Consider the following 72,089-nt stretch of genomic DNA (forward strand, 5'->3'; position numbering starts at 1 on the left):
TGTTCAGACTGAGCTCTGCTATTACACAACAGGACAGTAAATTGGCCAGTAGGAGATTCGGGTCTTGTTCAGAGATAATGATGAAGACCTGTCAGTACGGCAGTTGGTCTACTTCCAAACAACCTAAAAATGCATATCCTGCTTATACTGCTCAAATGGAAAAACATGTCAGGTCTTCAGTGTATCTAAAGGCCAACCAGACAATCAGTGGTTTAGTCTAACCCTGCTAAAATACCCTTTGAATACTTCTGCTTGATGCACAGTAAACCAAATCAGCTAAAAGGATGCCAGATCTATAACCTTACTTGTGAGAGTATGCATCCACATCTGCCTATTTTTCAATAAAACTAAGTAGGCAGTCATTCACACCCCAAATATATACAAATAAACCTTACTAGTCAGTATTTGTAACCTATTTTCTGTTGCATAACTTTTAACTAAAGTGGTACTGCAGTTCTTGTAAAGCCCCTCTGCAGAACAGACTGCAATTATTAAAACTCAGACCTTATTATTTATGTGACTTTTTTCCTTTATTTCACTGTTGTCTGAATTATTTTTATTTTCATTCCTTATGGGGTTTTGTTCCTTCCATCCCTATTGAGTCACTGCAAGGCAAGAAGGGAATCTCAGGGGTAGGTATGCTGCTCAAAACCACTCAAGGTTCAGCAGGACGGGCTATATATCCATTCCATTTAGTTCAAACACAACACAAAACTTCAGAAGTCTGTTCCAGTTGTCAATTTTATTCAAAAAGTGTCTTCTATATATTTTTAATATATAGAAATAAATATGAAAGGCCTATACAAATATGAACACTTATAGAGTACCAATACTGCCCTTCATTTTTTATACTGATCTTTCAATACATAAGGGGACAAAACTGCAGCAAATAGCCCACATACTTAATAAAATAAATTTTACAAAATCTCTGATAACAACGTCTGTCCATGTCTAACAGAACCTTTTAGATCGAGTTCTCTTTTACCTACATGCAACCTCAACAAAATATGTTCAGCTTTGAGATGTTCACAACACAGACTGATGTACATTTTCCTCAAGATGGACAGTAAACAAAAGATCATACTTAAGTTATACTTCAATGCAGGAATTTAGCATTATCCTTTTTCATGACATGCTGTCTTAACAGTATTTTTGAAACACAGTCCAATAAATTAAAAGGAATGCAATCTTGCCTTCAAGTAAAACCCAAGTCACTTAAACTTCAGAATGGGCATTTGCTTTTACATAACATGATTCTTCCCAAAGCTTTAAAAATTTTAACACCACGTAAAACATTTTTGGTATAAAATAATATCATAAAGTAAGCCTTTTGCTTCCTGTGAACCACATTTGATAGACAATTCCCCATTAAGTGATATTTTTCTAACACAGGGCATCACCCACATGCAGTTATGCAATGTCACTAACTTACACATTTAAAAGAGCATAAAGCAAAGTACGTGCTTAAATGGTGAGAGGAATGACTACTACATCAAATACAACTGCTCCTTCAAATGTTGGTTATTTGTTGGGTATTTTCTGGGGGGTGGGTATATTTTGCTTTAAGAAAAGGTCACACCTTAACAATATTGAAAGGCAACCACATCATATAGCAAAAACCTCTTTTTTTCTGAAGGAATCTGTCCTCATCCCAGAACTAAAAATTCCCAGATGTTAATTTAAGAACTGTAGATCAAAATTCCTGGAAACTAGAAGAAATATTTCAGTATTTCCTATATGGACAATAAAACCATAGGCTTTAGCTAAGAAAAAAATATAATTTGCTGTAAGTGCACAAAAGCGCAATCTTGCATCTCTCACCTGTTGATTCAATTGTTTTCACTTAAGGAAAATATACAGAACGTCCCTCTCATTCATTATTTAACTTACATAAATAACTGTTTGAAGAATATATTTAATAGTTTATTCACATACTAAAGGGTATTTGGGAATGTCAATTCTGTTTTTCAAAAAACTACTGCTTTTACAGTGTTGTAACAATTTTCTCTTTCCATCAAAATAAAGATTTTTGAGCTCATATTACTAAACACTATTCTCATTTCTACTTCTTGATGTTTGAATGCTTGGCTCATTGTTTCAACAGAGAATTTGTAGATTCACTGAGAAATAAATGGGACAAGTCTCTTCTCAAGAGCAGATATCCAACATGCCTTGGCTTGGAATTGCAGTCATGTTGTAGGGTTCTCATTCACATCATCAATGTGGTTTCTGGCTTCCATAACAAACCTCGATCACTGTAGTTCTCTAATCAATTTTCACTCCTCTGAACCCTTTCTGAGCTCACCCAGCAAAATGAAACATTTTGCAACACAGGTTTTGCAGGCATTGCTAGAGGTTCTGCAGGCCAAAAGTGGTGGACTGTTTCCCAGCAGTGTGAGAGTAACAACCTCAGGACAGTTTTCATATGTGTTGTATGGCATTAATCTGGCCCACAAAACCTCCTTACATTGATGACAGTCAAGACAGTAAGACTCCAGCTCTGCAGAGGGTTTGACATTCAGGTTAGAGATCCATCATGGTGGGGATGGGAGACAATGACAGACCAAAAGGATGACAGACCATATACATAAAGGCTTGCAGTACTATTTGAAAAAAAACCCCAAAACAAACCCAGATCAACAACCCAGACACTTCCAAGGTAGGAATGCATTTATCAAAAATTAAACTTTGCCCCATTATGAATGATTTGAAGTTTGGGTTCCTGAGCTTGATACTGGACAGGGGAAAGGGCAAGGCCAAGGGACTTCTATCTTGAATTATACAGCAGTATCATTAGGACAGTATTTAAAACCTATTATTAGAAGAATGAATAATTTACAAATGTGACTTTAAGAATATTTTAACTAAATAGCAGTTATAGAAGTTTAAGCTCAGAAGACCTTAATCTTCTTTCTTTTGTGTTTGAAATCGTTCCATTAATGCCCTAAATATATTTCCTGGTATTTTCTGGTGTTTGTCTATGAGAGCTTGGACCGCTGCTTTTGTCTGTAGGGAAAGAAAAAAGATTTTGGTCAGAAAACCTCATTTTCATACTGCTCATATAATAACACAGTTTCTAGGCTCTTTTTAATCCTTTCAAATATGACAGATATATTGCAAATTCAAAATATTGTTCTTCCATATTTAAGCCCAGAGGATATGATTGTGACAACACTGTCAAGAAACAGACCAACAAACTAGTATCTCTTACATGTGATAGCTATGTTCACAAGCTGTATTAGTGATACGCAAAAGTCAAATGACAACAGAGTAAATTCATGAAAAGACTTAGGTCTATAAAGCATGTTAAACACCTGCATGATGTACTGCAACTCAAACTTCTGCCTATGCCCAGGTTTGCATCAATAACACTCTTCCAGTGGGCACCACCTTTGATTCTACACCTGCTCAGAAGCAGCACTGGAAACACCATTGTGTCTCAGCACATTTGACTTGTACAAAGTAATGCCCTCTGGCCCCAAGGCCCCTGAAGGGTCTGGTCCTGTGACACATGCTCAGGCCCCTTAGCTGCATGTGACAGCAGCCTTCACTTTCACTCAAAAAACAAACAGGCCAAGGAGTCACAGCAGTTACTCTTATTATATAAAAGCTATATAGGGAACACGCAAAAGCAGGGCAACATGCAAAAGCTGGGTGAGAACACACTTCCTATTCTGCCCAGACAAGCACAGGCTAGGGAATTCTGCCCAAAACAGAAGAACAGAGATTTGCCTCTGTAAACCAGTGGTCAGCAAGGACAGGTATTAGTAGAATGTTGTTTGTTGGTACAAGCTCCCACTGTTCATATGAAGTAAGTGATCAACTGATATGTCCTGGGACAAGGACTTCATACATCTGGTCCTAAGTGATTGTACAGATCTAAAATTTGTATTAGGTAAAAAATTTGAACTTTATTTTTTGCTCTATATAATGGGAAAATGCATACTGTGCCATAGCCTGAAACATGAGATACAACTTCAAAATCACTCTAAGTAGGATTCTAGGGAATTCACATTCTTGGGGTTTTATCTAGCAGAATCTGAACTTAAGTCAGAAAATAGTGAGGGTTGGCATAAGTGTAAGATGTCAACGCATGTCTGAAAGTAACTGAAACGCATTCTCTGCTGAAAGCTAGTTCTGAAGTCCTGTCAGAGTGACCCCACAAAAGAAACAAGCAGTGTTCCATAAGCAGGGCCTAACATACTGCAGACAAATATTTTAAGAGTATTTTTGCAGAGATCTAATCATAGGATAAACAGACAAAGAGACAACTGAACTGACACCTGCATGGTCAAGAAAAGTCTCTCTCTCAAGTGAAATTTTTAGAATATTTTAAGTGACCATCTGTGGAGTTTTTAAAAATACCTGTTTCAGCCCACTCCATCTCACTGCTCCAGCACTTAACTGGTTTATGTCTTTGCACTGTGAAATCTATTAATAAACTGAATAAACATGAGGACCTGAAGATCCTGTCTCTAAGGCATGCAAATCTGAATTAAGAGGAACATTTATAAGTTAAATTGCTGGGCTTGACGCTGTACAAAACAGAAACACACTAGGCAAAGCAGTGAAATTATATATTTTTTTCTTTTATTGTATGCAATTCCAACAGTTTGTGAACATAGATTTGCTGTTTGAAAGGCTTCCTTAGTATCTTTATGAAAACACCAGGAAGCAGAATGCTTCCTCTTGGGTGAAGTGCTTCTCTCTATCAACTGAGAACTGTCTTGTCTGACCAAACTTCTTCAGTCTTTAAAGCAAGCTGTTTCTCAAAGCAAATATAGGGTGAAATTAACTTTATAAGACCTAGAACATCTGCAAGTTGCAGTAATAAAAAATACAGTATTTAAGAACAACATTCAGAGTTAGGCAAGTACAAAACTTACCATGATTCCACCAATTTCTATAACTGGCTTCTAGACAGAAATCTCTTGACAAGACTATTGCAGTGGTTTTTATCAATATTTTAAATTTTCATATATAGATATCTCTCTTACCTTTGTAGCTAGCTCCTCAGCAGTCATATTTGGTTCATATGGAATGGGTTCTCCAATAAATGTACGAAGCTTGACAGGAAAGCCCCCGTACAGAGGAACTACTGGCAATCTAATACGCTCATATAGCGACCTAAGTATTTCTAATGTGAAAAAATGTGGTTGAAAATGGGAGAAAGAAAGGTGGGGAAGGGAGAAGGGGAGTGGGGAAGGGTGAAGGAAGGAAGAGAGAAAGAGAAAGAGACACTGGGATTATTCTGTAAAGTTTTTTGTCCCCACTATGTCTTAACATTGAAACTGGCTTGCAAAGTAATCTAGCTCCCAACCAAACTCTCAAATAATGTGGCATCTCAAGTGCTATCCTACCTTGACTTTCATTTCCTAAAAGCTGCATTAATGCTTATATCAGACTTATTTCTACTCTAACTTGGTGTGAAATCTTTCCTCCAAAGAGTAGCTGAAACGAGAAGAAAGAAGAGGAGAGAAATTCAATAGCTGCCTCTCTGGAGAGGAAGAGAATCTTACACAATACAGGTTACAGGTTCAGCTCATTTGACAGGTTAGAATTAGAAACTAGTATTGGAAAACTGCATGTTCAGTCCCATTGAGTACAGGATCAGAAATAGCCTTATCTGCCTAAAAGTCAGTCATGCTAACATACTGAATTGCTCTTTCAGATCACACACTGGTGGCAGTTAAACAACAAAAAGAGAGAAAAAACAGGTATTTCAAACAGCTCTAAGAGGACACATTCTTCTCCACATGTCACCTTCTAAGTGTTTATCCCAAATGTACCCAGAAGAGATTCTTTGAAAAATAAGCACTAATATTATAGTTCTCAATTTCAGACAAGAAACTCCATTAAATGGCATGCTGGCATAAGAAACTCCTTACTGATCAAGATGTGGAATTTTCTGTACATAACCTATAAAAACAAAGACAAAACCACTGAAACTGGAGTAACACCTCCAGTGACCAAGAAATTACACTCCTCTAACAACTCTGTTGTAGAATGCAAGGAGCACAAATGATTTTGGCTTCAATTTCCTCTGTTTGGGATTCTCCTAAACACAGCAACAATTAATTGCTGTTGATTTTTGTACAACATGACAAATGTGTGAATTATTCCAGCTTCTGCAACTGATGCCTTGGCTTTCTCCATGCAATATATTTCTCCTCTGAAACGAAGGGGGAGAGAAACAGAACTGTGCTGCCCTGCAGCCTTCTGATGAAGGTGATGATGCCATACTTGAAACAGAACACTCCAGTGGTATGGAGATTTGTTCAGGCCCCTAGATAGATAGTAACTAAGAGATATAAAAAAGAGGGAGTTTAACACTAGCAAATGAGCAGAGATGTGGGCATCTAATCATCCCAGAGATGGACCCCTCAGACAAAAGACCCATCTATTCATTTTCTGGCTATAGAGATAAGGAAGGAGAGGTGCCAAATGCAAGGTTTTGTGAGGAACCACAGGTCTAGTGCAGAACAGAAAAGCAACTACAGATTAAATGTAGTTCAAACCATTCAAGCTTTAAGTACAGGTAGAGGTGTAAGCACAGAGCTTTAGGAAAACAGGAATATTGTGTCAGTTGCCAACCTGCTTGCTTTGCTTCTTAACAGACAGCAGGAAACCTAGGGTTGGCCTAGCAGATATAAGCAGAGAAAAAAGTGCCTTACATCTTCCTGCGTTTTTCTGGCTCCTTTTTTCTTTCTTCTACTGCTTGTGCAAAAGAACACTGTTATGTGGAAAGTAACCTAGATGAGCCAATATCACATCTAATGCAGATATTAAATCCTAATAACATCTCTGAACTCTACCAGAGAGCAAACATCAAGAAACAAGGCTGTGTTAAATCTCAAACTTATGAGGATTATTTCTACAGAGATAGGCTAAACACACATGGAAAAATAAACTACAGAAAAATAGAAAATATCTTACTTATTCCTCCTAATGTCCTAAAGCCTTCTCGAACATTTTGTGTAAACATAGGAATGATGGGCTAGGAGGGAAAAAAAATAATTAAGAATTTAAGATAGCACTATCTAAAAAACTTCTACCTCACTTAATTAAAAGGCAAATTAATTTCAGAAGTGTTTCTCAGACAAGGATATATAGAGGGCAAAACACGTATTCTGAAGTTCTTCTGTGACCTTCTGCCATGAGTATTCAAACTGAAGAATACCACAAGATTTCAGGGAGTCACTATTTCAGCAAGTCTATTAGAGCAGTCCAGAATTCCAGAACCTATGGAGCTTTCAGGTGTTCCTCCCCACAACGAGCAATGTTTGCACAGTTGTGACTTAAGTGCTTAAACCTCTTACCTAATTTGTAGTTATGCTCAAAGGGAAGGATTCACAGGATTGGGACACTAAACTTGTCTGATTCCTCTCTGCTATGATGAAGGTATTGCTTCACACTTCATGTGTCATATTCAATACAAGTCCATGACTTATTTCTGCTGATGAGTACTTGGAATGGTGTTGAATATTTCAAGTTTTTATTGCTGTTTTTAAAATTGCAAACAGCTGTCAAGATTTACAAGAACTGTGGGGGGGTTAGCTACTATATAAAGTTTTTCAATAGCATTTTATAGTATGTCCCCACTATACACTGCATCATCAGAAATACAGAACTGTTTATGGGATTTTCATGAACTCAAATTCTTTTTAAAATGTTTAAAGACAAGCATGGGGATAAGCTATACATCTAACTTTCCAGACATGCATCAAGTTTGGGGTTTTTTGAGAGGAAAAAAAGGTCTGTAAATAATTACAGAGAATAAAAGGAAGTGCAGTTGCCTAAACTGAATGCATACAAATGTCTTTATTCTTGAACAATCTTATTTGGAACATCTTACTTTTGACATAGAGGTAGAAATTTTTGTTCATATGACAGAAATTCTGGCAAAAATCTGCTGAAATAAGACAACTTCAACACGTTGAAGGTCCTAGTTTTAGACAAATTTTTCTGATATTTTAGACAAATTATTCTTTCCATGAGGAGTTCTGCTTATTATTCAAGGTGACTTAAAAGTTCATCTTTAATCTAAATAAAGATGCTTTTCCCACTTTCAGCCTGTCTGACACTCCTTCTATTTTACTGCATCTCTCAGGGTTTTTTTTTTTTTAGGGGGGATGAAGCTACACACCTTGTGAGTGCATAATGGGAACCAACACACATCCAATTAAATAAATGCAACTAGCTCAATCACAACTGAATCTCAAGTATAGCCTTTCACATGCTATTGTAATACATTAGTAAAATTTAAACCTGTTGAAAATACCTGCTTAAACAGTGTTATTTTCACTGTGAGAAAAGTGATGCACACTTGGGTCTTAAAAGTATTCTATTTCTGTGTAAAATCCAGAGATTGAACTAGTCTGTCTTTGACAGTAACTAAATATAAAACTCCTGGTGCGAGACTTGCTTTTAAATTAGGTATATGCAGACCTATGGACATATGCACACATCTTCCAAGTACAAATCTAGAACAGGAGGGATTCTGAAATGATTACTAAAATAGTTACAATTCAAATATATCTCACACACTGTCGTGCCTCAGCATTTGGTCCCCTATAAATAACGACCTGCCTGCTGACCAAGCCCAATGCTGTACATTAGAACTGAAGAGTTCACGCCAGTGACCAGCCCTGGACATTCCTCCCTACCATAAAATGCCAATACAGTACAAAGTGTCAGTGAATCTGTACCCTGCTGGGTCACACCACACTTCAGTGACAGAACAAACAGAAACATGGAGTTGGACTCTATGATCCTGATGGTCCCTCCCAACTCAGCACATTCTGTGACTCTTGATATAGAGGGCTGTTTCCCAACCATGCTGGTCAGGGAGGGCTAGGCCATCACAATACTAACCAGCTATGTATAAAACAGCACATGCTTATAAGGAGAAACCATCTTGTATTTCATCTCTTGTTCTTTTGAACTCTGGATTTCCTAACCACAGTATTCTTAGCTGACTCGTAAGCCTTCTTATCTATCAAAAGCAACAAAAAGTCAGGAAATCTAGTTGTGAGAGCAAGTAGACCATACTCATGACAGTCAGAAATCTAACATCAAATACATGATAATCAAAATAGCTTTCTCTGGAAGAAAGTACTAATAACTTAGCTTTCTTTGCTTCTCTTCCATTATGTGTCATTCTTACCACTTTTGCATCAATGGCCACCTGAGCAAAGCCCTTCCGATCGCTCCACAAAATATTGTACGTTTCATCACTGAAGAGAGCTTCCCGAAGTCCTCCTGGGGCAATGGCTAACAGATGACCCTCCTCCAGAGTCCTGACACAAGCTTCTTTTGGTCCATGTATAACTCCAAATACATCAAGTAGTATTCTGAAACCTGCAGGGTTAAGATAACATTAATTCCAAAAGTCTTAATTCATACTACCAGGGAGTACAGATTCCCAGCACAGAACACTATGGCACTATGGCTAAAATTTAATTGTCTAATAAGCTGTGGCCCACAGTCCCCAAGAGGGACTGAAGCATTAAGTCTAACTTACAGATTTTGGTCTGCAAAGTTGAAGATTTAGGGGTTTCAGTGGCTTTTTGCCATAGTAAAGTCAGGTGCTATCCCACAGTCAGGACTAAACTGAAAAAGAACTGTCAAGCACTCTGAGATGTCTTTCACATGTCCCTTCGAAGGAGTTGGTTGACTCAAGGGCACTGGCTCCTTGCCCAAGCTCCACTGTTCAAACACAGCACAGTCCAAATAGAGAGCAACAAGAAGCAAACTAGGAAAGTTGTGGTTCTGTTTTGTGAACTTCAGCAAAGAACAGTAGAGCATAAGGTGGAGAATGACAAAGAAAATGCATCATTCTCTGCATTATGGATCACTGCAGCAATTGACTGGTTCAGTCTGTGAGTACCTGGATGGCATTTCATACAGAGAAGCATCTGGTAAGCCTCAATTGGGTACACTCACCTTCTCTTAATATTGTAACTGAAGTCTTTTACCTAATGTTACATAAACTCTTCATATCACCTTAAATTTGACATGTCATTTGGACTGTACCCTTCAAGAAACAGTAGAACATCAAAACTTTGCTACAATCAATCATCAAAAGAAACACATCTGATCAATTTAGACAACTAGCCTATTGTTAAAGGACATAACTACCACAGACCTCTGTTTGCAGGAAGGAAGTCCTGTTTGGTTGGTTCAATAGATTTTAAACTTATTCAGTATTTATGAGTAGTGCATACCAAAATAGTAACTTTGGATGACTGGGCAGTAAGGGAAACATTATTTCTCTTCCTTGAAATTTCCCACTGAAGCAAACAACCTTATCAGCCATAGAAAAGGATGAAGAACTGATCTAGTCAAGTTTGCCTCTTAATAACAAATGAATAGCTGTGACTATAAACACACATTTGCTATATACGCACACGTGCTAAAGGAGAGCCCAAAGAAAGTTAAGAAGACAGAGGTCTATCTTCTCTTACAGCCTGCATAAACTAAGGGCTTGGGAAGAAAAGCATGAAGCAACACATTATTAGTTTATTCTTAACTAAACTCTGATCTCTAACTAGTCTTTTTAACTGGTGTGAGTATAATTACTCCCAACTCATCTCCATACCCAATCAGGCTCTGTCCATACACATGGCCACAGAACACAAGCTGCATTACACCTGTCTCATATTTTTCTGTGCCTGCCTCACACACTGCTGATGACACTCAGTCTTCATCCAAAAGCATTTGCATGGAAGATGGAATTGAAAGTCATTTCTTTCAGGTGCTTTTTTTTGGGGGGATTTTTAATAGCTGATTTTTACAATGCTTGACATTCCCAAACTAATTAAAGCTCTCTGGAATGTACCTGGTGGTAAAAAGCTGCCTGTCTCCAAGTCCTTTCTGTCAGTGAGCTCAGAGACAGACAAAACAGTAATGAAAATGGTTGAGATAAGCAGGAAAAGAGACTCCAAGGAAGCAAGGACTGTGACAGCACCGTTTCTGCATTGGATACACTGAGGAAGGGGTGAGGGGGAGAGTGTGTATGACAAAGCAAAAACCATGATTTTTTCCAGTTCATTTATCAGTAAAAAAAAAGAACAGAATATTGTCAGAATACAGACAAAAAAATGTACTAAAGAATAGTTGTCCAGGGAGGTTTTAAGTGCTCACAAAATTTCTCAGCTGTATATCCCCCTTTGATTAGTATCAACTTTATATTCTGAGCAGTGCTTCACAGCCTTGCCAGCAGATCAGACATTACTATTGATATCTCTGCTTCAGTACCAAAGAAGAACTTGGCTCCCTTAAATGAGCTGAGAGATGCAATCTGACACAATGGCCCAGAAAGGACAGCCAGGGTACCTGTGTCAAAGGCAAAGGTCACCACAAAGTTAGAAGAAACACTGGGGTAGTACCAGGTAGCACTGCATGAAAGGAACCAAGAATCTGTTTTTCCATTTTAAATAACAGAACAACTCTCTAAATTATCTAAACACAATTTTTCAGCCATGCAAAACATTTTCTTCCAGACACCAAGAAGTTCAAACTTAATTTTATTCCACAGTTCAACCCAAACTCTGCCCTTTGCCTCAACATACTCTTCACCTATTTTCCACAAGACTGTATTGGCAGAAATGTTTGAAAACCCTTTGAAGAGCACCCAGTAAGGCATGTAATACTGCTCTCAACTTGTGCACTATGTACATTTTTCTATCTTAGCCCCAGTGACTGTAATATCAGGGCTGTCAGCTACCAGATAGCAAGGATGTCATCGTTTTCCCATTTTCCTTTAGGATCCCAACAGTGAGGAACCATTTAGACCACTGAATCCAACCTTCCATAGTTGTAGATAATTCACACATATATATCTGCAGAGCACCTAGTCCACAAGATACTTTGCGACACCTTCTGCATGTAACAGACAAGAAGCCAAAGCTCCTTTCCTCTGCAACATTACAGGAAAGGGACTGTCTTAGTTACATAAACTAGCAGGCATCCTTTTAAAGAGGGCTCCTAGATGACTTCAGGAAGCAAAAATGGCCCATACTATAGCAGAGGATGATGGAGAAGAACACAAGTGAAATCTTAGTCCTCTCTGAATACATTGGGAAAAGGCTTTCTCCTAAACTTAGAGAAATCAATGGTTTTCCAAGCACTACACAGCTAAGAGTCTAAAGGAAACAGAAAGCGGGAATATTTGGTCTGTTTTTCCCTGTGGGAAACCTCTAGTTATAAAAGAAGTAAAAAAAAATTTACATGACCACATTTTATATCCTTCTCCTCCAAAATGTAAGAAAAGCATACTTAATACCAACACAATTTTGACACATCCATGTGTGTCTAAACAGACTCCCCAAATGCACCGCCACCCTGTCCCATTTCCCCTGCACTGAGCATAATAGCTTTTGGTTAAAACATCTTCTGAAAAGGCATCCAATTTAACCTGAACACTTAATCAAGATCAGACAGCCTTAGTATTAGGATAAAATTATGCAGTCTTTCTGGTTTGATTCACAAGGAAAGCAGCATCTACCTGAGCTGTCAGTCAGATTACTGTGCTTATTTTGAAACAATCCACAGCATTTTCTGGGGTCTTTGGACTTGTCTCCCTGAATAGCCTTAATTCCTTCACAGAACCAGAGAATTATGTAGATTAGAAGGAAGCTCTGGAGGTCATCTAGTCCAGCCTCCCACTCAAAGCGGGTTCTACTAGATCAGGCTATTGAGAGCCTCACCCAGCAGAGTTTTGAAAGTCTGCAAGGATGGAGATTCCCCAAGTTGCCTAAGCAATCTCTTCAGGTGTCTGATCACTCTCATGGTAAAATACCTTTCCACACGTCTAATCAAAATGTCTTGTGTTGCAACATGTCTCTGTTACTTCTCAATCTATCGCTGTGCACCTGTGAGAAGAGTCTGACTCCCTCTTCTCCCCACCCTCCCACTAGGTCACTGAAGACAGCAATAGCATCTTTCCACACCCTTATCTGGTAAACACCAAACAGATCCAGTTCTCTCAACCTCTTTTTGTACACTTTGTGTGCTCCAGACCCCCATAATCCACTGAACATGCTCCAGTGTGTCAGTGTGCTCCCTACCAGGGAGTCCAAAACTGGACACCACGTCACGGATGTGCTTGCACAGGTGCCATGCCAAGGGAAAAAAATTTCTTCACCCAAACCAGTGGCTACATTCATGCTACAAAAAGGCTCACCATGCAGTTCATCTTCTTTGCTGTAAGGGCACACTGCCAACTCATATTCAGCTTGTTGTCTACTAGAATCTTAAGTCCTTTCCTGCAAAGCCCCCTTTTATCCAGAGTACTGCTGCACAGAATTGCTCATCCCAGCGGCACAGCTCTACGTTTGCTTTTGCTGAACTTCATAATATTTCTGCCACTTGAATTCTATGAAGTCACTCTGAGAACAAGCTTTAATGCCCAGTATATCAGCAGGTCTCCCAGTTTGGTATCACCAGTGAATTTCCTGTGCGTGAGGTTCCTGTGGAACCTCATCCAGGGGTACTATAAAAACACTATGCAGCAGTGGTCTCAGTATCAATCCCTGAAGAATGCCTGTGGCTGTTGGCTGGATGTTGTACCACTAAAACCAGTTCTTCAAGATCAGCCATTCAGCAAGATGTTTCTGCAATGCTACTGAATGATATTTGGGGGACTCATACATATACTCCCACTTAGCAGAAAAGTAGCAAAATATAACGCCCCATTTGATAAACATCTGTGCCTATAAAGATACAATACAGAGCCAAATCTGCATCATTAAGTAGGTTATATTAATCATCTGTATGCAAAAGATTTGATGGCCACTGATAAATGAATCTGTTGGCAAAAGCAGTTGTAGAGGCAAAGCAATACTGTAATCAGTATGAAAAAGTTCTTTTCAGGAACTAAGGCTGAAGTAAATCTATACCAACAAAAAGACAATTTTCTTATATGAGTTGGTTCTACTAAAAGCACCAGTACACTACAGGATTCTCCTTGTAACATTTGTGAATTGACAGGCCTTTAATCACAAACCAAACTTGGGAAAGAAAGTGGGTACTACTGCATTTCACACAGACAACAAAAAACCCCTCACATAATCAATTTCACCAACTGTCAGTGCATTTCAACAGGCTATCCAGCCAAAATCTTGCCCTAAACATATTTTTCATTTTCTATCTGCTTCTCCTCATGTTTCACACAAACATGTTGAACACCTCTCTAGTTTTCCTCCAAAACAGATTCTACTCAAAACAGTCTTCCTGGGCACAGGTTCCACTGCCTGCCATCCTCAACTGGAAAAGAGTTGGGTAGAATAAGAAAATACACTGTCTCTTCAAACTAGTATTCTTAACTTATAGGGCATTTGTTCCAAAAAGTTTAATTCTTAATCAATTCACACCACTCATTCTGCCTATATTAATGAAAAAGAAACATTTTATTGAAATCTTTGCTAATGATTAATACAGAGAACACTGCTTTTCCTACAATCTCCTTTTCTTTGTTTCTAAACACCCTAGAGTCATTGGAAAGTGTTGCCCAGACAGGACTATGTCCCACCCTTGCATGGGCCAGTCTCGTTGTTCTTTGTAAAGAACATGGTCTGTTCCAAAACTTTCACTGAATTTGTCTGAATGTCTGTTCTGAAAGCTGTGCTCCTGCAACACAATTTTTTATTAATTACACAATTAAAAAATTCAAATAACAATTCCAAAACTGCTTGTTTATAATGAAGTGTGTTACCTGGTACTCTAAAGACAAAATGATCAGCTACTACGCTGCAGCGCCTCTTCTTCATTATATGAAGTCTAGCTGTGAAATAGATATAGTCAACAGGAGTAGCTCCATGATAAAACACAACAAGTCCTGGTCCTTGAGGAATATTTTCGATACCATGAAGCTCATAACCTGTTAGGAGTTAAAAATGTAGCAGGTGTTAAATTTTTATACAATTTTATCCCAAAGAAACTAACTTTGCAGCAAGCTGGCAAACTAAAACGAACATGGATTGAGAAGTGATAAGAACAAAGTGACCGATAATAAGAAATAACTTGCAGTATCTACAGGAAATACAAGTTGCTTCAGAGAAAATACAAGTTTGATTTAAGGCACCGCACTTAGAGAAAGAGAAAAAAACCCAAAAACCCAGCACTAAAACAAAACACCCAGTCATACCATTTCAAACTGTATAATTTATCCTTATTTTTTCTGTTCACTGTTTTCAAGGCTGCAAAATCCTCTGAATCAATAATTCAAAAGAAATCAAAATACAGACTGGAGTGGTGAAACAACTATTTCAAGGTATTATTAACCTTTCAAAGTTTATTGCCATCAGTGACTGTTTTAGAAGATTTGACATGATATCACACATTTTCATGTCTCCTTTTACTCCAGGATATGAAGCTTATCTTTGCTTCTTCTCTCTAAGTTATACCTGTTCCAGCTTTCCATCACTATATACTAAAAGCTATTTGGGACTATATGGGTCTAGCTGAAAAATACGTAAACACACATAAGCTTCTTGCTGACCTCACATTTCTATTCAAGTCACAGGGCAGAATATATTTAACACAAAATGCATCAGTTTAGAACACACTCAGTTAACACCCAGTAGTACAGTTACAGTATCTTTTTTACAATAAAATAAAACAAGCAAAAAGAAAACCCCCCAAAAAGCCACCCCTCAACCAAATTCTGTCACATCTTCCCAAGTTAATCAGGTCTGCAATTCCTATTCCATTAATTTAATTCTGAAGGTACTCTTGGCTCTTCTCTCTCTGTTTTACTGTGGAGCTTCAACATATTGCAAATGTATCAAATGTCACATCCCAAGGGATCATTACTGTGCTCCATGCCAGCCAACTAACACACATGGAATTGGCATAATACATGTAAAATTACAGGTATCAACCAGCATATTTGGGGCTTTTTGGTTGTAGGGTTGTTTTTTCCTCTTCTTTTTTTATTAATGCTGTTAGATTTCAGGATGGAAAGTTCTTCTTATGATATCCTGATGAATCAAGTGGGGAAAAAATAACTGGAAAACATTTAATTCTTTAGCGAGACAAGTGTATAGATAAGAGGGAAGCAGCTGGCAGGGCAGAAAAAAGTCACAGCTCTCAATGAGGGACCGGATAAGAATCTTCTTGCACAAATAAAATGTCAGACCTTATGAAAAGAAAAAGTTACTAAGGATTAAAAGAGCCAAGGTTTTAAAAAATAATTTTCTTGTGAAAAAAAGTAAATAGCTTTTTATTGTGAAGTGAGCATTTTAAGCTCTTTGATGTAGCTGTTGATTTTGATGTAGGGTACTTTCTTAGATTTGAAAGTTACATCTTAGTCTTACAAAGCCTATCTGATACAGCTGCTGCACCATCTGGTTATCAATGCCTTGAAAACCCACTTCTCTTTGACTAGAGAACAAATAGAGATGATTTTCAAGAAGGATTTATTCTTTATGTAAATTGTTCTTAAGTATCTCTTTCTCCTTTAGCTGCATCTAGACTGAATGACTCTGAAAGAGACTTATGATTTCCTTAGAGAGAAAAGCCAAATCATTTATTAAGTCTGTCTTCATAAAGAAATAATAGCAGAAGGACAAAGAACAAGGCCCTTAGTTTTGACATTCTAGTAGAGAAAGCAGTAGTCCAAAATACAAAGATAAAGAAAAAAGTAGGGTTCTGTAACAGTGTCAGGCTCTGAAGCTAATTTCAAGAAGGAACTAAGGGCTCCTTTTAGCCATCATTTGGCATTTCATGTAAGACTGGTTAAGTGCAATTAAACTAAGCTAACATGTGCTGGCTGACACACTAGCTATCAGGGAACTGGCATTAAACTTCCAGTCTTCACATATTAACCCTGAAATGATACAGTTAATTGATCTAGTTTTTAACACAACACACATTTCAGGTCTTCTTCAAATGAGGAAATCCAGGAATTTATAAAAAGCATAAAATGGAAAAAAAAGGCACTTTAAAAAATTGTGCATATATTCAACCAGAACTGAGATGCCACTTTATAGCTGCAAAGGAATAAATGCATAAGACAAAAAACTTACATTCAAAAAAGTCTCAATGTCTTTTTTTTTTTTCTGTCTCAAGCACCACTGACAGTCATTCATAAAACAGAAAAAAAACCCTGGCCTGAATTGGCAAGCACCAGCAGCAACAGTCAAGCATATCTTGATAATCTTGAAAACTAAACAAGGAATAAGAGCTTCAGAAGCTTTAATGAAAGGTCAGATCTCACTTACCATGCCATATTCTTCCATGTCCATCCCATATGGTTGCCAACATTTCTCTTGCAGCTATCCAAACATCATGGGAATAAGCTTCCTTTATTTCATTCTTCCTTTTATAAATATGAAGCCAGAGAATGGAAACATAGAAGAGAATGACAATAACTCCTGGAAGTACAAAGACTACTACAAGTGGAAACAGCACCCATAAAATGTAAAATGCATAACTCAGATAATCTCCAATATCCTCCACACCAGTCCATTCTTCCAGAATGTAAGTCAGGCAAGTTAAGTAGGACATAGATGTCGGTCCTGCAGTACAGGATTCATTTCCACCTGTCATCTCCTGTTTAAAATAAAATTTAAAAAAAATATATGAATAAATCTTTCAAAAAGATAGATCTGTCTGTACTGTTTAATCATATAATAAACCTCTCTCATGCATTTTATTCATATACCATTTACCCCACATCCCAGCAGCACCTATTAGAAACATAAGAGTTCACACAGCAAAACTTTTACTTGATATTTACAGTCCTTTTCTTTTGGGTACTGGAAATGCTGACAATTCTAATGGAGAAAGATGGTGCCACTGCTTAATTTCAGGCTAGGATTTTATCTCACTGAAAACTGTTCAGCTTGCACAGACCCAGAACATTTATACTCTTACCAATACCAATTATTACTGGATTTTTGAATTTCAGAAAGCTGTATTGACTAGTCTAATTTATTGTTACAATAAAATAAAACCTTCTCTCAAGCACTAACTACAACAGGAAACAGCACAATCTCAAATGCAGTGCTTTAAAGAAAACCTACTGAACACTTCCACTCATTATAAGCCTAGGACATCTCTGGAAGAAGACTCTCTCAAATAAGAAAGTCTCAGCCCTGGAGAGACCTTAACTTGTACAAGGAAATTTACTGATAGCGACAGGTCAAGACCCAGAGCACAACACTGAGAGGCAGCAGAAAAGACAAGGGAAAAAAGTTCACAAAAAGTCCTCTTTAGAATTTTAACTGCTCTGGCTTTACTGTGGCTATTCATAAGAATCTCTCCAGTCCAGTACCAGCTCCTAAAAAGTTACCAGCCCACAGAAGTCAAGCCTGCAATTTCAGGTTTACTGTAACTCTGGAGCCACATTTATTTTTCTTAGCTTTGTACAATTTAGGGGACAACTTGCTATTCACTTCACCTTATAAACACAGACAGCCTGAATGCTTGGCTATTTTAACTACAATGCTTGAACAGCAAACCTAATACCTCTGGGTACAAAAATTATTCTAGGCTAGAAAAAACTGGTTGATTAATATTCCAACTTCTGCTAGTCAGGACCAAGAAGAAAAAATTTTGCAACTGCAAAAGAGGCTTGTAGAGAGAAATGGAAGAACAGCATTTCTAAGAATGAAATTAATCTAAGCTTAAAGCTGCTGTGTTTTGTTTATTAGAGTGCGACTTACAGCAGGTATGACTGCAAAGCTCCTATGCCTAGACAGACATGTATGTCTACCATTGTTTTACTCTTGCTCTGGTTTTGCAAGAAACAAGAGACTGAAATACAGAAGATAATATTGCTTTCAGAACACCAGTGACAACAAAAATTACAAAGCAGATCAATTCTACTCCACATTTGCTAAGGAACATTGAAACACATACTAGAGTAGAACTCATTTCACTTATTTTCCTACCTCAATTTTCCCTTGCATTCTGACAGAGCAAGGATGTCCCTTTCCCTTTGGTTTTGGAAATCAGCCTCTACCCACATTACTCAAGGTACCTAGCTCCTATTAATGAGAAGAAAGCTAATCCTTGCTCCCACAATCCACAGCTGTTCCAAACTAATTCAGGCTTACGACATTTTGCTCCTCAGCGTGTTCTTGAGGACAGTGTGATGGGCAGCTGATTTATCTCCAGCCAGTACATGCACACAGCAGTAGTGACATGTCCTTCACTGGATTCATGCACCCCTGTCTTTGGGGTGTGAATTAGGGGGAAAGGATGGGACAGAAAGTGTGTGGGAGAGCAAGAGAAAGCTCTTTTTCATTCCAGTTGCCAGAGCTGAACTACAGAACCTGTCAGGCAGCAAACACCCACAGCAAGTAAAAGAAACACAACTTGTGCGACCAAGCAAGATTTCAGAGTAGTATTCAACACCACAATATTAATCAGATTGTTATGTCTGGACTTCTCCAATGGCTCCACCTACTACCTAGAGAACAATATGGAGTATGGATTATGGCACTGAAGTATTGTTTCAAAACTGAGAAGTGATTATGTAGCTTAAAAACTTATAGCTATACTCTCTCACTTATTATATACTTTTGCTTATGGCTTTACCCAAACCCCAAATCCTCCATCAAGTAAATTTAAAATCCTGTTCACACATGTCAGTCTTGCAAAATATTACATGTCCTTTTGCCTGTAATGTTCAATGCAATACCTCAAACGCAATCACCACAGTTTTTAAAGTTTACTTGCATATCTGTGTGCTAACTTGCAACAGAAAATAAGATCTCACATTTTCTGTGCTACCAGCCACAGAGGTAAGAGCTAAAGCACTGCCTTCCCTCAGGAACAGTCAAACCTACCATGAACAATGCTGCTTCCTCATCTTGAAGAGCATCACAGGATAAGTTATACTGAAATTTATACTGTCCAACCTCTTCCTAACTAGCCAGTTAAGGCTAGTTAAGCCAGATTGCCCAAGGACATATCCAGTCCAGTAGTATTCTGGACTGGATCTCCATGGATGGAGATCCCACAGCTTCTTCAGGCCCCTAATCCAGTGCTTGAATACCTTCATGGTGCAAATGTTTTTCTTTGTTCTAGAGTTCCCCTTACGACACCTTGTATCTGTTGCCTCCTGTCCCTTTGCTGAGAAAATTCTACTTCCCACATCCATTAAGAGCAGCAGTAAGGTCATCACAATGCGGATGCTATGGCAGTGAAGAAGAGAAGGCAGATTATGATCCAAAAAAGCCCAGAAATTCCACATTGAACAGAGGTTCAACATGGTTCTTATGTGCCACTAACAGATAACAACACTGGTCTGTTCCAACTTGCTGTTGAGCAGTTCAAAATGCACATTTTTAAGTTCTAACTTGCTAATGCAGCAGCTTACCTTTTTCACTAGTTCACAAAGACACAACTTCTCGTTTGACTAATTACAGTGCCCACCAACTTATGCCTACACTTCAAGCTTTATGATGTGGAAACAAGGCTAACACACAATTCCCGTCACTGACTTCTGCACATGACCCAGGAAAGTCCTTAACTAAACTACAACGGAGGCCCTCGGCTGCAGTCAGCAGATGCTGGGATAAGTGAGACCCTACTGATCAGGACAGAAGGAGCGATTATGGACAGCATCCCGCTCTGCCGTAAACGACACACGGCACCATTCCTGCATGCATATGCAATGTGCAAGTGAAACCTCTGGAGGACAACCCAGTGTTTCCAAACTAGAAAGGCACTGAGAAGCAGCAGCTACGACACGTCCCTGCCAGCAGAAACACACGGCTACGGAGGGCGTTTCTACCAGAATTAGCACTGCCACCACAAGCACACCAAAAAAACCTCGAAACAAACGAAAAGTACCAGAAAACCCTGATAATCCTGCTAAAGTCACCTGCGACAGGAGAGAGCCCAGAGGAGGGTTTAGCCCTTGTTTTGGCCCAAGAACAGGGCGGGCGCTGGTGCCGGCAGAGCGGTTCCCTCAGCGGGCGGGCGGCCGGGGGAGGTCGGGGCTCGCTTTCCCGACCAGAGGGACTCAGCCCCGGCCCGGCTTTCCCCGCCAAGCGCCCCCGGCTCCCACCGCGCTCCGCCCGCAGCCCTGTGACTAAAGCAAGGCCCCGAGCTCGGCGGTGACAGAGGCCACCACGGCGAGTCACCTCCCGACCGGGCACCCGCGGGCCAGGCCCGGGCCGGGCCCCTCCACCCGCCCGGCAGCGCCCGCTCACCTTGCCCTGGCGGCGGCGGGACCGGCTCCGGCCCCGCGTCCCTGCCGGGGCCCGCTTTTACTCTCCGCCCGCCGCCCCCGCGGAGGCTGGGTGCCCGCGGGGCGGCCGGGCCGGGGCGGCTCCCGGCGGGGGGCGGGGGCGGGCGGGCGCCCCGCGGAGCGGGGGCGGCGGCGGCGGCGGGGGCGCGCAGGGCAGCGGGAACTCGGCGCCGCCGGGGGCGCGGCAGCCGCCCGGACCCGCGTCCGGCACGCACCGCCCGCCGCTTCCGCCGCGGCGGCACGGGGCGGGCGCCGCCAGGGGGCGCGCGGTCCCCGCGAGCGGGAGGGGCGGGGCGGCGGGGGCAGAGGGCGCCGCCTGGCGGCGCGGGCGGGAGCCCGGAACTACGGAGTTCCAGGGGGGATTGGGCTGGGAGACCGCTGAGGTCATCGGGACCAACCCATGACCGAACACCACCTTGACAGCTGGCCCGCAGCACTGAGCGCCACGTCCAGCCTTTCCTTAAACACCGCCAGGGACTCCACCGCCCCCTGGGCAGCCCATTCCAATGTCTCATCTGTGAAGAGCTCCCTCCTCATGTCCCACCTAAACCTCCTCTGGTGCAGCTTGGGACTGTGTCCTCTCATGCTGTCGCTGGGTTGCCTGGGGAAAGAGGCCAAACCCCAACCGGCCGCAACCTCCTTTCAGGGAGTTGTGGAGAGTGATAAGGTCACCCCTGAGTCTCCATTTCTCCAGATTAAACAGCCCCCAGCAGCAGGCACCCACTGCTCACCCTCCTGCCTTGAGCACCGCATGCCTCCCAGCCACCCCTTCCCTGGTACCTGCCAGGTGGGTGCAATCCTCCTCCTCCTCCAACCCCGCTGGTGTTGCCACAGCAGCAGCAGCAGCATCCATGCCTGGCACCCACCGTACCCACTGCAGTACCTCAGCGTTCCAGACACGTTCCGGTTCGGACGCAGCATTCACCGTGCTGTTAAGGCATTCCTGGCTGCCCGACAGCTGTGGGTGTAATCCCTGGATTTAGGTATAAAAATTAAAAAAAATAATGAATTCACAGATAAAAATCAATCCAAGAAGTAAGTAGTGTTCCAGTGACACCAGGTGCACACGCAGGTATTGATGCAGATACCCTACCTGCTAGGATGGCATGGAACACTGCCATGGCTGCACTCTGAGCCTTCAGTGGGATGTACTTGGCCAGCTCTTCCAGATCCCCTCTTGCTGTGCTTTTCTGACCAGCTCTCTTCTACAGGTACATCATCTGCCTGTTGGATGTCTGCAGCTGCTCACTTTAGCAGTTGGACTCAGTTTACCGTGTAACTGCGTGCATTGTCATCCAAGGAATAAACTCTTTACCATGTAACTGCTTCCACTGTCATCCAATTAATGAATCGGTCACAGCCCCAAGCCTGCCAGAGCTCAAGAGGAATTCTGACAGGCACATGGGGTGAGGTGACTCTTGGGGCTGTCCTGTGTAGGGCCAGGAGCTGGAGCTCGAGGCTCCTTCTGGGTCCCTTCCGACTCCAGGTATTCTATGATTCTATGATTTTATTAATTTACTCTGTTATCAATATCATATTCTTCCCCTATGCAAAATCTTATACACAAAAAGTTACCAAACCAGAATTTTCCTGCATTATTTACTGGGCAAACTATACCTAACAAAAGTCATAAATGCTGTTTTCATTTTGAGGCAGGCATGGGTCATTTGCTGGTTTTCATTTCTTTTTTGATTGTATGATGGAGAGGCTAAAAAATAAGCATATCAAGGGAGTGATTTGATCTGCAAGTACATTTCTATTTGTATGACAAGAACTCTAATTTCTATAACACCAGTTCTCAGTTCTAGTTTCTATAATACTGCTCTAAAAAGAGTAAAAATTTAGAGTGAGCCACAAAAATAATATAATAACTGCTTATTATTAGGGCAGTACTATAAGGTTTCTGGAAAAATTGCTTACAATTTTTTATTAGAAAAATAACATATATAATTCAAAATCCCTCCTGTTTCTCAGTAATAATTTTCTCTATCATCATCTTGAGACCCCAGAAAATACTCTTAGACAACTGTGACAGAAGACAAAAAATAGAAATTATTTTTTACTCAGAGAAGCTGCAAATAACACTGTGGTGCTGCTAAAAGATGTAATAGTCTGGGAAGAACTTAAACCTTGTTAGAAGATATTAACAGCTGCTGAAATAGAGGAGATAGAGACAGAAATATCTGCTTTTAAAAATAATCAGCACTCTGATTACATATCTCCTACCCAAGGTTAGTGCTCCATTGTGAGTTGGAGCATGGCTCCTAGTATCATGTATCAGAGAGCATGGCATTTGAAAGGTTGTTCAAATTCTGATTACTGAAGTGGTTAATTGGTCACAGAGTCAGAATTGTTAAGTTGGAAAGGAAGTTTAAGACCATTGAGTCCAATCAATAACCTAACTCTGCCAAGCCCACCATTAAACCATATCTGCAAATGCCACATCTACACATCTTCTAAATACCTCCTGGGATGCTGACTTCACCACCACTGCCCTGGGCAGCCTGTTGCAATGCTTGACAACCCTCTCAGTGAAAAATTTTTACTGATATCCAGTCTAAACCTCTCCCAGCACAACTTTCTTTTCCTCTAGTTCTGTCCCTTATTCCCTGGGATTAGAGACCGACTCCCACCTGGCCACAACCATGCTTTCAGGTAGTTGTAGGTGTTGGTCCCCACACAGGCTCCTTTTCTCCAGGCTAAACAACCCCACCTCCTTCAGATTTTCCTCATAAGATTTGTGCTCCAGAGCCTTCACTAGCTTCATTGCCCTTCTTTGGACACATTCCATGATGGTATTAATGTACTTGAAAAACAGGATAGTCAGACAATGATTCTGTCTGGTCCTTCTACAGTTTCTGCAATACAAAGAAAGCCTTTACATTCTGGTTACTTATAATTCCTCTTGCTTCTTCATCTGTGTCAATTTTAGTATTGTATAACCTTTTCCTTTAGTTCCTTTTCTCCCTTGAAAGCTCAGTCTTTGAATTTTAGCTTGTATTGCTGCAGTGCAGCATGTAAGACTTCATGGTTTGAATTCCTGCTTATGTCCAGGCATATCAGTCTGCATCTTGATCTGCTTTAGTTCATCATCTCCCATGCATGCTGAGTCTCTGCTAAGAGAAAAATCTTTATGCCTGTACACAGCAGTTATAGTTAAGGTGTTCAAGTAAAGACTCCTGTATCTTAAGACAGATTTGAGGGTTGACAGGATCTGACAGGATTCCTGTCTTTTTGGTCCAGGGAAATAACTCACCTGTCCATCCTTCTCCCTTCACCAGATGTGCAAGAAATACTTGTGAAGAGGCAGGGTCAGGGAAGAATTTATTTTAATCCAAAGAGCAGATTTCATTTTCTACTGAAAAATGGGCAAACATTACATATATTTCCTTAGATGCTATGTAACCTTTTAGGATGTTGAGAGGAAAGATTATTTACATATTAAAAGTACATGAAGGAAAATGAGGCACAAAAATTACCTATCTTGGTCTTTGAAGTTAAGAGTTGGTTGCATTTAGTGGCATATTGGATAGATTACACAAAGTTGTCCCACTACCACCAGTAACAACATCCCACAGCCTGTAAAAACACATTCTGCTCTGTGCTAACTCTCAGTTTTCCACAAGTTGCATTAGGAAGACAAGACTGCCTTTCCAAACAGGCATTTTGGTTCAATGTGTGCCAGCAGTGTTGCACTACTGCATTTTTAGGCAAACCACCAGTGATGATAAGCCTCAAAGATGCACTGCCAGAGAAAGCTCCCCCTGAGCCTGGTCACTAGGAGATTTGAGTAAATACAGCACAACCATACTGCACACACCATCCAGGGGTTTTCAGGCTGGGGCAGCCTCATCCACTAGGCAACTATTATGTGGTGCAATAGAGCATGCATGAACCAGCTCAGACTTGAAACTACCTTCTACATGTATTTGCAATATTTGCTATGCTGAACTAAAGCTTTTTTTTCCCCCTCTTTAAAAAACCTTTTTCTGTGGGGAAGAAGTCTTGGATGCACACAGTCCTGCTTTCCAGGGTACACACTACTAGGCTGATGTGTTTGAAGGAGTCTAACATCTGTTTTAATGGGATTGTCTCTTTTTGTAGTCTCTAGGAGGATGGTGTAAGCAGTAGCTGATTATCTAAAGCAAGACAGTTTGTTCTGACATGTCTTGCTTGGAGCCCATCAGGGAAGGTGCTCCCTGTGGGGTGGTCTCTGGTTGGACAACCCCAATCCTGAGGCTCTGCTGTGAAACCAGACTGTGCTCAAAACACAAACACACAGATCTAGACAACACCACTAAAGCCCTCAGATGTAAGTACAAACTTGTTTTAGGAACCAGGAAAATCTTGGCTGCATGATTTCTTTTGGGGGAATTTAGCTGTTGCATTGCTATTATACAGAAGTCATCTTCATCAGTCTTTCTTAGTTCAGGATATTCTCAAAGACATGGGGGAACTTTCTAGAGGTTAATTTTTTACTTCCACCAAATCTGTTGAAATTTGTAATTTAAACTGGTTAACAGCAACTATTAGTTACCAGTGCTGTAGGACATGGTTTTTTACTGTATGCTGCAAAACCAATGCGATTAACATGAGCATTCTAATCACTTTTACGACGTTTATCAAATCTCTCCAGTAAAGCCTTCCATATGCTGCCTGGGATTGTTTGGTGCTTGCTTATGAGAGCCTGGACAGCAGCCTTGGTCTGAAAAGAGAAGAGAAATTTGCCTTTAAAGACCTATTTTATACACAGGAGAAAAGTATAATCACTAAGTTCTCAGAGGTTCAAGAGGCAAAATTCACACATAGCTCTACTGTAAGAAAATAGTGTTTTATATTAACTAGATGTCCTAATGACACATTTCTTGGAAAAGAAAGGAACAAAAACAATGACTGCATTTTGGGTAGGCTGAAATTACTGAGATATATCAAATGTGGTCATTACTTAGTCAAAGTAGCCTTTAACACATTCAAACATTAAGTTTCCGCAATCTCCCATCCCTGAAAATTTTCATCAAAAATGATGGATAAAGCCTGACTCATCTTATATGATCTTATAGCTGACCTATCTTGGACTAGGAATTTGGAGTAGGAACCTCTGTCTGTCCTTCCCAACATGAATTCTCCCATAATTTTATCATCTACAGCATGCACATAATAAGAAAATTCATAATACTCTTTACATGAGAGTCAAATGAAAGTCTAGGAAGAGAATGAATACAATATTCTATATTTCTAAAAGAAATAAGAAATTATCTTTTGTTTTCCCTCATGTGTTTAAACTTCAAATAAGTGTAGCTACATACTCCACTGATCTACCCCAGAGTTATAGGAGAATATCTCTGTAAATATAAAAAAAAGGAGTAGCAAAACCTGACAGATTCATGTCCTAACTCCTTTGCAGGGCAGGATCAGAGAGAGGTCAGCCAGGCCACTGCTCACGTCAAGCCTCATTTAAATTACCTTTTTTTTTAAGTAATATCAGCCACAGAAGACCTAACTGTACTCCCACCAAAGTGGGTAGTGGTCAAAGGGGGCAGCCGAAGGTTTGTCTTAGTAAGGTAAATCAATATCATGGGAAATTTCAATTTCACTTTTGCAGGTACATAAAATACTGTTCCCCTAAAATACAAGAATATGAATAACCATAAGGGTAGTCATATTGCTTCCAACCTCCTAAAGGTGCTAAGAGCAAACTCTACAGCTTGCTGGGCCTGTTCCCTTGTAACAGACCAAACCTGTCTTTCTGGTTTCGCTTTTGTGAAGCTCAGCACAACCTGCAGTAGACCCTTAAAAAAAGAAAAAAGAAAGCAAAAGAAGAAAAACTAGCCTTGTTGCATCTTTTTGGGTGCAGCAAGGTGTTTTATACTGAGTGATTTCTGACAGATGATTTTTTTGTGTATTTCTAGTTGTAGCAGATTATTTTTTTCTCATAAAATCCTCCTCTCATCTTCCATGAAAAAATTTAAAGCTGTATTTTCAGTTTAGCTTTATATTTTGAAAAATGCTTAAACTCTAGATCTATAAACACTTTTATGCTCTTGGGCATCACTAATTTCACCAAACTGTAGGTACTCAAAATATTTTTATATTTTGGATGCAACTTTTTAACATTTTTATTTTGACAATGAGATTGAAGCTCTTGAAGCACTTTGCTTCTAGAGCCCTATGCTATTTGGTGAAGATTCTCAAAGTTATTTGTTATTTATTAAATTTATTTTCACAGTTACTGAAAACTGCACTTAAAACATAATTTACATCATTTCAATTATCATAATTATCAAAGTTATCAAAGGCATGGGAGGAACAAAGTTGAAATAACAAGAAGACAGAGCTCATATATTTGGAAAGGATGAGGGCATCTCAATCAACTGTTACTACGTCAATATTTATTGATAGATATTTGTACATTAAATAATCCCAAACTTCAACTGCACATAGGTGAACAAGCTAGTAAAAGTGTATTTGTCTCTATTCAAGCATGCAAAAAACTGGTTTCAAGTGCACCTATAGTAGAAGGCAAAGTATGTCGTTCAATATTGCAAGGAGAGAGAACTTACCTTTTCAACTAATTCTTCTGCAGTTATATTTGGGTCGTAAGGGATTGGCTTCCCAATGTATGTGCGAAATTTAACTGGAAGTCCTCCGTATGGAGGAGTAAAAGGCAATCGAGTGCTTTCATATAACTGTCTAAAAAATCCTGAAATTGTTTATGGGAGGAAAAAGTGAGATTATAGTCACAGTAAACACAATTCAAACATGAAATCTGATTAATGTAGAATACTTCTTAAAAATCCATGCTTTATTTGATAGTCAGGAAGTTGTTACAGGTTGAAGCAAGTTGAAGCAATTGTCCACCAAAACAAAGCTTCATAGACTTAATAGACCAGAGAAATAAGTCAAATAGACCAGAGAAATAAGACAAATCGCACACACAAACCATTTATGCACAAGCTGTTTCCAAATTTGAGCTCCCTGTGACCCACAGCAAGTGTTAGAGAATCCAAAGTAAGCAAAAGTCTGAAAAGCAAAATCTAAGATAAAAGCAAGAAAAATCTGAGAGAAAAAAGATAAAACATTCAAAATACATAAAATAGATTTTTAAGTTCTTACTTCTTTCTTTAAACATCCTATAGCCTTCACGGACATTTTGAGTATACATTGGAATGATGGGCTAAGGAAGTAGGAAAAAAAATAAAAAGGTGGAAATGTTATACCAGGTTTGAATTTCTGCTTTATTTTGCTAATGCAGCTAAGAAACTCACTCAAATGCAGAGGGAAATTACCAGTTAGTTAAGTAGTAAACAAGGAATCTTGATTTTAAAAACTCCAGAATAGAAATAAAATGCTATTTTTCAGCTGCCATAAACATCTGTTTTAAAGTCACTATCTGTAAATAAAATTACTGACACTGTACTAGGTTTTATATAACTTCTATATTATGTATTTACTGCAATATCACTGACTGGAACATAAAGCAAATTTCCATGGTTTCTTTGTCTAAAGCTTTCATTGTGAGTGGTGAATAGGAAAGTATTCAGTTTGTGAAGTCTTGCAGAAAGCAAGCAGACATTCACGGATGGCTCGTCTCATCTGCTTCTCAAATAGGGTCTAAATGAAGCAGTAATGTTTGGACAAAACTTCAGTGGAAAAGACTTCTGCAGATCCCTGAGACCAAAAAAGGCAATTGTGTGTCCTCATTGACCTGGACTACACACCTTCTGAGGGTTACAGAACAAGGTCACTTCATCTTTGTGACTGAAAAGAGACATGCTTGAGATACCTGCACTTGAAACAGTCATGCTTTACAGCCTGAGGTAAGATTTCGTAGTTTGTAGACAGACTGACAGTAGTTGTATCCATGTATGCAAAGATTTTTTTTCTCCTCTATAGTCCCTTTTCCTTTTCCTGAAACTCTAATTTGAACAGGTTGTAGGATCAACTTGTCCAGAAGACTTTCCTACTGTTAAGAATCACTACTACAGAACAGAAGCTGCAGGATGAGAAAAAAACAAGCAGGAAAAATACCTAACTAGAGCCTACCAAATAACTCATAGTGATATAAAACATTAAAAGGAAAAAGTACCTGAGGGAGAACAAAAGTATTAAACATGCATAAAGCTGTAATAGTAAACCTTTCAGAAGGCAAAATTAAGGGAAACTGTTAGAAATAAACCCTTAAAAAGTAATCAGTAATGCCATTTAAAAATATATAAGTACTGGACTCTAAAAATACTAAACTTTGTTTCAACTATTAATTGAATACTGTACAGCTAAGATGTAAAATGTTTGAAACCTATCTGTCACACAAACAAAGCACTTTAAATTTTAGGAATAGTACAAGAGAAACATATGGTAGGCTATAAAGAAATCTGGTAACTGCAGAAGTTACTCTCATATAATGATCAGCAACTGAGGTGCAGGGTAGGCAGCAACATTCAGTCCCTAATCTGGAAAACACAGGTATGCACATAAAATCTTACATTTCTAAAGCAGCACAACCAGATCTGGAGTAACCAACACATTTATACTTGCTGTGCTGGAACTGAGCCGGGTCACCCCCAGCCAGCTTGAAAATCTTAGAATTACAGGATAGTTGAGGTTGGAAGAGACCTCTGGAGATCAGGTAGTCCAAACCCCTTGCCCATACAAGAGAATTTTAAAAATCATAGCTCCTGTTTATTTTTCACCTAACTCAGTTTGAAGGAATTTTTTGGCACAAGTAAAATTCAGGGATCTTCAGAAATTATGATCCCTCCCCATTAGCCTGCAAAAACCAAGCCATAGACTGAGAGTATTTCTGAAAATCATGGATGAATTTGACTGAAACAAATATAGGTCCTACAGATACACTGAGTCATAACATTAAATAGTAACACTCTGACTCCTGTTAAGCAGAGTAGTTACACAAAATGAAGTGGAAACTTCATGCAGAAATGCAAACTTTACAAGCAGAAATGCAGAAACTTTACAAGTAAGGACTGAGGCTGAAACTACCTTCCTTGTTTGCTTTTCTTCAACTTTTTCAGTGGAAGAACTATTGAACTTCTGTAATATTATATGATGGATGGGAATGTCTATTCATATATAAAGTTGGTTTTGTCTTGAAATCTCCATTCAAGTAATCTGTGACAGGTTATTAACCACAATTTTGATAAAGTGTGTGTAGTTCTTTGGTTGAGGGCTGCACTGTATGTAGAGAAACTTTTAAAATACTCTTATAATTCTATCTTGCTTTTATTCATGATATCTGAGTAACTATTAGCAAACTTATGTTAATTGCTACATAATAGAACAAGCTCTGATATCTGGATTAGTCTATCCCCAGTGTATTTGGTTTTTGTGGCCAGATTTTGGTAGAGGGGGAGCTACAGGGGTGGCTTCTGTGAGAAGCTGCCAGAAGCTTCCCCCATGTCTGGCAGAGCCAGTGCCAGCTGGCTTCAGGATGGATGAGCTGCATGCCAAGGCCAAGCCCATCAGGAATGATCAAAACACCTCTGTCATAACATATTTAAGAAGGAAAAAAATTATTGTGCATATGTAATTGTGGACAGAGAAGAACAAGGTGAGAAAATGTGAGAGAAGTGGCCCTGCAGGCACCAAGGTCAGTGCAGAAGGAGGGAGAGGAGATGCTCCAGAGCAGAGATTCCCCTGCAGCCCAGGGTGAGGCAGCTGTGCCCCTGCAGCCCACAGAAGACCCCAGCAATGCAGAGATCCACCCATGGAGGAGGCCCACACCAGGGCATGGATGCCTCAAAGAGGGTTGTGTAGCTGCAGGAAAGCAGTGCTGGAGCAGGCTCCAGGCAGGTGTCTGCAGACCCATGGAGAGAGAAGCCCATGCTGGAGCAGGAAGGACTTGTGACCCTAAGGGGGACCCTCGCTGGAGCAGGCTGTCCCTGAAGGACTGCACCCTGTGGAAGAGTGACCCACATATTCATAGAGAACCTGTTGCTCAGGGGATGGACTCAATTTGAAGTTTGTCTCCTGTGGTATGGACCCCACGCTAGAACAGGAGAAGGACTCTTCTCTGAGCAGTGCCAGAAACAACAAACTGGCCATGACCCCCATTCCCCATCTGCCTGTGCCTTCTGCAGAGAAGAAGGTAGAGCCAAGGAAGAAGGGAGAGGTGGGGCAAGAGGTGTTTTTAAGACTTTTACTTTACTTCTCATTGTCTTGCTCTGATTTTGTTGCTAATAAATGCAATTAATATCCCTAAGTTGAGTCTGGTTTGCCTGTAATGGTATTCAGTGAGTGATTTCTCCCAGTCTTTATCTCAGCCCTTGAATCTTTTGCTTTATTTTCTCTCTCCTGACCACTTGTGGAGGGCAGTGATAGAGAGGCTTTGATGGATGCCTGGCATCCACTACACCCCAGTCTTTGGTCAGCATGGAAGACTAGTCTGGTCAGTATTGAAAAGGCTACAGCAAGAACAAATAATCAAACTTGAAATGTGTCAAAAGGTAGGATTCAATCACTACAGTGGACCTAACTTTATATAAGAAATTATATATCAGGTTAATATTGCCCCCTCTACTGTTAAATGCACAGCAGTTCCTTTTTTTTTTATTTTAGTGTTCAGTTATCTAGGGTTTGTCTGATTGCAGATTTCCAGATAAATACCAATGATGCCCAAAGTTCAGTGAAGCTTGCAAGCTAATTACAGCAATGTCCACCATGCAGGGATGTAATCAGACTTCCTGATCATAAAAACCCACAAAGCTGAATGAGGGTAATAAAAAGAGATATAAGAACTGCCAGCACTGTAAAGGTAAGTCCAGGCTAGCAGCTGTGAAAGGATAATATACTCTCTCTGCCCTCCTGGTAACAGTCCTACATAGTGCCTCTTTTACCAAACATTATGCAAAGGACCACAAGACTCTTTCACACTGCAAGAATCTTACCCTCAAAGAATACCCAATTCAATATATAAAATTTTTGAAACCCCCATCAAGAACCAAACCCAAAATCTGTCAAGAAAAGGAGGTAAAAATTTTATGTACTACTATTCAGTAATTTCCACGTGCTTCTATATTATGGAAGACTAGTAGAATTAGGAGAATTACTGGCAAGGATTCTTGTGATGTGTTTTGATCGGGGTGGCAATCTATGTAAGGGCACTCAGAGTTTTTAATTCAATTTCTATTTAAAAATCCACAACCTGTAACATTGCCTTACTGTAAGGTTCCATGTGAAAGGAGAACATCTGACAAATTTTTTTCCAGATGTTTGAAGCAGCTTGAAAGACAGAGATGAAAGCAAAATTAATAGAAATCTCTCAAGTTTTGAAAGTGACAACTCTTTCTAACTGTTTCAGCATATTATTAATTTAATACATAAGAAGACTATTAGGGAACTCAAGACGCCCATGTGAAACCCATGACTGAGTTTATCCCATTCACACTCTGATACTTTCCCTGTAGTGGTGGTGTACAGCCCCACACAGCACATGAATTATTATGATTAACATTTACTCTTTCAAGAAAAAGGACAGGAAACAGAACAGAAGCACCTAAAACCTGACTTTTTAAAGGCCACATTAGACAAGATGTGGAAACAGGATTCCAGGCCTAAAATTATTTTATCCATTGGGTAAATGCCCCTAATTTTATTCTAGTGTTTAATTATCTCCCCACAATAATTTAGAGTTATGAAGAAATATTTGCCTGAAGCATGCATTTTGCAACTTCAGAGCCTTTGTACTAGGATCCATAGCACAAGAGACCAAAACAAAGTTTGAGAAGCAGCAAATCAGATGAGGTGCAAAAGTGATATAACTGCATAAAAAGGGATGTTAAGAAATTAAAGTTTCATGGGAAGAACTCAACTCCCTGTACAGCTTCTCCTATATAGACAGAAAACTTTATGTGGAAGATCAAAGAGCACTGCAAGTGATGGGATATTCATAAGAATAAGAGGAAAAAGTGATGATTGTGTGGTTCATGAGAAAGCAGCAGAAAGTGCATGATAGAACAGATAAAGTCTGGATTTGCACCAGTATTGTCAGACACAAAAATCACTAGGTATGCTAAGTCTAAATTAAGGCAGAAAGCTTGTGTGTCGAGGTGGTGATGATGATGAGGAGTGGCAGTTAGGAAAAAGACAGGGTTGCTGCTCTTTCCGCTGCATGTCACCCCAAATAAAATAATTTCCCAGAGACTGTATCAGAAAAACAGTCTGCCACATAGATTTAGATACAAGAAGTCAGAGCTAGTGGTAGAAGGTTGTATTTGTGGATCATCATCCATATGGAAACTAACTGAAACCTTGGCCATGAGTACATTGGTGGAGTGCAAATCAAGAGAAGCACACATCTAGAGGATGCTGAGAATCTGACACCCACACTGAACACATTTCAGTGCTCTGTTTTTATCTAGAACTAGTTCTTGTTTGGCACCATTGACTGAAGACCATTTGACATTGGAGAGAATTAGGTTCCAATTTTGGTTTAGTTTCAGCCAGAAAGCAGTTCCAGTATTCTAACACGTTTTTTGATGTGAATGAAAGCAGGGTGAGGGAAATGCACAAACTGCTTCAAAAGTGCACACGATTCAAACTCAGACACTGATGTAGAGACACCTTGAGTTAGTTGATGCAATCTTTCACAAATATGAAGAAAAGTAAAGGTAAGGACAAAATCCTAGACCCTCACAGAATAAATAAGATAAAATAATACATTAAAGAACCATAAAGAAATGACTGGATATGTTGAAGTAAGATAAAGATGTAATTCTATTAGGATAAGAAAAAAAGAATGAAACCTTAGGGCAGAATGGAGAAGGACCATAGTGAAGATTCTTGAAATACAATCAAGATGAAACACTGGATGCCTGCATGATGGAACTGCAGACATGGAACCACAGATATGGATGCTTTGAAACAGTCAAGGAAAAGTTTGACAGTTCCACAAAACTCTTGATCCTTGTGAATGAATATGCTTGAGGAAAGCAATGGGAAAAGGAAATGAAATCTTTATTTCCCAACCATTTTTCCTGGAAGATTTTCCAACAAATGCTCCTAAGCTGCATTTTATAGTGAAGCAGATATGCAGAAGCATAAACTGGGGTTGGTAATGTATGGCACTCACCACTTTTGCTTCTAGAGCGACCTGAGCAAAGCCTTTTCGATTTCCCCACATCAGCTGATAACTTTCATCACTGAACAGCGCCTCGCGAACGCCACCCGGTGAGATGGACACCAAGTATCCATTCTTCAGGGCAACAAGACACTCCTCCCTTGTACCTGGTATGACACCCGTCACAGCCAACAATAACCTAAGTCCTGAAATAAATAAGGAGCATTTAACAATTAATAATAATAATTTAAATAAGGTACATTAATATAACAATATATATCCCAAATGCTGTTTGCATGGAGGAGCCAAATTACAACTAAATTTAAATTTAGTAGCTATATATTTATATTTATATATTTAGGCTAAGACAAATTTTTATGAAGGAAGTAAGACACCTACAGAATAAATGCTGGCAAAATGACAAATACCTGGCAATAGTTTTGCCCAAATATTATGAAGATGAACCATATTGTCAGGAGCGCTTCAATTAAAAAATGCTTCCACATGCTATATGTCATAATTATCAAACAAATTATGTAAACAAAACTTGTGGGTCACAGCTAGAAATCAGAAAATAAGCATCTATTCCTCTCTCCTTTTTACATATTTTAGTACAGAAAAAAGAATCAGTACAATAAAGATTTGTACAAAATAAATACTTGACAAGCAGCTATTTTTGGTCTTCTTTTAAAATGGGACATTTAACATTTTAAACATTGAGGTTTTGAGCTGTTTAATTGAGTATTTTGTGGTCAAATTGAAAACTATGTGGATCAAATTCATGCATCTCAAGATGCATGAATGACAGAAACTAGCAGGGCAATTTCAGCACCACATGAATGAATCATGAATGAATTCACCACAGTGAATCTCCTTCCTCTGTTTCCATAACTGGGATTTCTCTAAAGGACAGATTGAGAACCATAGAATTACTCTATGATTTCTAATATTATCTTCGTATTTTAAATATATCCGTTTGGAACTCTGATAGAAAGCAAACAAGCATTTCCACAATTTTCAAATTCCCTGTTCAAAAAGCATAGTTTGAAAATAATGTTTTTTATATCAATAAGTGGAAGCAACGGCTCTGAAAGAACTGGACTGACCGAAGTCTGCAACAAAAACTTTGGAAGGCAATAGATATCACAGTGCTGAATCCTGTAATTTAACTGTATTTAAATCTTTTTAAAGGTATGCTTAATAGATGCTTAATAGATCTTTCTGTCGAAGACAGAGGTTGACTTTGTTTAATCCTATTGTGAACTCATATGTTTCATCCTCAAGTCAGGAAGATCATATTGTTATTAAGCAAAGAGGTTCTTCATTTGCTTGGCTTTAAAACTTATGAGAATTATAATGTATCACATGAAAATATTATCACTTCTTATTCCCCTTTTCTAGGTCTCACAGAATTTTTTATCCCTCAGCCATGCAAGGCTTCTGTCTGATGTCCTAGCTTTTCAAAGGAAGCCCTAGCACACCTCTGAATCATCCTTGTCCTTTTTTTTTTTGTTGTTGCTTTATTACTTAACAGCTATTCTGAGATGGAGAGACTTATTAATTCACATGAAGAAATCTCCTGTTAGTGTAATTAATCCTGTAAATAAACTGAACTGAGGTCTAGCATCTGCTCATGAGAAATCTTTAAAGAACCCATCTGTGAAGTGTAACATTTCTTTGCAAAAAGCAAGCAGAGTAGAGCAAAAGAAGGTTAGGGAGGAATTTCACTTTTAGCCACATCTTCTGCTAATGCAGTGGGGAGGTCTAACTTCAATTATTTGTAGTCTTTCTTACCAGATGTCTTTTTATAGTCTTTTTGAAGGCTGACACAGCATTTGCCCCCTTTTGTTGCTCTAGCATGAACATAATGAAATCAATATTTTATGAACACACCAGTAGTCCAGGAACTGCACAGCTGAGAGTGTTGCTTAGTCATAACAAATGTGTATTTCATATTTGTAATAAAAATCTGTGCTAGGGACACTTCAATTTCAACAGTACCCTCTTATTTATTCCTTAAAAAAAGAAGTCTCCCTTGCAAGGTTTTGCTAAACTTTCTCCTTTTTTGAGGGTATTCTTAAAAGGCAATCATCTTTTGATGACTTCTTACTTCCAATGTGCTCAGTACAACACAGTATTTACTAAGTAGACTTAAGAAAATTATTTTAATCTTCTCCAGTCCTACTTAAGAAAGGACACTTTATAGGAGAGCCTGAGTATGGTTTTAGCATCAAATTTACTTGAGTTTATAGTACTTGTTTTCAGGAAAACTTTGTTTTCCAAAGAGTGTCCTTTTAAATAGCTTCCTCTATTCTCTATTTTAAAACAGCTTTCAATATTAGTGACATAAAGGTGCCTTAAAATAATTCCCCTGCTATTCCTTCTGGACACTCTTCTTTATGCCTTGTCTTTCTAAAATTGAATTATTTTTGCTTCTCTGTGTCTTCTCCTGACCAGTCAGGACTAGATCAATAGTAGAGTCCTATCCAGCACTTTCTACTGAGGGATGACATTTAATCCCAAAAGGATTATAATCTCTATTTGCTTGCTTTGGAAGATTTACCAATGTTTACACTGAAAAGACAGGACAATGCTACTCTGTTTGTCCTGTTACAACTACCAACTTTTAGTTTAAAAATCTAAAAGCATTCTTTTAGTTTAAAAGCTCTCTTTCAAATATAGTAAATATAAAGTTCACCAAAACTAGGACAGGTTTTGAATCCAAGAAGCTTAAATACAGGAGAACAGGTTCTTACCTGGTAAACGAAACACAAAATGATCAGCTACTGACAGGCAAAGTCTTTTCTTCCACAGAAACAGCCTAGACAAAAAGTAAAGGTAGTCTATAGGAATAGCTCCATGGTAATAGACAAGAATTCCTGGTCCTTCTGGGAGGTTTTTCACACCATGAAGCTCATAACCTGTTTGGGATGGAAAGCAATACACTGACAATGTTATCTGTAAATCATCTGGCACTTTAGGGAAAACTTTTTACTTTGTTAAGTGACCTTCAGAGACTTGTGAAAGCCTCTGTAGTAGCTTTCAAAATAATTCAGTTCTGGATGGATCTTTTGGTCAATAGCCCAAAGAAAGTCCCTCAGACACCACAGCATATCACTAGACTGATTTGTTGGTCAGTTTAATCATGATATCAGACTTGAACCTGACATTTTTCCCAGTGAGGGAACTAAAGTAATTATTTCCCATTTGGAACTTTTTGTAAATAGTACAATAATAATACTTAAAAAAAAAATTAGCAACTAGTGTGAAAATGCTTCATTTTCAGAAATAGTGGCCAACAGTCTGGATACTTTCATGAAATCTGGAAGTATGAATCTCCATTCTGTGTCAATGAGAATGAAGAGTTTGGTATTTTCCATAATTAAGTTTTTCTCTTTTAGAGAAGGTGACATGTTTAAATTGAAACCATAATCTTTAAGAATCCCAAAGAGAGGTTCTCTCCACAGGAGTTAAATATATTCACTTCACAGTGAGAGGGAATTTCCTCACAGACATGAACTTCTATGAATCCTTATCATGACTCTTCCAACATTTGGTTTAGGTTTCAGGTGGAGCCAGACTAAAAGGCTAATGTATACAAAGGCTTGGGAAAGACACAGATTTTGCCAACTAAGAGCTCTGTTCCACCTTGTCTGCCTTCATTTCCATCCCTGCTACAGCTCCTGCCATGAGCCATTTGGATGGAATTAGAGCAGACAGTATCCTAGGAGCACGTGGAGAAAGTTCTATACTGCAGGCTGTTCAAAGAAGCCATACAAAGTATAATAAATGTAGCTTATTTGCATCCATATGGAAGAAAAAAATTAAAACTTCTGTGTATTTACCACTTATTGTAATTCAATACTTCAAACATGTCCTGTTGTACTTACCATGCCATATTCTTGCATATACATCCCAAAAGCTTGCTATAGTTTTTCTTACACTATTCCAAACATCACTCAAGGGATCTGCTTTTAACTCATTGTTCCTCTGGTATATTAAAAGCAAAATATTAGTAAGGTAAATGAAAAAGACAATTGTTAAAGGAACTATAAAAAAAACTAATATTGCACTAATTGTCAGTGAGGCAATGATCAGATGAAAAAGGTATTTCTTCAGGAGCTCCACAATAGTCCATTCTTCCAATGCATAGAAAAGGCAGCTGAGGCTGGTCATTGGTAACTGTCCTGAGGCACAGGATTCTTTTCTACCAAGCATGTCCTGCATGGAGAAGAAAGGAAAAAACAAACAAACAAAAAAAAAGCTGTAGTTTCTCAACTTGGGAAAAAAGGTTTCTGTAAATACACCTTATCCTTATTTTGGCACAACCCAAGTTCAAATATTTTGTGTCTCTCTGTCATGCTAAGATAGCTGCTGGCTAAGAGATTGTCCATGTATTTATGGAATAGGGGCTGAAACAAGAAGGACTGGAGTTCAACAAAGCCTCAGGATCCCTGCAACATGGCTGATCAGATAATTTCTCTCAAAAGAGAGTAAGTGAATAGTATTTTTAGCAGGGGAGTGAGCAGCTGAAGGGATAGCAGCAAAACCAAGGCAGTCATGGCTTCTTCACAAGGCCTGGAAGTGTCTGGGACAACAATTGGTACTGCTGTTAACACTGGGACGAGCAGCTTTTCACCCCTTATCCTTACAACACCTTTCTTTCAGATCTTCCAGCCCTAGCAAAGGCCAGGAGAGCTCCATGGTATGTTTTCCACATGCAAGTCCCTAGTTAGTCCATTCCTACAGCTGACCCTGCCTGCCTGGCAGCAGGTAGTGGTTACACTGGAATGTGAGAGCACTCCAGCATCACTGGCTGCTTTAAAGAGCCTTGAGCATTAGCCAGAGATTTAAACATTGCAATCCAGCTCAGTAATCCATAACTGAATACAGATTTTCTTTGCCTCAATCAGGTTGCTGCTTGTTTAACGAGTGGATTTTTCCACCCCACCACCAGAACAAGTTCCAACAAGAAACAAATCATAAGTGCCAAAGTCAATGCCGGGATCAGAAAATACAGCAAGCTCAGACTTCTCTGACTTTACGTCTTCACAGCTGTACTTATATGATCAAACCTGCTGTACACTTCTGTTTTCCTTCTTTGAAGCTTTGGGTAGAATATAGGGATGGACTGGTGTAAAGCACAGCTCCCTGCAGAATTACAGCTGACCAGGAGTACAGCAAACAGCAAAAGTGGAAAGCAGCCATGAACAAGCACTAGAGCCTAACATGCATCATGGCAAGCCCTGCAGCATGAGTAGCTGCAGTAGCTATAAATTTGGTCTCCCACACCCCAATGAAATCTGTCCTTATCTCAAACCCTTTGAACTCCACACCGGCCACCAAAAAGGAGCACTTGGTTTAACCCCAGTAGGCAGCTGAGCACCACACAGCCACTCACTTGCTCCCCTCTGCAGTGAGATGGGTGAGAGAATCAGAAGATTAAAAGTGCAAAAACTCTTGGTTTGAGATAAAGGCAGTTTCATAGGTAGAGCACAAGCTGGAAGTAAAGAAAAAGGAAGCAAGCACTGTGTTAAAAGATGCTCAATGTGGTTAAAAAAAATGAAACCAGTATGACAAAAAGTAACAAGAATTAATATAGAATTGTTTATATCCTGATGACTGGTGCCTCACTAAGATATAGGAAGATCTGGATATTTTCACTGAAAAGAGGTTTTATCACTAACATAAAAGAAAAAAAGGAATAGTCTGCATGATTCAGATATTAAAATATCTGTTTAGACAGTGTTTAAGAAGGATAAAACTGATGGTGTGGTGCTACTCTATAGTAAGTTATTGTTTATAAAGTTCTGATAAGAACAAGGACTACAAATCTTCAATGTGTGCCAAGCTCTGTGCTGACAGAGCCCAGGAAAAGGCCATGTTAAGGGGGCTTACCTTAGGTTACTGAATCAGAAATACTGAGCAGTACTGGGAATAATTTGTTCAGCCTGCAACACAGGTGAAGGAAGTGAGTGGATTTTGTATTGTTATTGGGGGGTCAGATCTGGAACACAGACTACTACAGCCAGCAGCAAAAGTGTCTTAAAATCATAGATAAAATGTTCATATCCATATCAAGGACACCAATAATAACCTCTATATGATAAAGGGATTAATTTGGATATACAGATCACTGATGAACAAGAGATTGTATAATCTATCAACAAGATTTAAAATGATTCCAAAGCCTCCAAGCATGAGTAATTAATTGCAGACTCAACAGCCAGATAAACTTCTGGCAAAATAACTGAGAAGCTGGTAACTGGTGCCACTCATTCTAATTTTGTGGGAAACAGACCTTGTAAACAAATTCACTTCCATTCTTTGAAGAAATTAGAGGTTTAATAGCTTGTACAGGTTTCATGCTTATATAGTTTTAACAGGAGCTTCTTAAAGAGTCACTTTAAGCCACACATGAGCTGCTACTTGAAAGTCATCCTTCTACCAGTGATTCACTCTCTGTTCTTATCCCCAGCCTGATCTCCCTCAGGATCTCCTGGCTCCCTGCTAAAGAGATGCCAGTGAAAATGCAGGCACAAGCAAAATCACTCTTGGGAACAGCCCAAACTTAGGTTGGTATATAGGTATTATGCACGTATATTACCAATGCCACTTGAAATTTTTATTAAAAAATAAATCTCTTTGAAATTGAGCATATATGCAATGAATGATGTCATCAACTAGCATGACAATAAAGTATCCATCAGTAGTAGAATCTCCACCAAATAAGAACGGAATCTATGTTCTACATTATTCAGCATTTTCAGAATTTTCTTCTAATATTAATAGGATGTTTACATTGATCAGTTTTAGCAATGTAACATTCCACTGATCCTCTTCCTCCAACTCAATTTTTATGTAGCAGAAAATTACTTGCTGGCTGGAAAACCACAACCCTTAACTTTGTTAGCTCACAGATTACAATATAAATGAACATCTTACTAATTTTTGCTTTTAAGTTCAATATAGACAATAGAAAAATGCTTTAGAAAGAAAGTAAAATGTGCTGATGTGCAAAATTATACTTTTTAAAAACCTACAAAACAGATTTAACAGTACAGGTTTGACCAAAGAGATCTGTAAGTAGTTGTGTAGATACAGAGTTCACCTTCTGCCAATTAGCTGGATGGGTGAGATGCAAGCTAATTCAACATCATTCCAGCTGAATCCAAGGGTAGAAAAAGAATAAATGATTGACTGATTGAGGAACAGCTAGAAGCAGCATGGCTTCTTCTGGAAATTGGGTACTCAACTATGGTTCAGTTACTGCTCTCACAGTTCAGTTGCAGATGACATCAAATATTTATAAGAAAAGAATGAATTCCAATCATTGAAACCTGGACCCTGATATTTGGACTATATGATGCAAGTCCAACATTGCAAATGCATTCCTCTACTGTCAGTATACCAAAGGGCTACAAAAGGACAGGACTTCTATTTTTCCATGTTCCACTGGCTATGTCTCACCAGTTCCCTGCTGAAACCCCAAAGACAATTTTGAAGCATTCTTTCTACCAAATACCATATATGAAATTATTACAACTATATTGCCTATTGCAAAGTAACCCTGTTACTAACAACCTCCTTGATTATGCAAGGAGGAGACAATGCAGGAGTGCTACCACAAAGTAAACACATTTACTCATAATGGCTTTGGTTTGCTCCAAATGTCAAATCAAAGGGAGAAATTTCTTTTCTGCTTTTATCAAACCTGAGCCAGGAGCAGCTCCAATGTACTTCAATACTGAATATCCTCTAAAAGGTTAACAAGTGAGTATAGTGTTGTATTGTTTAACAAAAAAGCCCAAACAAACACTTTTGAAATTGTCTACATTTTCCTTATCTAGTGATGGACTTAAGGCTACCGTTCTGAGTGATTTCATTCTTATAGAGAACAACATATGTGTTGACATGTGAGGTATTTGTTTGGGCTCCACCTCTAAAGCATACTGAATTCCAGAGCAATCACTGTATCTACAGTGTAAAATTACAGGTGATGTCAGAGAAAGACAGAATTACTGTCTCCCTACTTAGAGAGGAGCTCCCCTTTCAACAAAAGTCTCCTGAAGTACAAGTTGTTCAGATCCTAAGGTCTTGCTTATCATTTGCTGATAAGGATAATCTTACCAACACTATAATCCCAGGAAGAACAAAGCTGTCACAAGAGTCTTACTACATTAAAATTAAAACCTTGTAGCTGGCTTTCAGTCATGACTGAAGAGTCATAATCTTGGTCCTGCTGCTTGCTAGTTTGCTCTTGGCAATAAGTTTAGCAGAGCATAGTGAGAAGATGCTTTACACAGAAGCAAGTGTAAGGTAACTGCAGACTCTTGGAGAGAGAATTTTTTTAACACTTGCTTTCTTGTGGCAGGCTCCTACTCTTTGCCCAAACTCAATTGTTCTGCTTCATAAGGGGAGTCATCTAACAGCTACAATTCTGCCTCTTGCTTTTCAATGTAAATGAAAGCCCAGTTTTATATTTCCTGGATGTTTTGTGGCAGTTCCATGGAAAATAACTCTCTTCTTGGTCTCACCCTGCCACCACCCACTTTAGTTTTCTCCATAAATCCACCCATCTTGTACCCTCCTGTGTTTGTAGAACTTCCCCCACCTTCAGCACATCCATCCCAAAAATGAACAGTCTATCCCCTCCAGACAGAAACTATTGGCCATTATAGAGCTCAGTCCCCCAGGTTTTTGCAGCCATTCTACCTTTTTCACACACTGAGGATACTAAACCCAGAACACTGTTTCCCATTTACAGCCTCAGTAAACATGAATAACTGAATTACCACTTGGGTTTGATTGAGCATGTGGGTATTAGTCACTACCCCTGGCTGACCATCTTTGCTCAGCTTGATTGCCAAAAACGTGACAGGTAAGAGCTAGAAGAATAATAAAATCATAGAATGGTTTGGGTTGGAAGGGACCTTAAAGAGCATCTGGTTCCAATCCCCCCTGCCATTGGCAGTGACAACTTCCACTAGCCCAGATTGCTCAAAGCCCAATCCAACCTGTCCCTCAACACAGCCAATGATGGGGCATCCACAACTGCTCTAAGCAACCCGGTCCAGTATCTCATCACTCTTATGGTTGATTTCTTACTGATATTTAATCTAAACTGCCCTTTTCCAGTTCAAAGCCATTTCCCTCTTGTCCTGCCGGTTACATGCATGTGTAAAAAGTCCCTCTCCCACCCTCTTGTAGGTCCTTTTCACACACTAAAAAGCTGAAATGAGATCTCCCTGAGGCTTTTTCTTCATCAGGCTGAACAATCCCAATTCACTCAGCCTGTCTTCGCAAGAGACTGCTCTGATCATCTTTCTGATCCTTCCCTATACCTGTTCCAACAGGCCCATGTCTTCACTAGACTGAAAACCCCAGAGATGGCTCACGCCTGGAGCAGAGCAGAGGGGCAGGATCAGCTCCCTCACCCTGCTGGCCACACGGCTTGGGATCCAGCCCAGGACATGGCTGGCTTTCCTGACCTGTGAGCACACATGGTCGGGTGTATGAAGAGGGTGTACAAGGAGCAGCATCTGGGTTCAGATGTGGTACTTGTCCTGCTCAGACACCAGTAAAATACCGCAAGTGCCCAACACCTACACTTGTCCCTTTTCTTCACCTGGAATTGTCATTTAACATTTCCAAACATCAACACCGCGAAGACTCGAGGGTTTCCTCAATGTCTGGCACTAAAGGCCCCTAAGAACAGCTCGTTGCTGAAGCCCAGGAGTGCTGGAACGCGGCTGGACCTCCCCCCGCCGCCCTCCATCCCGTCCCGTCCCGTCCCGAGCCCCCGCCCCGCTCACCTGCCCGCGGCGGCGGCGCCGTCCCGGAGCCCGCGGAGCAGCCCCGTCCCGGGATAAGCGCACGGCCGCCCCCGCAGCCGGGACGGGGAGGCGGAGCTGCGCCTGGCTCACACCGCAGGCTCCGCGCCCAGATCTTCTCCGTGGAATTCCTCACCGATAAAAAAAATCCCGGGACGGGCGTCGGGAGTCCCGCCTGAGCCGCTTCCCATCGCAGGGGAATGCGGGACGCGCAGAGCCCTCTGCGCCCTTCCCTGCTTGGAAGAAACAAGGCTCTCTAGGACGTGCTTCCAGACAATTCGTGTCCCATTGACCAAGGAAACTTTCCGGCAGTGACATTGACTGCTACGTTGAGAAAATGCACTGGTTTTACAAAGAAAATAACCTCTTTAAAAAGGCTAAGAGACTCGGGTGCCACACAGACTTGGGCTATAATTAAAGCAGAACACAGATAGAAAATGCTAATAAGGCTGAATTCAGCAGAGGAAACCTGAAATGTAATAAATGCCCTTATGTTGTACAGTCGTTCACCCTCTTCCTTATATCATGGAGGTTTTAGACTGATACAACCCATAGGTATCAGTTTTGAAGTTCAGGAAATTGTTAATCCAGCCTGTTTAAGGCAAGTGATTGAATTTCATTGATTTGATTTGATGCAGAACAAGAAATTGGCTCCCATGAAGTAAAATGCATGACTGCAGAACATTGCTTCCCACACACCTACAGTGCTGTAGCTGCGGGCCAGGGGAAGAGGACACAAACCTGCAAAAAAGCATCCACCACTGATGCTTTTTTGTTGGCTTCTGGCTTTTATGGCACAAGACAGATTTGTTCAGTAACAGGTTTTCTTGTGAGGGAATAAAAAACTTGATATTCCTTGCCTAGCATGAAGCAGCAAATCATTGGAAAAGTGGTTTTGCTGTTAGAGACTGAAAGAATGCAGATAGAAGGTATACTTGAGAGGCAAAAGTACATTCAGATGACCAGTGCAGAGAGAAAAAATGTTGTACATAATACTTACCAGCCAATGCCAAATGTAGCTGAAATTATTTTGTTTTGTTCTCATGTGTTTTGTTTCCTTTGTGTTTGCATGATGGTGTACTATCACCCAAAGAGTCTGGATGGAAATGCAAGAACTAAACTACTATTGAAGAACAGAACTAGAATGAAACAGCAACATGATAATATGGATATTGAAATATACATTGGAATAAAAAGTACTGAACAGTATTTTGTGAAGAAAAAGAAATAATTGCATTGCTATCTTTGCCTTTCCTTCTCTTTTTTTTTTTTTTTTGAGAGTCATCTCAATGAAAAAGTGGCATGAGGCTTTTTCAGAGTATTTTTAGGACTCTGATATGCGGTTCTATCAGCAGATTTGCATATGAAGGGAGATTTCTAATGACAGACAAAACTACTCTGAGGAATCCATGTCATTACATGAAATCAAAATTTAAGTATTTGGATCTCAGGGAGTGGGAAAATATAATAAAGAGATGCAAAATCAGCCTGGAATTTTTTGGTGAAATAATGGTCAAAAATTTTAGAAAGTTTCCAAAATTCCTACAGATACCTAGTGTACAATGTGTATTATCATGACTATAAAGATTCTACAAGAAATGGAGCAAAAGGAACTGATTGGTATAATAAACTGTGCCGTGTGAATCAGATGCATATGTTAAACTTCAGCTAAAAATAAAAGTAGCAACCAAGGTGAGATAAATATGAAAAATTAATAGAGCTGAAAAAGTACTCTGCTCTAATTTTGAATTAATTAAAGGTAATGAGATGGAGAACTGGAAGATTGATCATAAAGACAAAGGAGGAGAAATAATAAAACGGGAATGAAAAATCAACGTTCGGACATGGTAAGAATAGAACCAGTTCATTTTCTCAATCTATGCAAGAACAGTGTCTATCAGATTTAATTCCAGGCCCAGTAGTAAGGAGTTTCTAGTAGCTTTGTGGAATTTAGAATACCATGTGACCATATTGAACACTTATATTAGAGAAATTAGGAATAATTAGGAGTCTCCTGTATTCTGCACTACCCAGTGTGTTCCAGACCAAAAAGTGTTAAGAAAATAGGAGTTCAAGATGTGGAGAAATGGTAAAATCATTTCCTTTTCTAATTGTTAACGTTGCCAGGCAGTCCTGCCAATGGCATGAAGCTATGGGAAGAGTAAACATAACCTTAGGGCTTATTTTACAATGTTCCGGGTAGGATTATTGAAGTGTTACAGCTAACATTTAAGACATGGCTGAAATCTCTGAAATATTTTATATAATTCTATTTCTTCCTTGTTTACACAGGTCAATTTACATTGAAACAAGGACAGAAAATGGTCCAAAGAATGAGGCAGATGCATGTGGCTTTTTTAACCTACCAAAATGAAATTTAAAATGGTATATACCTGTTGCTGTTAAATAATTTCGGGAGTAACAAGGTAAAAAAGTAACTGAGTTAAAGGTCAGTCAAAGCATAGAATAAATTAGAGTTAATGACAGTATAACTTTGGCACATTTTATATTCCAGTAAATTTTCCAGCAAGAAAAACTGAAATTATGAATCTGTTTACAAGAGAAGTAATAGCGTTTCTACTGCTATTTGAAAGTTGAAAATAAATAGGTTACAGAATTTGGCAGTCCCAGTCTGGTGTTGCTTGCATGACACTGCAGGTGGGTTGTGATGGGAGCTGGCTCCCCTTCATCAAGGATGATTCCAGTAAAACATGGAATGATTAATCCTGTTGGTAGCTGATCACAAGTGGTGTTCCCCAGGGATCGATACTGGGGCCTGTCCTTTTTAATATCTTCATGGATGACCTGGATGAGGGGATTGAGTGCACCTTCAGTCAGTTCACAGACAGCACTAAGCTGGGCAGGAGTGTTGATCTGCTGGATAGTTGGAAGGCTCTGTAGAGAGATCTGGACTGGCTGGATGGATGACCCTCGGTCAATTTTATGAGGTTTGACAAAGCCAAGTGCTGTGTCCTGCCTTTGGGTCACAGCAACCCCACTGGGGCTCTACAGGCTGGGGGCAGAGTGGCTGGAAATCTGCCCAGTGCAAAGGACCTGGGAGTGCTGATCAGCAGCTGAACATGAGCCAGCAGTGCCCAGATGGCCAAGAAGGCCAATGGCAACCTGGCCTGCACCAGCAATAGTGTGGCCAGCAGGACCAGGGCAGGGATTGTCCCCTGTATTCAGTACTGGTGGGGCCACACCTCAGGTCCTGTGATCCCTCTTCTCTAAAGCAACAAGCAAGATGAGATGGTGTCAAATTGCACAAGGGGAGGTTTAGATTGGATATTAGAAAAAATTTCTTCACTGAAAAGGTTCTTCAGGCATTGGAACAGGCTGCCCAGGGCAGTGGTGGAGTCACCACCTCCGGAGCAATCCTGGAGGTATTTTTTTAAAAAACAAGCAAATGTCTTTTTAAGTGTCCATAGGGACATGGTTCAGTGGTGAGCGTGACAGTCTTTGGTTAATGCTTGGACTAGATCATAAAGGTCTTCTCTGCCCTAAATTATTGTGATTCCATGCTTAACATAAAATGACAACCTGGGCTTGGAGGCTATAAAATTTCTTACTAAAATAAACTGATTACTTGGTTCTAAAAATTTGCCTCAGTCTTGCCTCCTGTCTCTTAATACTTGTTTGAGCATATATGCCAGAACCTAGACAGGATTAGCAATTGCTACTAACCCCATTCTGGAGCAATGGTGGTCTTTGTGGGTTCTTAGGGTTGGATCCTATTTCAGGCAGTAATGTTGAAGAGTAATGGGAAGAGATGATTGTCTTGGAGGTCTCAATAAACTGTACTTGAATGCTTTTCTTTTTCTTTTTTTTTTTTAACATTGACATTCTAAACATATCAATCACTGATGGTAAAATGTGGGAATCGGGATAGTACCACAGATGTGGGATTATTTGCAGGCAGGCTTGGAAGTTTTAGAGGTGGCTGCCAAGACAAAGAGTCATTATTTTTTGTCTTCTTGGAGAGGTGTTTCACTGATGAGGAAGAAAATGAGTTTTTCCTTTAGATCCTGAAGTAAACATCCCCAGAAAGAATTCTTGGAAAGTTGTTATATAGATGGAATTTCCTGACTGTAGATGGTGTAAGAAACTACATTGCTCATGCAGGGGTATTCAGACATTAAGTGTGACAACTTGTTCTGTTTTTTCCTATGTGAAAACCAGCAGAATCAAACCAAATTCTGAAAAGGCTCAACCTTATCCTGTGCTTGCAAATATCGCTGCTATCCTGGAGGAGAACACAAAGTCACTTGACATTAAAATTTAGTGTTCTAAAAACTAACTCAGTTCATTTGCCTTGAAGCAGAAGATGATAATCTGAGGAACATCAGAGAGTATTTACTCCTAGCTCCAGGAAGAGCTCCTTCATCCAGTATCTGTGTAAGCCATCCCTCTTACATATGCAAGATCATGAGAGCCAAGGCTACTTTGATGCACAAGTCTCCCCATTTCTTTTTCGTATCCTCAATTTCCTTCTTCTCATCTACAGCTGTCAGTGTGGGCCAACTGGCTCTAGATTCAGCATCTCACTACTGGCAGGGACAGTGGTGTCAGCCTGCAGGGCTGGAGACCTCCTAACCACTGCAGCTAGAGGCTGCAGCTGGGCAGAAGGGTATCCTTCACTATCTCACGGGTTTGCATCCTGCCTTCTTGTCATCCATGGTTTTCAGTACATCATTTGCTGATTGCAGAGATATGACAAATCATCTGGAATTTTTGGGTCTCATCCAATTTGTAAAAAAAACATGGTCTCTATCAGGTATTTTTATCTCTCTTTTCAATATACCTTAATATTTGGAAAGCGTCCTCTGCATTCTTTTCCAATGCACTCTATTAACGTTCATATCATTTTCCTGCCTTCCCTTTCTTTCTTACCTAATTTCAGTCTGCATTATTCTTACTCCCTATTTCTTTCCCAGCACCAGTTCTTAGGCTGAGATCCTCTCTCAATCTGCATCTCTTTTTCTATTCTCAAGATTTTTCCATCTCACTTGAAAAAGCCCCTCCTTGTCTCCTGCCCTTGGATCCTAGTTTCTTTGCCCAGTTTATCACAGTTTATCAAAGTTTCTAGTTTATCAAAGGATCCTAGTTTCTTTGCCCAGTTTATCACAGTCACCAAAGAAAGCTTCCTTCTACTCTTAGGTGCTCTCTTCCCAGCATCCTTTCATTGACCCAAAACTATTAAATGTCCAGAGCCTCATTATCTGGAAATTCCATTGTCATTCCTGGCTCTTTTGCACACCATGGTTTGTTTGAAAAAAAGGCTGTTCCCCAGCTTCTTTCCCACTCTGGAATCTGTAAAACCTCACTGATGTTTCACAGTTCCCACCCTTCCTTTGCACAACCTTCACTAGTCCCTTGCACTTCTCTTTCACTCCAGTCTGCTGGAATTCAGCAGTTGCCATAAAATTTCATTGCCTGCACCGTGTCTTGTGTTATGTGCCTAGAGGCAGGGGAAATAGGATGAGTTTTCCTGTTTAATTATTATTTTAGTCTGATTAACACTATATATTGAGAAAAATATAGTGTAGAGAGGACAGAGTCTTGCAGATCATAAAGTCATAGAATGTTTTGTGTTGGAAGGGACCTTAAAGATCATCTAGTTACAACACCCCTGCCATTTAGATATTAAGGTCTTAAAAGGTGACACTTTTCTGAACATAAGCACACTACATTTTTCATGCTTCATAATAGGTCAGCCTAGATTCAGGTCAGAAATATATCTGGTGATTTCCCTCCATTCAGTCCAGTGTCACCATGTACTGTTTAGCCTTTGAGTCAATGGCTCAAAGGATAAATAAGCAGCTGGTAATGTAATCAAAAGCAACGTATGGGTCAAATGATAGAAATACTTAAAATTTACCTCTAGACCATAACAACTGTGTCACACACAACCTGCTGACATCAAGTCCAGAGAAGAGGGAGGAAGAAACAATTTATCCCAAATAGAAACAGAGGTTCAGAAATGTTTGCAGTAGTTGCACACTGTTTCCGGGGTTGCAACACCCACGGTACCTCAGCAAAACCATGCACACATAGTTTCTCTGATAAATCAGTGCCATTTTGAGCAGAATAAACCAAGACCAGTGTGGTGTGAGCAGTCAAAATACTAGTGATGTACTCAGTGTATATCTTTTAGGAGGACTGAAGTGTATTCAATGTACTCACCTGTGTTGCTGTTACTGGGAGACACATATGCAAATAATATGGCTATTAACTATTGCAGGCACCTGGATACATGGTTATTTCCTAAACTCATGTACATATAGATACAGTAGACTATTGTCTTATCTCATTAAACGTTTTCCATTATGTAGAGTTGTAAGGCTTATCCCGTGGCTGGACTCAGATCTTCCCTTCAGAACAGTCTGATGGTCCCATTTCTCCTGACTGGTTGTGCACCACTTCAAGCATTATAAACAGCATTCACCATTAAATCTCAAAATAACATTGTAATATAATTTAGGTCTGGATTGTCAAGAGATTGGATGGCTTTGCTCTAGTTATTACTTCAGTTAAATACTGTAATAATAGCATTCTTTCTATTGCAAGCAGTTGAGTGGGTGTATATGTAGCAATTATCTAAGTGGGTAGAATTTGCACAGATGAAAATAAAGTAGATGAGCTGTAACATCAAGTGTGGGTGACATGCTTCCCTTTATACACCCTTTAACCTTTCCCACACAGGAGGTACACACCAAACAGGGTGGCATTCTGTAGGGCTGGAAGGTCATAAAAACTTACTGGAGCATGGGTTTTGCTGAATGGATCTATCTAGGATGCTTTATGCTTCAGAAATTTATGAGAAAAGTACTTGTTTTGGACATTTATGAAACTGTAACTTCAAATATTCTGCCTAAAATGAAAATTTAAGGAATGTTTTCTTCTACATAATTAAGAAAAGGTTACCTGAATTATAATCTTGAATAAGCCACAGCAGATAAGAAACACTAAAACCTATTTCAGAAGTTTTTTGTTTTGGAGGTTTTTTGGGGAGATTTGGGGGTTTGGTTTGGTTTAGTTTTTTTTTGTTTTTGTTTCAGAGAGAAACCACAGTTCTCATAGGGGAATGTATTTAAAGACAAATGAGAAAATATTGTAGCATCATTTCAGATTGTGGGTGTGTTTCATTCTTCAATAAAACCAGAAAACTCACCCTGAAATGTGACAAACATCACCTGTACGTTGACAAGGAGTCAGATGCTGTAGTCAAGTTTCTTACTGAGGCAGTTTTTCTTATGATAGAAAGTGCAACAAATTAATGCCTCAATAACATTCTTGCTCCAGTGTCACTAAGACATTTGAACCATCTCTTCAGTAAGTCACTGAACTGGAAAGGACTGGGTAATCTCAAGAGGGGATCAGATCCATCCCCTTGCTTATGGCAGGGCTGTGTCTGTGTTGTCATAGATGTTTGTCTGTATCACTTGTCTGTCTAAAAACAATCCAGCGATAGACATTACCCCACAACCCTCCAACATGATAATTAATATTATTATTTTGTTATGAGTGTTCTGTAAAACAAACAGGCATTTCAGGAGATAGAGGATTGTCTGTTGGAAGGGACTGAAGGGTGATAAATTAAAGCACTTTACTATTCCATTAAAATTAGTGGTAATCAGAGATACACATTTTCTTGGTTGCAATTTTAAATGCTCATTGCATGACGCAAGAAAAAAATTTAGGAGCTCTTCAGGAGCATGTAAAATACAGTAATCTTCAAAATTAAACAATAATAAATCATGATTTCAAGTAATTTTGCAAAGACAATACTATAAGCTGAAAGGAACCTAAAAAATGGGGAAAAAACTTAAGCTTATATTTTAGTATAAGAAAGTGAATCAAAAGTAGTCTGGCTTAAACCTTTTATCTCCCCTGCATGTTTTTCAGTCCTTTTCCTTCTAGAAAAAGTACCAAGGTGCTTCTTGACTTTCTTTTTTTCCCGGATTTTCAATTTCTAGCTTTTCAGTGATCAGCCACACTTTGTACCAAATCAAACAAGTATTTTTCAATACTTCTATGACTAGTAATGACTTAAATAGCTGATTTACAACACAGAGACTTTATTCTATCTTAGATTTGCTGGTATCTAAGGTTATTTAACTGTGCCATGTTTCAACCCCAAATGGCAACTAAAGCTGCTGTTGAATCCACTCACCAGCCTACAGGTGGGATGCAGAGGAGAATCAGAAGAAGTTAAAACCTGTTGAGATAAGAACATTTGAATAATTTAAATAAAGTAAATCATAATAATAATAACAAGAACATCCATGAAATGGGAGTTAACAAGAAGAGATAGAGGAATAAAACCCAAGACAGACAAGTGATGTTCACTACAGCTGCTCACCAGCTGCTGACCAATGCCCAGCCCATCCCTGAGCTGGGACTGGCCCCCTCCAGCCAACTCCCCCCAGTTTATACAGTGAGCTTGACACTCTGTGATATGGAATATCCCTTTGGCCAGTTCAGGGCAGCTGTACTGACCTGGCCAGCCTCCTCCTGGCTTCCTGTGCACCTGCTCACTGGCAGAGCATTGGAAACTGGAAAGTCCTTGACTGGGGGTAAGCCCTGCTTAGCAACAACCAAGCAATCAGTGTGTTATCAACATCATTTACATACTAAACCCAAAGCAAAAAACTGTACCAAAACAAAAAACTGTCGGAAGAAAATGAACTCTATCCCAGCCAAAACCAGGACACATTTGTAGCTGCAGTGGTCACTACTTGTTAAAACCCCAAGTTTTTAACTTTGTTAAAAAATTAATTCATCATGATTCTGAAATAGAGTTGTCCAAGAAGGAAAAAATACCATCTTTTATATGTTTCAGAATAATATCTGAATTTACTACACCCACTACAATGTGTTAAATCATGTTCACTTTACTTCATTCACTGTGCCCCAGATATGTTTAGGAATGCTGCCAGTTCAACAGAGCAGGATCCTTGGTTCTCATCCACATTTGAACTCTTTTCATGCTGCTCTAGCAGAGTGAGGACATCCTAAAAATCTGCTTACTATTCATATATCTCTGGGGCTTCTTTACAGTCCTAAAATCTAAAAAAAGGTTTCTGTAAAAACACGTAGTTTATATTTTAAATACTGTTCACATAATGAAAATGTAATTCATTTTAGATTCATTCTAAAATGAATTTTAGATTCATTCATCAGTTCATTTTGAAAATATGTATTGTATTTTCACACACATTCATTCCCATGCCCAACATGGGAATGTGCCTATGCTTGGCCACCTCACATCAAATAATCTGAATCGCAAAAATCCTTCTCATAATTTCTTCTGAGGGTATTTTGTAATAAGTACTACTTTCCTTTGTTCGAGGATTGAACTAATTTCCTTTTTCTATCTGGATAACTAGAGGGTTTTTTTCCAGAGTTCATAAAGTGCTTTCTGGAAGATATTTCTGGATATGGATTCTGAGCCACAGAATGTCTATTCAAGTCACTAACCACCAGGAGAGAAAATGGTGTTCCCAGTTAAGGATGCTGGCCTTGATCTGGACAAATCACTTTGATGTACTTGTTTCTTTTGCCTCTTGTTACAGTAATATTGATAGGAGCTAAAAAGTACTGCCCAAAGACATTGTCATCACTGATTGCTGGCTGTGCCTATGAGAAAATTATGGAATCTTGGTCAATCCAACATGTTCTTGCATGTTGTGATTAAAATTGTACTTGATAATTTAGCATTCATTGGAATGAAAAAGAAGGAAGCAAGTGGCAGGGAAATTTCCCTGTCTTTTTCAGTGAGAAATCCCAAGACTTTCTCATTTTATTCCCAGCTTAGCACAGAACTCTCTGGGGCTCTTCTATTCCAGCCCAGGGATGCCTGACATAAGGATTCATCTGCATTTGTAGAATGCTTTTTCTTTCCTTGTGAAACTAAGTTTTCCTTGTTCTTGCTAACGATAAAAATATATTGTGATATCTATTTGACAAAATATATCAGATTATCAGTGTAATGTGTTCTTGCCCCTTTCTGCCTGCTGATTCTTAATCATTCTGAACTCTCAGTTACAACTGAAGGAATCTACAATATTTTGGGTCAGTCAAGAACTGTATCATTTGGTAGCTAATCTGGTAATTCATCAGAGAAGAGAAGGCCATCTCTTTTTCCCCTCTGCAACACTATTTTTTTCCCCAGGCAGACTGTGTAACCACAGAGCAGATTGCACCAAGGCTTGTTATGACACTGCTAAGGTGGACAGAAGTGCACTCTGTCCTCACAGCCCACAGCACCAGAGTTCCAGCTGTATCTGTGGCCACAGTGTTCTGAGGATATACTGCCATTCTCACATGGCCCACAGGTAACTTTCTGCAACTGCATCCACGCTGCTTCTCACTACCCTGCCACTGCTGAGCCCTCCCAAAGGACTTACTGTAGGGATAAAGCCTTCCTCATTCCTTACTTGCCTCCAGGATTATGAAACACATACTTCAGTAACTGTGAACAACTCCTGAAAATCTCCCATGAAGTTTTAATATGTACATAAACAGCCATATGAAATTAAAAGAGAATGTGACTACTCCCAGCTGTAGTCCTTTAAAGTGCTTTATGGATATTTGCTTCTCGCCATTCCTCCTTTCTCTTTCAGAATCTGCTAAGAATCTGGATTCTGAGATTCTGGCATCAGGAGAGAGTTTGCTTGATGCCAGACATTTTCCATCCCACAAACTCATGCAGCAGGCATGGAGGGAGCCGGTGAGATCATGATTGATACACTTTAAGAGTGAAAACTCTCCAAGCTCAGCAGACTGGGCATGCCAGCAGGCAAATCTGGTTCACACACTTTCAAGACTCCAGTTGCTTTGCTGCTGAGATTACCTAACAGTTGGCATAGTCTGGCTAGTTCTTAATGCAGCAGCAGCTTTGATACAGGACAGACTCAGGACTGTCTCATGTCAGAAATAGCCTTAGCCTACTGACCTTTGATGGTCAAGGAAGTTTGTTAATCCCTAAGGAGTGAAATAATTAACTCTGGTGGGAGAGTATAAAAGTATCTATATGTTTTTAAGTGCTCTGTTATTACCTCTGATTAGTGGGTAAAAGGCAAGTGCACTCCCTCATAATTTGGTCATGGTATTACAGATTTAATCTTTAATTAATGTCCTTTCATGTGCTGCCCTAGGCTTTGTGACTGCCTGTGTGCTCCATGACTCAGTCCCCCAGCTGAGATCATTCTTGTTTCCAGCCATCAGGGGTACTGGCTGTCCACATAACTCTAAAACTAAAAACTGAAATTGCAAACAAAATACCATTGCTCCTGGTAAGAGGTTCTTACTCTTGTTGTCCTCAGGTAGAAAGCTACTGAAATTTTTACCATTTTTATTTGCAGATATGTGGTTGAATTAATGAGCTGAACAGCACCTGAAAAAAACATGTCCTTTTAAAGGAACTCTTTAAAATAGAGGATATTTGCTGAGCAGTGTGTGCAGTTAAGTGCAGCTGTCATTACACTGATGTTTTCTATAACATCATGAGCTATAGCTAAATTGCTACTACTTAGTTAACAGGACTCCCAGAAGTTAGGTCTTCTAGTAATAAAGTCCAAAGACCCCTAACAAAACACTTGGCTCCTATACCCTGTAGGGCTTTCAGTACAGTGTCTTTGAATCATTCACCCAAGGAGGCAGTTTTGCTAAATGTGCAGCTGAAAGTAATCAATAAGAATAAAAACAAATATTTGTGTCGATTTTTCTTTACTTGGTTTTCTTGCCTCAGTCGTGTGCCTCCATGCAATGATGCCTCAGTGAAAGATCATCTCCTGACCTTCACAAATATGGTCAGTATGAGAAACTCCTTAAAGTCAGGGAGTTCTTTGAGATTCAAGATCCCTTTTTATCCTGCTCAGAACTGACCAGGCTCATTAGAGTAAAAGTGAGAGAACAAACCACTAATCGATTGCACATCTGTGGGTCAAGACCATTTTTAAAACCACTAAAAGTGTAATTCACCTAGACACTATAAAGAATAGAGCAGATGTTAAAGTACAACTTCATAACAGTTTAATCACAGTTATAACAAATAATTAACTCTTGCATTAACACTGCCCGGATGTGGAAATAATATTATTAGTCATCTTGGGTAGAACAGTGCTTGTAAATAATCTTGCATAACAGTTGACATTATATAGAGCCTTTCTGCATTGAAATTTTTCTTTTTATGTTTTATATGTCTAGATACAGACTGAGGTTTTGGGAGTTGTTCCTTTTCTAAGAAGAGTCTCATAAAAATCCCTACTTAAAAACAAGTTTTTAGAATAACAACAATGATGGTAAAAGGATTTTTAGTTCCTTTAGTGTCTTGATGCATCTGCACACACTTGCACCAGCTAATATATGAATCCTGTGAAAGGAAAATTATGCCTTGTTCATCTAGAAAAGAGATCAGTTAATGTAGTATTGAGCCTGAGATTGGCAACTTGTGATATGTCATTAGCAAATCTTAACATACTTTCTCTTTAGCCCTCATTTGCATAAATCACTTGTGCTTGGCACCAGAATGCAGCAAAGGTAGCCTGACTTACATCTAGAGCTGGAAAAATCTAGTCAGGTGGTTGCTCCCAGCATAAATGGAGATTTTGAGGGAAGTTAGAGGCAGTTTGAATAAAATTCATTATACTGGACATTTGCTAGATTAGAAAATCATGTTCTATTGCCATGCTATTATTACTGTGTAAAATTCATAGGAGTCCCTCAGGCATTTCCAAAAGTTATGCATATGATAACTGCCACTTTTCCCAATCAGTTATAAAAACAAACCTTAATTTTGGAGGGTAAAATGTCTTTTTCATGTCTTAAAATATATACCTCATGGCCACAAAAGGATCATCAAGATTTTGAAAAAAAAAATAGCCAGGTGGTCTGAAACTTTGAAAAAGCCCTGCTGAGACTCACAGCATCCTAATATCAGAATATCCACCCTATTATTGTCCTCCCAAATTATAGCATCTTATCCAAATTATAATGTTGACATAAAATCCTGCGGAATTCTTGCAAAAAAACCAAACCAAACCAAAACATAACAAAATATACAAAAAAAAAAAAAAAAAAGAAACAACAATAACAAAAAAACAAACCAAAAACAACAAACAAACAAACAAACCAAAACAAACCAAAACAAAAAAAACCCAAAAACCAAAACAACCTAAGGTATATAAAATTATAAACTATAAAAATACAGTGCAAAGACCCAAGAGGTCATCTTGTCTATCCCTGCTCTAAAGGAAGTTCAGCCATCTCTCATTTCTCTGAAAGAGAATCATTTCACATGCAGTCCAGAGAGATCAGGATTCAACCCCATGACTTCCCCTGTAAGCTCTAGGGTCTGTCACTAGAACCCATTGACTGAAAGTATTTCCCTTTATTACCTTGCTTGCAAGAAAGCTTTTGTAGTTCTTCAGTATCAGCACCTTGGCTGGCAAAATATTACCTGTCTAAATATATCTGGCTTGAATTAGTAAAAGTGTATTTTAAAGTTGCTCTTTGACCACCGGTTCTGTGATGAGTTCACAGATTTTTCCAACAAGGTTGGTAATTTCCTGATTAATTGTATAGGCATTACACAAAGTTGTTTTGTTTCTTTCTCTTCCCCAAAATGTGTACTATTGACTTCTAGTTTGGTGAACTTTTTTTCCAGTCTTCTTTGCGATTTTAACTGTTTTGTCTAAGGCATTTTGGATAGATAGTATTGACTCCTTGAGGTACATCCATGAAGCTTCATGAAATTCATGAAGTCTCCATGGACCTTCATGCAGCTCCACTAAGTGTCAAGACACTGATCTCAGTACTTTCTAGAACTTTGTGTTCCTAGAAAGTAAAAATTACTCCAGAAGGTAAATGGCATCAGACTTTGCAAAAGGGACAACATATGCTCTCTTAGAGACTAGGTCTCCAAATACATTGTGTGGAAGGCTACAATATTACTTTTAATCTATTATTGCTTAAAAAAATAAATTTTTTAAATCGCTTAAAATATTTTTGAGACCATGAGATTTTTGAGACCATCAAAATATTTTTGAGACCATCCTGAGATCATGGCAGTTTCTCTAGCAAGGGTTGTAATAGAAAACAACTGATGGACTGACATTTTTGACCTTTTGACATGCCAGTAGAAGAGAAACCAAGTGAATGGTTACAATTTGCATGGATATTTCTTCTCCAACATGTAATTTTTCATCAGCAGTATGAACACAGTTCTCTAAGTTTTCACAAACTGAATCTGGAATTCATTGTTAACTGGTTTTAATGAAATGCAATTCTAGAACAGCTTTTTTTTTCTTTTTTAGTCTTCTATAATTTCACATCCTCACTTCTCACACTATTATCTTTTCTTTAGCAGTTAAGTGCAGGAACAGGACTAATTTCTACTGAACATATCTTTTAAGTTCTGTAATCCTAATTTCTTATACTGGTATAATGTGAGGTCTTCATATACAGCTCTACCTTCTTTTCCTTTCCTTCTTGAAGAACACTGGTTTGATTTTTTTCTCTCCTTCTTATAACTTAATGATAATAAATTTAATGCTAAGTACTTTTTGTCATTTTTCTTCTCATTAAATAGCAGTGGATTAATTGCTTGGTAAAAGCAAACAGACAACTTACTCAGGAGTACAGATCAGAGTTTTGAATAGACAAATGCAAATAGAAATAAAAAATAGCAATCATTTACTTTTTTTGAAGAGTGGGACTTTTAACCTTTGGCAAAAAATTTGATCTGGCTGATTTTTTTCCTTCTCAAAGATTATATGTAGGCTGAAGGATTCTTCCTTGGTGGCTTTCCTTTTATACTATTCCTTGGCCTCTAGAGAAACTGCAAGAGACATGAGGCTGCCTGATTCCTCATAACTGCTTCAAAGTCCAATGCCTTCTGTTCACAGGGGACCTGGGTCACCCTTGCCACAGAGAACAGAGATCCAGAACTACAGCTTGTAAGTTTCTTTACCCAGGCAAGAGCAGAAATGTCTCTGACAGAATACTTTCATCTCATCCAATCTTAGATGAGAAAGTTTTACAGCTATTCCAGAGTAGGCATCTCTGTGACAGCCCCTTAGCACTGTAACATTCTCTATTCAAACTCAATTTTATTCAAATTTTAGTCAAATTGCATACTATATTGAAAAAAACTTCAAAATTGTATCTGTTTTGGAGAGTTGAAAAGCTAGAGGGATAAAATAGACATACACTGTAATTTCATCTCTACTTCTCACTCCTTAAAATATCAACTCCTTTAAAAATCCATTATCTTTTTCTGGCTAACCTCTGAATTAACAACTCTTCTCCTAATTCTTTTTTCAAATATCTCCCAATTGATTGTCCATATATTTTGAGGGATTCAGAATAGTAGTCCACAACTTTGTGGATACTGATAGCTAATTGAAACAGGAGGTGAGTCAGTAGTCAAGCATGGTTGGTTCACAAGGTGACATCCTTCTTGAGAAATGCAATAGGTCCAAAAGGTAGGCTGTATGTCCAAATCAAACCTGCTTTGTTGCAACATCTTTCCCTCAAGCCTTCCCAGTGATTAAATTATCTCGTTCTTTTTGTCAAGGAGAGCTGGATCAAGCAAATCTAAACACATGAAATTAGGTGGGATAAATATTTCTGTCTTTCTGTTTCATTCTCATGGTGTTCAGAAGAGATGAAATTTGTACTTTCCAGGGGTAAAAAAATACTCATTAGTGTGCAGAATAACTCTAATAGGAAGAAGCTACTCAACTACTGTTTGCAATATAAAAACACAGAACTGAAAAGATCTGTATGAATCCAGTCTCCAGAAAACTCTGGAACAGGCTACTGAAGAAGCCCATAAAGCACCTACTCTATGTGCAATAGCACATGATGCTTCCACATCAGCTAGCTTAAGAATCTTAATATGAGGTCAAGAGCCATAGCAATTAAGTGTCACAGGACTAGGACAGGACAGATTAAGGGAGTTGTCAATGACAGAGTTATCTGCAACAAGAAAGAATTTGTTGAAGAAAACTCACAGATGGTGGGGAAAACCTGTTGTCCCTGCCAGACTGACTTAAGGAAAGATTCTCTGTTGACTGCAATTCTGGCCAAAGGTGCTGAATGTATAAGGAGTATGCACTAGAAATACACCTGGCTGTTTCAATGTCAATAGAAATACAAAGATATTTTGTCCTGCAAGCCCAGGGTTAGGAAGGAGGTGGAAAGATTAAGAAAGAGGCAGGAAGAGCTTTTTGTTCTACTCCAAAGACAAGCAGCAGAAACTGACACATAAGTCAATATAATGTTTGAATGCTCTTACTGTAGAGAATGTAGAAATGTAAATAAAAGTCCCTTTTTCTTACTCCTTCAGAGGCAGTCTCACATGCAATATATAAGAACTTAATTTTCTTCCTGAGAATTTTCTGTATAATCTTTTCAAAATGTTTCAAATTCAGTTTTAAAACTCTTTAGGTTTTTCACATTCAGGACATTATTCCAGAACCATGTTTTCTGATACTGTTTCCAAATTACATGTATTTATTACCAAGATATGCATTTTATCTTTGTGACCACACTGCCCTTTAATTGAAACAAATCTCCTTCATGCTTTCTATGTGATGGGGTTTTTTTTCTTTTACTTTATCTAGGTCAAGGGTCATATACTTTAAGCAGATGAAATTCAATTCCTCACCCTTCTTTCTGTTTTATCTCAGCGACTCTGGTGATAACCAATCTGGCTGCAACATTCACTTTGACCCGTATGTTGCTTGTTGATTTTTGTTATCAATCTGCCTGTATATCTCAGTGCAGCTTTTGGGGTAACTTGGTCTATATTTGGTTAGAACATTTTTCTTGAAAGCAAGATGAAATCTCACCTGATTCTTTCCCAGCTACTCGCCAGTGGTGTGTTCTGTGCTCCCTCCCTGTCCCCTCTCTTCTTCAGGGTCTGTTTTACCCTGGGTGTAAGACCTAATAAGTATCTAAAAAAGCACAGAACTGTGAACCCAGTTATGATAAGTACCAGATAATCACAAAAAAAGGTCTGCACCTGATCAAGACAGCAAGTGGAAAGCATTCTCAGAGAAAGCAGCAGGGCAAGTAATAATAGAAATAGACATTTTAGTAGGGCAAATTGCACTATGTATTGTTTCTACCTAAGTTAAATCACAAGTTTAAAGTAGAGAAAACAAAGAAAATGGCTGTAAGCAAAAGGTGTAGAAATGCTGGACTTCTCACCTCTGGCAGAAGTGGCTATTGGGTGCAACGTTAGGCTGCTTTAGGTAACCACAGCACAACAAAATTAAGTTAAAATTAGATCTGATTGCCAAGACAGGATGTGACCAGCTACGCATATCTACCTCCTCCAGTTGGAATGGAGTTTCATTTTAATAGTATGATTATAAGGGAAAGGCTTGCCTTTGAGGCACAGCTCCCTGGCCCTGTGTTTATGCTGGTACTCCCACCTGGAGGTGCAATGAGACTGTCATTCTGCACCATATTATCTTGAAGTTTAGGCAATGTTTATCCCTAAGAGACCAGCCTCCTGCATATGTTTCTTAACAACTTAGAATGCATAAATTTCTAGTATCAAAATTCCTATCTATCAATGAAATTTTGAAATATCATTAGGGAGGTACATTTCCTTCCAGCAACATTTGTCCTGTTTTATTTTATTCTCTATATTAATTTCTCAAAATTTTGGAATGAAGAAATTCTAAATCAGTTCTAGAGCCAATTCCTTGAATAATTCACAGAGATTAAATAACCACACAGCTCATTTTACTGATAAATTAGAACAACCAAAAATTGTTTGTGATCAGTTGCAAAGTGCTTTTGAAGGAAGTTACATTAGGTGCATAATTCAAAAAAGACGTCCTGGCATTATCATTGATGGTTGTTTGAAATTAGCTGAATGTTTACTGGCATTTAGAAAAGAAGGCAGAGAGAAACATGGTTGGGGTTTATTGTGTCATAAAGACAGCAGGAAAGGTAAACAGAGAACTCTTCCTCAACCCCACAGCACTGGAACTGGGGGGTTGATGAAGCTCAATAAACTGGTAGGAGATTGGTTTAAACAAAGATAAAATGAAATACTTGATTACACAGCAGACACTGGACTTCTGGAATTCCCCACCAAAGGTGCTCATAAAGGCAGAGGTAGGTTATCAATGGTTCAAAAAGGGTTCAGACAAAGTCATGAAGAACTGGTCCTTTAACAGGACAGGCAGAAATCTACCCTGTAACACTCCTAATATTTTTGTATGCTGCAGAAATACACAGGTAAAAGAGAACACAGCCAGACTCACATGGTCCTCTTAAATAGCATCTGCTATTGCCTCTCTCAGAGCATATTGGGCTAACTGGAATTTCTGGTCTATTGTAGTACAGAATGTCTAATATTCTTGAGAAAAAACATTGTTTGTGCCCTCTTCAGGATGCACTTGCTAGATGTTAATAAGTACAATTTCCCTTCCTCGTATTAAAGAAAATCTTTGTGTATAGATAACATAAATTGACTGGTTGACTTTTTAGAGATACTGACTGAAATGGAGTGAATTTATAATATAATATAATATTATGTATGTAAATGAGCTATACTTGATAGCTGTATACTATAAGCGTTAAATACGAAGTTACTTGAGATATATTCATAGAAGAATTGATAAAGAAAGGATAAAAGCCCAAACAAAACCCAGTTTTGGTCCTAGGGCAGAACTGTAGAAACGATGGACATGCAATCTGAGATGGAGATACACATAAAATGAAGTATTACTAGATTATCTGTGCTTCATCCTGAAATAGCAGTCCAACCACATATCAGATAAGCAGGCTGATAAAGAATAAAACATACAAAATTGATGCAGATTAGTGGCACAGTGCCAAAAATGTGCAGTATGAAGCTGGTTTAATTGCAAAAATACAGCAACTCTCCTGTAATTCTACAGAAAAGTGGGCTCACAGGATCTTAAACCAATAGGTAATTTCATGTAATGCCCCTACACAGCCCTAACCTGTAGGGCTATGTAGGGCCATGGCATGGTTCTAAGATGACATCTGTTTGCAAAGGGCAAACACAGATACATGTCATGCAGACATATGGTCATGCTGTAAAAGAGAAGTCTGTTTTGCTCTCGTGAGGAATCACAAGGCAGAAGGCAGAATTCGCAGTTTTCCAACCAATCCACTCGGATGGATGAGCGACTGTCTCATGTACATACAGCAGATTATAGACTCTCATTCTTTAGGTTTGGTCATATTTCATCCTTTACAGAGAGATCTTAGGAACAATATATATACAGCTCAAAAATTCCCCAGCAATTATTTATTGGGTAACAAAAAGCATGAATAGCTAGGTCCACCATACAACACTGTTGCTCACCATTTTCTTTCAGTTCTCTAATTTTTTTCTTGCTATTTTCTTTCATTCAGTTACTAGCAACTGTCACCTCAATAATCATACTTTGCCTGTCTTATTACTTTTCTCATCTTATATGGCTGTTGCTAAGGTCTTGGAGCTCAAAAATAATCTTCTCAAAGCTCTACGTCACCAATGTAAGGCACCAAACCAGACTTGAGGTCACAGAGAGCTGAACCTGAGGGCTCAGTTACATCTCCTCTCTGGGTCATTCTTTGAGTAAGTTGCCTCTGAACTCCTCTGTCTTCTGCCAAGGCTATGCTATGCCCTGTTCCTTTGCACAGTTCTTAAAACCTGTATTTGCCTTTTCTGCTTGTACACAGCAGTGTAGCATGATTTAATTACTGTGTATGAAATCCATTTGTCATGCTGATGTAAAGGTTATTTTAAATGGTGCACACCTTTGCTTGCAAATCTGACATCAAATGCTTGTAAAAATAATTAAGTAATTAATTCTCCCAGTTGACAAGTCTGTGTCTGAATTGAGCATAAATGAAATACCAAACAGAAAAACAGGAAGTCCGTCCTGTCTATTGTGGTATGAAGGCTGGTGTCTGAATTTAGATTACAAATCAAGGCTCTACACATTCCATTTACCACAGAAGTATTTACCTAGTATCCTGCTGATAAAGTGAACAGTTGCTGAGTGGCAGAGGCAGGCTGTGTTAATGCAGAAATCAACCATAATCTATGAGAACAGCATCATGGTAATAAGCAATAAGCAAAGGTCCTTCCAGTGTGGTTTCTGCATCCTGCTGTTCATAAATGGTCAGGTGCTCAGAATGCAAAACTTCAAATCACAGCTTCAGGCAAGGCATCCTAGAGTGTAACCCCTCAAAACATGCTGAGGGCACAGTAACTGGAAATACACATTAGTCCAGATTCAGTGGGCAGTCAAGAATGAAATATTTTTGCAATTATCATTGAGTCTTGGCACTCAAATATTTTAGAATGCCAATGTGGTCAACATTCTGTGAAGAAAAACCAAGAGCATAGCATATGGCATGCTTTGCTTGTGTAGTGTTCATTTTATTACAGAGGCCTAAAATTTGTTGATTGTAGTGCTCCTGTGACACTTATGTAGTTATTACAAGCCAATTCAGTAACAGCTTTTTTAGCACCATATATTCATGTATTCATAAGTTTGTATAACTTATGAATACATGAATATATGTACCATGCTATCATCTGGAATTTAAATTCACACTTAAAAATAACACCAAAATAAACAAGTACATGAAGCAAGTAAGAATAATTCCGAAGTCAGAAAATTAAGATGAATATGAAATCATCACAGGCTGAGCACAGGAGATTGGCCTAGTGATAGAGTCATCCATTTTTGTGATCAAACTTTTCATTACACTTTGCAAAGAAGCTGCTTAAGAAATCTGCACCTGAGACTTTATTTCTTTGTTGTTCTATGCACAACATAGTATTTCTGCATACAATATAATCAAGTGCAGGAAGCTACTTCATATTAGAGGTACTAAAATTCATGGGTTTTTTCCTCTGGTCATCATTATTAAAGAGAAAGATGCATTGCACATGCACATCCACAGAGGAAGGTGACAAAAAAATTTACATTTAATTCAGAAATGGTAAAGGGACACCCTAAATAAAGGAGCAATTCTAAAAGCAAAACACATGCACATACAATTTGAAAATTCTTTATTAAGAAAAATTGCAGAAAAGGCAATTTACCTACGGACAGTCCTTTTATTTGTTTTCTAGGTAGGTACTGTGACTGAAAGCCTCAGGCAAGATTGCATTTCCATTTTCAGCTCAAAAATTCAAGAATTCCCAGAGACTTCTGCAGCATCTTCTGAAGCTTATAACGAAGCTTGAATAGTTACAGACTGCCTTGGATTGTTAAATTCTCTTGTATTTGGTGACAAGCAAACATATCACAGGTGCAGAGGCTTTGGCCAGCTCAAAAAAAATACTTTTTCCAGAAAAATACCTAATGTACAACACCCTTGGGAGGAGATGAAATAGATTATACCAGACCACCTCTTTCCTTTTGTATAAAAGAATCTGTTACCAGATAACATCTCTTCATATTTAATTCCTAATAAAAAACAGGAAATGTTTTTATTCTTAAATAGCAAAGCTATTTTAAAACAAGTTTGTAATCACTCATTATGTATTGCTTAACAGTTTAAACTGCAATGATTGAAAGAGCATTTCCACAGTTATTCTTTCAAAAATGAAAGCCTATTTTCTGACCTGCTGTCATTTAAAATAAGTATGAAAATACATATGTCACTATAAACCTGCACTAATATTAATTTGGAAATTCCAAGGCAAAATTATTTTAAAGGCACTCTGCTAACAAAACCAAAGGGATATTCTGAAGAAGTTTGTCATGCAGCAGGTTACATCCCAGTGCACTGCAGGCTCTTTCTTTGTTTTTAACTTCTGAACACCAAGTTCAAAGATGCACAGTTCTCCTGCAAGTGCTTTCTCAAAATGAATGAAGTCAAAAGTGTCCTGGAAAGGAGGCCAGGACTGCTAAGAGTGATTACAACTAAGAATGTCATTAATAAACAGTAGGATTTATCGTGCTAAGGCACAGGTATGAAGAAGTGTTAGGTGAAAAAAAAAATAAGTGAGAGGCAATAAAAGAACATGGCTAAGGCTTTAACAGATAAAAGGAGCTGAGGTCAATGAATCCTACTGGGAACAGATAAGCAGCAGAAACTATGATCACTTCCCTGCAGTCACTGTGGTAACACCCAATATTATTCCACTATCAGAAAATGCCTTTGAAAGACATTGGCAAAACCCCTCCTGCTTGCAAAGACTCACAAGCTACCAGTGCTCTAGTACAGACAGCCCTAATCCCGTTGACAACAGCAAGGGAGATGAGTGAACTGCACAGTAAAAATCATTTTCTAGGATTTTTCTTTAAATGCTGAAAGTGAAGCACCTTTATGCACAGAACTGCTTTGAAAGGAAAAAAATTCATGAACTACTATGCTATTTATCTGATGTCAGCTTTATATCTCTTCTTATTCTGGTCTTACCACTACAAGACTTCTTGCAAAATCTATTGAAATGCTGCAGGAGTGGTGTTTCCAGAATACCCCGCTCATGTTTGATTTATTTTCATTCTAAAAATCAGTTTGGTGGTCTAATCTCTCATCACTTATATAGGAATCCCTGAAGATTAGCGGGATGTCACTTGAAGGCTTTTATATCAGCTATTGCACTTCCCTGATTCATAAAGATGTCACTGGCTTTATCTGATACCATAGATTCACCTGATACCTTGCCCAGAGCATCCCATGGGACTTGCACACAGTGTGAAGGATCCTGCTTTTTGTCTCAGACCTTTCCTCTACTTTAAAGTCCCTTATTTATGCATTTGAAGCTGTCTGTTGTGTGCCCAAGTGCCATGGCCCCCGTTTTTCCTGGAAATCCTCCCATGCCCATCATTTTAGCAGAGCCCTCTTGTACCCTGAAGCTGAGCCTCAGAAGGGAGGGAGAGGCCAGGAAGCAGATGTTCCCCCTTCAAGGCAGGTAACACCCTGTGTTGAGGGTGTTCCTGCTCAGATCCTTCCATCCTCCACTCTGGTCTTTCCCACCATCTGCCACAAAGTTCAGGGGAGCAGCACTGGGGATCCTGATGAGAACTCCCTGCCCAGCCTGTCTCCCTGGTAGTGGCCTGGTTTCAGAATTTATGTAATTCAAGTTTATCAGGAGACCTACAATAGCATACATGGCCTATTCTTTTTTTCTTTCCTCAGTCTTGGTTAGCTACTGTTGGTCATGGCTAAAGAGGCTGAGGTAGCACCCCCTTTGGTTTGTCCCTGTATGTCACTTTTTTCCTTACCAGAATTACTGTAGGTATACATTTTTATCTGTGAGTTTCATAAAAATATTTTAATCTAAAATACTTCTTATTTAGCATAATCTCATACAATGAGAATATTTCCCTGGCATTTTAACTGTGAGATGACCAGCTCTGGTGTGACAGAGCCTGTGCCTCATACTGGACAAAGCAGCAATGAAGTAGGAGTCACCAAGGATGTCTCCATGGTGAGTGATAGACCACCTGGTGTTTCTTCCACCCCCACAAAGCTCCTTACCTGTCAAAACCATAAAATCTTATAATAGTAATTTTTACACCAGTTGAGTTTCAGGGTAACAAAACCTCCTGATGAACCTGTCTTGAAGAGTAACTCATTGCATGAAAGGAGAATGAAAACAGCATGTAAAGACAGGACACCCAAAACTGACTGATCTGAGAGAACAGATCTTTTACCCCAAACCAGGAAATTAATAATGACAATGTTTGCTTACTATAGGGATCTGTTGGATTAAGCAGCAACCAGGGGATTGCCAACAGGCTTTTGAGAAAAGAGCATGGGAAGTGTAAAAACTGGAAGGAAACTTGAGACTGTGGGGTGACGCATGGGAGTGGAAGGCACTCAGCACAGCAGTTTGATCCCTGGCTCACATGCTCCAGGAGTCACCCCACTGCCATTGTGTCCTGTATCCTCCCAAAATGGGGTGCAAGAGCAGAAAAAGCCACAGCTTGGAACCCATGGAATTCCTCCTCACCAGCACACAGACTAGCAGGCAGCAGAGACCTCCACTGGTATACATAAAGACACAGGAATCCCCTCTCCAGCAGGAGAATATGCATGGCCACTAGAGAGGGGTGCACTTGTCACCCCCTGTCCTGTAAGAGAGAGATGTGCACAGGCATACTCCTGTGGGACTAGAAATGGTGGAGATTAGGGAGTTTAGCAATTTATAGGTGTGTTTTAACATCCTGCAAGTGTTTTGCACTCTGGTTTATCTGTCAGCCTGTTGATATTGATCCAGAAGGTGAAGTTCACAGAGTGTCAGCTAATTATGTGTCATTAATAAATCAGTAAACCACTTAGATCCTGATCTGAGTTAAACCACTTAAATGAAACAAGTCTTGCCTGCCACAGTCCCTGGTGTTAAAAAAGTCATATACTATTAAAAACACAATGAGCAATTAGCTTAAGTACCACTGAATTGCACTCAAGTTACAATAGGTCTTTAACTCAGATGATTGACTATTTCATTTCCTCGTTAGAAGTTAACATGCTTCTTCTTGATGCTCTAATTATCTCAGAGACAGTTGCTGGCTATAGTCCTGTGCATTCCTGTGCCATTCCTCTCTTTATGTTGTCACCTTAATATGAGCTTATATTACAGAAAGGAAATTTCTTATTTCCCAATTATGTTTCAGTAGGAAGTCTCTTTTCACATGCATTGATGTAATTTGCAGCCCAGGTGTTGAACCTGGGAAAATACCTCCCAGATGAAAAGTGTCTAATTTCTCATAGTTATCATGCTATAACTAAAGAAATTAAAAAGAAGTGATGAGCTGAGAGAGTGCAGAAAGAGCAGAATTGAATAAAAGTTTCCTGTTCCACAAAAGCATTGAAAAGTAAAATGTAGCTAAAGCTTTTGGATCCTCAAGTATGAGCTGAAAAACAAGAGACTTCAACAATTAGTTCCAGAGAAACAACACATCCCCTAGAATTTTATTAAAGATATTAATCATAAAACATAGCAAATAAATTTAAATGTATGATTCAAATGTCCCGTGAAAGAAATACACATATAATCATCATGAATTTGACGGAAAGAAAATAATAAAGGTACTGGTCACCTGAAGTTTTCAACCTAAAAAGAAACTCTAGCAAGGAGCCAGCCCACCAAGGACATCCTTGCATCTGCAGATCAGGACCTCAGCAGGAACAAGCTCAGTTTCAGAGGAAGGTCCCTGAATGGAAGACCTCCTTTCTATGATGGAAGGGCTAACATTAAACTGCTTTACTGCAGATAGGGCACAACCCTAATTTGCCACCCTGTTTCTTGGGAGATTAGATCCATCACATTTGTTTTGTTACCCCACAGTTACTTAAAACAGCAGGATCTTGTTTTGTGGTTAGTGATGGCTGCTGAGGTGAAAATGAATGACTTCTGAAAACACTTGCCTATGGCCATATCCTTTGAACTGTCTTTCTTTGACACCACTTTTCGGCCTGAAAGCATAAAAAGTCTTGCATTCTTCACACAAAGTTGCTACTCACTCTTTAGATTAGAAACAATCTTTTAAGTGAGATGTCGATGTTATTAAGTATAATGGATTTATGATTAAGGCTCTCATACAATGCCAAAAAAATCCACAAATCCACAAGTAAAAATTAATAACCAGCAAGAGAAACACGAAGTTATAATTTTCAGAGCTATATTGGAAAACTGAGCTCCAATAAAGCACTATAAAACTTACTTACAGGAATATATATAAAATCCCAATTACATGATCAATATGCTTTATGATGAAGAAGAACAAATGCTACACATCTTCAAACTAATTTTTAAGATGTCCCTGATGGATTCACAGCCCTATTATGTGGCCTTCTTTGGCTTAAACTACATCAGCAGCCCTTCCAAATGTGCAAACAAATAGTGACCATTTGTAAAATAAATTATTCAGCCCATTATTGAGCTAAAGCTATGGAACTTGATATGATTCCACTGTATTTTTTACTACCATACCAAAAAAAAAAGGAATAAAAAAAGTTAAACCCAAGACTACACTGGGCAGAAACAGAAGCATTAGGTTAAGAGTGTCTGATAACTGGCAAGACCAAATGTTCCAATTAATTACAATTCCCACATGATTCAAAGGTGCTTTGACCGCAGCAAGCAGCTGATTTTGCTCACAAAGAAAAAAAAAACACAAAAAATTCATTCACATATAAAAAAACATAACAAAAGCAAACAAGATAACAACAAAGAAACCCAGAGCCCTTCACTATATAGATGTAAGAGCAATTAAAATTCATATTCTGTCCTAGAATCGCAGAATGTGGAGCTGTGGCTGAAGTACCCTTTATTATTGTTTTTTTCCAATGGATTTTCTCTTAAACACTTCTATTTTGGTCTGTGAAAGCAATTACTGTTTAACAGTATTATTGTTTCACTGTAGTTGCAAATACTGAACCCATGACAGCTAAAGGCAACCACAATGATTGCAAGAACCTGCAGCTCCCACAGATTTGGCTGATGACACAATCTGAGTACAGCTACAACATAATTAGAGGATACTGCCCATTACTAGAAGGCTGATATTTAAGGTGTCTTTAAGAAGGCAATTAGGAGATCAAAAATGCACTGTATAGTGAGAAACAGACTTAAACAACCTGTCTGGATACCATGTTTGCTCTGTGTCTTTCCAAATATTTGTTTGGCTCATCTACCATAAAACAAACAAACAAACAAACAAACAACAAAACAATCTATCTGAGATGGCTTCATGCTCAAGATGGGATTTCCTTCATGAGGAAATAGCCTCAAGTTGCACCAGGAGAGATCTAGGTTGCATTATTAGGAAAAATTTCTTCATGGAAAGGGTTGCCAAACATGGGAACAGGCTTCCCAGAGAAGTGGTTGAGTCACCATCCCTGGAGGTATTTCAAAGACTTGCAGATGTGGCACCATAGGACATGGTTTAGTAGTGGCCTTGGCAATGTTAGGTTAATAGCTGAGCTCAGTAATCTTTTTCAACCTAAATGAGTCTATGTATTTTGAAATAAAAGCAAAAGCTGAACAAAAATTAGAAGCACAAAGTTTTCAGGAGGATCATAGCTTAATTCCCACTGAGATAATATTGCCACAGAAAATTACTTTCTCATGTGCCAGATCAGTCATATCTAACTGTCAAAGGGGACTTTGACACAGAAAAAAGCCCACTCTATCACAGATGGTCACAAAATCATGTCAAACAACCGTGATCTTGTGATTTGCATTCGCTTAGTGGACTCTCATCTTTACCAAAAAAAGTGTAGAGGAGATATTACTGTGAGACCTCTAATTCTGCAAGTGACGAGTAGTATTTGAGTATTTGGTTATTTGTACATTGGCCAGTACCTTTTGAGAGTATTGGAGTGTCTCTGAAGCTTAATCCAATTGTATGTCCTTCTGTGTACATCTGCAACTGGTGAAGTGACATGTCCTCTGTCTTCTCCTCTTTATTAGAGACTATTTTTAAACTAAAAGAAAAAGCCCTCACTTAGCTTGCCATTATTTTCCATGTAAGTTCCCCAGATGTCACCATTTGCTACCTACTGGTCCACAGTTCATTGGAATAATGCCTCTTCAAGCAATCCTTTTTCTTATATGCGTGAAGCTAAAGACTGAAAAGATACAGAGCAGCAGGGAGAAAAAATTCAAGTACAAAGACCATTATTACTGGCATTTTGATCAGCCAGAACCAGGGCACAGGTTGCAGAAAGTTGTCCAGATACTTCAGCTGAATCAAATCTTTCAATATATGAATTACAGAGATTAGAGATTCTCATGCAGGGAATTCAGGTTTACCTATCCCTTCCTGCTAAGAGAGAATGTAATGCACTGACTTAAACACTCCCAGATATTTCTCTCAGCTTATCCACCACATAAAGGTGCTAGAATCACTTGACTTGAAAAACATGTAAATTAGAAAATTTTACTCTGTTTAAGTACTGCTCTTAATTTTTTTAGTCTTGTCATCTGCTTATAAAGAGAGATGTTGATAACCTATTT

At 39.0% G+C, this 72,089-nt stretch overlaps 2 protein-coding genes across 3 annotated transcripts; both read right to left on the bottom strand.

Annotated features, from left to right (window-relative positions):
* Positions 1 to 723: 723 nt before the first annotated feature.
* On the bottom strand, positions 724 to 21,413 carry LOC129122197 (DGAT1/2-independent enzyme synthesizing storage lipids-like). Of its 2 annotated transcripts, none has more exons than XM_054635826.2 (7): positions 21,171 to 21,399; positions 17,226 to 17,556; positions 14,717 to 14,881; positions 9,167 to 9,360; positions 6,937 to 6,997; positions 4,998 to 5,137; positions 724 to 3,006 (listed from the first exon to the last, which is right to left on the bottom strand). In XM_054635826.2, exons 2-7 carry the CDS (start codon positions 17,551 to 17,553, stop codon positions 2,902 to 2,904), a joined length of 993 nt encoding a protein of 330 aa, XP_054491801.1. In that variant the 5' UTR covers positions 17,554 to 17,556; positions 21,171 to 21,399; the 3' UTR covers positions 724 to 2,901. The 2 variants fall into 2 exon arrangements, 1 of the variants encoding a protein (XP_054491801.1); XR_008534528.2 differs by lacking the exon at positions 724 to 3,006 and adding an exon at positions 5,361 to 5,451 and having other exon boundaries at positions 21,171 to 21,413.
* Positions 21,414 to 22,520: 1,107 nt separating this feature from the next.
* Positions 22,521 to 44,155, bottom strand: LOC129126797 (DGAT1/2-independent enzyme synthesizing storage lipids-like). Its single transcript, XM_054642999.2, has 7 exons — positions 44,096 to 44,155; positions 38,171 to 38,501; positions 37,037 to 37,201; positions 34,293 to 34,486; positions 28,322 to 28,382; positions 27,769 to 27,908; positions 22,521 to 25,913 (listed from the first exon to the last, which is right to left on the bottom strand). Exons 2-7 carry the CDS (start codon positions 38,496 to 38,498, stop codon positions 25,809 to 25,811), a joined length of 993 nt encoding a protein of 330 aa, XP_054498974.2. The 5' UTR covers positions 38,499 to 38,501; positions 44,096 to 44,155; the 3' UTR covers positions 22,521 to 25,808.
* Between the last annotated feature and the right edge of the window lie 27,934 nt (positions 44,156 to 72,089).

The sequence above is a fragment of the Agelaius phoeniceus genome, chromosome 1 (assembly GCF_051311805.1).
Source record: "Agelaius phoeniceus isolate bAgePho1 chromosome 1, bAgePho1.hap1, whole genome shotgun sequence".
Taxonomy (NCBI): domain Eukaryota; kingdom Metazoa; phylum Chordata; class Aves; order Passeriformes; family Icteridae; genus Agelaius; species Agelaius phoeniceus.

Bases quoted from the DNA above. Each gene is read 5' to 3' on its own strand.
- LOC129126797 (XM_054642999.2), bottom strand. From the start codon at position 38,498: ATGCTTGGTAGAAAAGAATCCTGTGCCTCAGGACAGTTACCAATGACC. The intron at 34,487-37,036 runs GTAAGAACCTGT...TATTTATTTCAG, and splicing joins TTTTGTGTTTCGTTTACCAG to GACTTAGGTTATTGTTGGCT. The intron at 28,383-34,292 runs GTGAGTGCCATA...CTACTTCCTTAG, and splicing joins TCGCTCTAGAAGCAAAAGTG to CCCATCATTCCAATGTATAC.
- LOC129122197 (XM_054635826.2), bottom strand. From the start codon at position 17,553: ATGACAGGTGGAAATGAATCCTGTACTGCAGGACCGACATCTATGTCC. The intron at 9,361-14,716 runs GTAACACACTTC...TTAACCCTGCAG, and splicing joins TTTTGTCTTTAGAGTACCAG to GTTTCAGAATACTACTTGAT. The intron at 3,007-4,997 runs GTAAGAGAGATA...CTTTCCCTACAG, and splicing joins CTGAGGAGCTAGCTACAAAG to ACAAAAGCAGCGGTCCAAGC.